Source organism: Nannobrachium achirus (assembly GCF_963921795.1).
Source record: "Nannobrachium achirus genome assembly, chromosome: 2".
In the NCBI taxonomy this organism is placed as follows: Eukaryota; Metazoa; Chordata; class Actinopteri; order Myctophiformes; family Myctophidae; genus Nannobrachium; species Nannobrachium achirus.
Window position 1 is genome coordinate 12,753,830 of NC_137811.1, and position 72,089 is coordinate 12,825,918.

The following is a 72,089-nucleotide window of genomic DNA, read 5'->3' on the forward strand; positions in this document are numbered from 1 at the left end:
AAAACATTTTGACACACGTCCAGCAAACACAGGCGAGGCGGCATAGATTAAAGGGGAAGACATATATGCCTGTGAAATCTCATGTTTAACTTAAATTTGTTATTTCGTGAGATGGGTACTGCTAATAAAAGTGTGTGCACTATATGTGTTCTTACATGTGCACATCTCATATCAAGTTTGAGTGTAGCAATGTAACTACATTTTACATATTGACTTCATGTGAATTAAAAACAGGCTTCACTGGAGGCGCTTGGCTCTAGATCTGAACACCCCGACTGCAACACTGAGATACTTCATCTTTGAAACAGGTATGCAGCTTTAAAAAGTTTTATAAACTATGTGCTATTTATTATGGTACACATTCCAAATTAAATACTGAATTTATCACTACAAGAGAATGGAATAGGAATTATAAGACTGGGTAACAAATATTGTATGTTGGTCCTATACGTACTTGAGGTGCTTGAATGTGTTGTTCCTGCTCTGAAAGTTATAAATATCAATGTCGATGTATATCTACATTATGTATGTAAAAGCTGCAAAATGGTATGTGCCAGTGTCCATAGCGTTTAAATGCTGCCTTCAAACACAGACAGACAGTTGGGATGGCAGTGGTCGGTTATTGTTCTTTTTCCTGACTTAGTCATTCAGTAGCACATTTAGCAAACTGTACTTTCAATACAGCTGAAAAATTGCAAACTATATGAAGTATTTGACCTCCTGATTGTCTGCCTGGCATCATTGTGTGTTAAACAATGTCATCACAAGGGCAGGTCACTGCAGCTTCTACACACACACACACACACACACACACACACACACACACACACACACACACACACACACACACACACACACCCACACACACACACACACACACACACACACACACACACACACACACACACACACACACACACACGTAAATATATATCTAATACTGTACCTGGGGTCTTTGTAGAATCGGCCCCGGGTCCTTTTGATTGATTGATTGATTGAAGACTTTATTAGAAGTTTGCATAGGAAAAGGTACAGTTTCATGACGGTACAGTTCACTGGTACAAGGTCTACTAAAAGGAGATCCATGAAAAGACTAAGCTTATTTCCACAGGAAACCATTTAAGTATCTCATATAACATTGAATGACAGACAAATAGAACACAGTACTATGCAGTAGATATGTAAAGAAAAACAAAAAAGAAAACAGTAAGTCTAAACAAACAGTATATACAAAGAAGGGGCAGGGGAGGGTAGGGTTGGGCTAGGTTAGTTTTTTTACCAGTTGCGAACGGCTGCTGCCTGTAAGTGGTTTTTCAGGGCAATTTTAAAGGATGCTAGTTATGGCCTTCGGTAAGGCTTTCCACATTTTGGTGGTATCCTAATGAGTTAAATAATAATGTCTGTTCATGTTCACAAATGAACAGGCAATTGGTTAGAATTTACACACCCAACAACATGTATGTGCACTGTGCAACACAGACAATCAGCATAACACATCAGTCAATTGACACATTGATTAAAGGATGCACAAGTGCATGAGTAATATTACCACAAAAGAAAAAAAAAAGATCTGAAGTCTGGAGACCTGTTTGTATTGCCTTGTTGTTGCAGACACTGTAAGTGTATTATTATTATTATTATTACCCCTAGTAGTAGTAGTAGTAGTAGTGTATTATTGTTATTATTATGATTAGTAGTGTTAGTATTATTATTTAAGTTACCTCTAACACAGGAAGAACATTTAAGTATATTCAAACAAAACATTATTAACAATTTTCTTCTGCTGTACAGCCTTCTCTGTGAACTTCCTGTTCACTTAAATCATGCGTTTTATCACTCATACTGTAGACTCAAGTGTTTTATTGTTCTATGCTTCACCACCAGAATATTATCCAGTTCCACCAGCATCCACTGAGACCGTGACAACAGAACATCAGGCTTCATCATGGCTTATGTGTGAGTGTTATTATGTTGGAATCTCTCTTTTGACAGTCTCAAGCTGTGTTCCCTGATCCATACTGCCATACTCTTTGGTGTACCTAAAAAAAAAAAGTACTGATAGCAGGCCTATTTCACTTTCACACATGTTTGGGGTCATTTACTCTAGCTTTTGTGCTACACCCTAGACAGTTTTTGTTTGTTTCTTGAAAACAATATTTGATATTCATTTTATCACACACACACACACACACACACACACACACACACACACACACACACACACACACACACACACACACACACACACACACACACACACACACACACACCCTTCCTGAACCCCTTGTGACTTCAAACTCCACTTTAACCTAACCTAAATAAAGAAGGCACTGGAGCAACTTGGATGATTAGAGCCCTTTTCTTGAATATGGAACATAATAAGGCAAGAACAACAACATCTCGAGGTCAGATATTTGTCTGGCCATGTTAGATGTTAGATTTCAGACTATACAGTTCCGCCCAAGCAATCTGGTTGAAATTGCTAAAAACAGGCATGCTCAAAAATATGGGCATACGTTCACTGATGACATCAGCTATCTCCATATCATTAGCCTAAAGCTTTTTTTGGCAAATTAACATTTCATGCCTAACTCTCCTAACACTTCATCAGCGTATCAAAACAACATCCCAGTTCCAACAATGGAACAAGGGCGGAGCGCTTGTTTTCGGTGGAGTTGACGGTGGCGCGCCGGCGCTATATTATAAACACAATCTGATCTAGCAATAACAACAATCATGACATAGGCTATTTATTATAATCACTAATTCACTATGAAGTGGCTTTAAATATAATTAAAGAAAAAATAGTCAAATAACAAGGACAAATTGTTCTGCCCACAACCTTATCAAAACTACTGTAAATGTAGGTCTAATATTATAACTATGATAATAGTTATTGTAAGCCCCAATTATTAAGTAGAATACTTGACCTTGTGTTATGATTATTTCTTGTGTTATATGTTATGAATGCATGTATGTTATGAACGCATGTAGGCCTATTATATTACCTATAACCTTTACACAAGTGAGCTCTCAGCATCTCCGCGTGGTCCAGGCGAACACAACAGAGCACTCCCTACCTCTGGTTCAGCCAATCACAAGCTGCCACTGCTGGAAGCGGGATGTTGTTTTGATACACGCGCTGCATCATTGTGTCTCATCGCCTATGCACCAGACAGTGCTTTTAAGTCAACTTTATGACTTAAAAGTAGACTTTCCTTTATATATATATATATATATATAAATATATATATATATATATATATATATATATATATATATATATATATATATATAAGCATTATGATGATAACATAAGGCAATAAGGCAGGATGAATAAGCAGTGTTGGAAGAGTAGCATTAAGCAGATATAAATAAAGGCAGATAAATATCACCTAAATTACTTAGGCAGAAAGTGTCTTTTTGTTCCTTTTTTCCAGAGAGAATTTTAATTAGGCAATTATGAAAGGGACAACGACTGACAGATACAAATATCTCTGACACCAGGGATCTCCATATGAACATAAAAGGGACAAGGACTGACAGGTACAGAGATCTCCATAATAGACATTGGGCAAAAGTAACTCAACTAGAAAGATGCAATTCTGTACAATTGCAAGTGTTGTTTTGGTTACGCGAGTCTTGCAAATTAATTCCGTCTTACCATTTATTTCCCCCCACTCCAGTCAATAGGAAAAAAAAGAAGGAAAAAAAAGAAAAAGAAAAAGAACGAATGGCGATATATGGAGATTTCTGTGTCAGTCCTTTTACGCCCATATATGGTGATCCCTGATGTCATCAATATTAAGCCCATATCTTGGAATGCCCATATATGGACATACTGGTCCGTCTCATGTGGTCTATGAGGTCAGTAATCTCCATATTTGGGAAAAGTTCCAAAGTCAATGGAGAAAATGTATTCACAAATACATCGATATGAATTAAACTATATATAACGTATCTCTGAGCAAGCTGGTCGTTTTTACATTTGGCCTGATTTATGCTCCATACACGGTGGAACCTCCCTTTATTCCATGTTAATTAATTGCATCGTGGGGAATTGGGGGGATTAGTGGTGGCCATTGCAAGTCCTTTTAAGTTAAATTTGTACACTCTTCCTTCAAAGTTAAATTAACAGAGCACTTCAATGTGTAGTTTCCAATTATACGTTGTAAATGTCCCCATAAAGGTCCACATTTCTGATCTGGTCTCTCCATGTGACACCTAGAGGTCTATTTTGATGGCGCAAATAAGTGCAGATCTTAACCCTTGGATGCATGACCTACCAATACCTACACTCTTCCATGAGTGGGGTAAAAAATGACCCCAATTAAAATCAATGCGTTTTTGCAATAAACTACTTTGCTCTCACACATAACTCTGCTGTAATTGTTGAAGCCCCGCCCCCTCTGTCCACTAAATGCGTGAAGCAGCTGTCACACTTTGCTGTCACACTTTGCTCTCACACCTAACTCTGGCATACTTTCGCATAGAAACGTGATTTCAACTTTAAAACGCTCACACAACTTGGCACTTTTTCCGGCCAATAGGGAAGAGCTGTAATTGTTGAAGCCCCGCCCCCCTGTCTTCCAATTGGCTGGGATTTAAACAGCCATAACTCCAGTTTGCAGCATGGTACCATCTCGAAAATTGGTTTCTGGACTTAGACCACCACAGAGATGAGCTGCAATTGTTGAAGCCCGCCCCCTCTTTCCTCCTATTGGCTGGGCTTTAAACATCCATAACTCCAGTTTGCAGCATGGTACCGTCTCGAAACTTGGTGTCTGGACTTAGACAGACAATATGGACGAACTGTAATTGTTGAAGCCCCGCCCCCTCTTACAAGTCTGTTGTTTCCGCCCGCCCTGACGGTCGCTTCTCGCCCTAGGGTGTCTTACTGGTAATAGTAGTAATAGTAGTAGTTGCGACCGTCAGGTCGCACTTACTATCAAAACCTCCACCGCCTGTCTGTCAGTCAGTCTGTCACGTCGCGTCGCGTCACGTCACGTCACGTCACGTCACGTCACGTCACGTCACGTCACACTTTTGCCCTGCTCATATCTCCGCAACCGTTACCCCGATCCATGCCATCAATTCTCACATGGCTCTCTTCTAGCGCCACCATTGGACACTGCTCCTAGCCTCCTACACATTTTGGCCTAAAATCACATTGCGACCTGACGGACACTTATCTCCTGATTAGGGAGTCTTACTGGTAGTAATAGTAGTAATAGTAGTAATAATAGTTGCGACCGTAGATCGCAATTTTAGTATGTGAATGGTCACAGCTTGTCCGTACGTATGTATGTATCTCTGACACGCCTGACACTGTGGTTCTATGGGTTTGTTGCTCTGACATCATGCTCTGATGTCACTGTGATGTCAGGGGAACCACTCTAACAAAATGGGTTTGCCGCTCTGACATCACGCTCTGGCTTCACTGTGATGTCACACTAACAGAATCCCTTTTATGCCCATACATAGAGATCCCTGTCTGTAGAACCAGCCACACAGATATGGGCTGTCTTGGCCATCTGTCTTGGCCATATATGGATTCTGTTAGTGTGGTATGTGGCCAATGTGGTCTCCATATATGGGTATTCCCATAAGACCTGTTAGATAAGGGCTTAATATTAACGACAGGGAACTCCATGTATGGGCATAAAACAGAGCGTGATGTCAGAGTGGCAAACCCATTCAGTTAGAGTGGGTCCCCTGACATCACAGTGACATCAGAGCATGATGTCAGAGCGACAAACCCATAGAACCACAGTCTCAGGCGTGACAGAGATACATACATACGGACAAGCTGTGACGGTTCACATATAAACTTGGGACCTACGGTCGCAACTATTATTCCTACTATTCCTACTATTCCTACTATTACTACTACTATTACTACTATTACTACTACTATTACTACTATTACTACTATTACTACTATTACTATTACTACTATTACTACTATTACTATTACTACTATTACTACTATTACTACTATTACTATTACTACTATTACTAATATTACTATTACTACTATTAATACTATACAGTATGTGCGGGCAAAAGTAGCAAGGAATGTCGGTGTCTTAGGGAAAACAAGGGATATTCTAAATTATACGTCCCTGTTAACCCTGTACAACGTGCTTATAGCCTACTGCCATATCTGTCCTACTGCCTGGAAGTGTGGGGAAATACATACAGTAGTAATATTCATCCTCTATTCATATTACAAAAAAGGGCAATAAGAATAGTACATAAAGTGGGGTTTTATGAACACACAAATAATCTATTTTTGAGGTCTTGTACATTGAAGCTTCCGGACCTAGTTGAGTTCAAAACTGCTCAACTGATGTTCAAGGCAAGAAATAAACTGCTTCCAGCTAACATTATGCCAGAAGTATGCCAGTTACGTGTGAGAGCAAAGTGTGACAGCAAAGTGTGACAGCTGCTGTATGCGTTTAGTAGACAGAGGGGGCGGGGCTTCAAATATTACAGCTCGTCCCTATTGGCAGAAAAAAGACTCAAGTCGTGTGAGCTTTTTAAAGTTGAAATCACGTTGCTAGGCAAAAGTATGGCAGAGTTATGTGTGAGAGCAAAGTAGTTTATTGCAAAAACAAATTGATTTTAAATCATTTCCTGCGATCCCTGTCGAAACCGGAGATTTCCCGCTGTACCACTCTGCGATGCCCGTCGATCCCGGAAATGTAATTAGCTTTAATCATTATGAAACAATTAAAAGTATGGTCGCTGTATATAGCCGCTTCGGAGACTTTAGGCCCTCCTCCTAACTGTATCCGGTCGTATTTCCCGTTTAGACCGGATCTAGGTTTCCATATCCGGTCTGAGAGCCAATCGCAGCTGCCGTCCCATAGGTTTGCGTTGTAAACAGAGGAAGGAGGAGTTAATTGGGGTCATTTTTACCCTACTCATGGAAGAGTGGGGTAGTGATACAAAAACTGCAATTTCTCAAAATGAATGAAAGAATAAATAAAAATGCGTGGCGTGTTTGGGCGTTAATTTGATCAAACCAATCAACGTGGCGGCTGTCATTCCCTTTAAGTGCCTTAAGAAAGAGCTGCTCTAAACAACAACATCCTCCCCAAATGAGGTAGCCAAGAGGATCTTTGGTGATTAATACATTAATTACAGTATTATTTGGGGGTGGTAGAGCATGTCCTCGCCACAAAACAGACATATTAGCCAACATTCATTATTATTATTATTATTATTGTTATTACAATGAAAGCCGGGCTATGTTACAAGGTAGTGGGTGTACGTACGCACGGCTGTGTCGTGTAATGTCCCAACATTACGCAGGTCCATTTGGTTTCATTTCACACTCTCAGGAGTTAAAGATCTAACAGGGTCCATTTGGTTACCAACTCTCCGTCATTTAGCTGGCCACCTGGAACCCCCTCCAGCTCCCTAGAGGTCCGCTGACCACTGGCGAATGGATTGAAATTGGAGTGGGGGGTTTTCATGCATGCGTGGCCATCACTGGCCGTTGTTTCATTTTCGCTTGCTGCTCTTATTTGCGCCCTCTGTAGGAGCTCTTTATTGGTACTTAAAGCTTAGTTAAAGGCACCTGTGGTTCTAATTGACAAAGGTGCAATAAACTGTTGTACCAAACTAGTTTCCCATACAAGTATGTGCCACTTTTAGTGCTACGTATAGAAACCGTTTTGTTTATTGTGTGCTTTTTTCCCCCTTTTTTCTTTACAGTACAAACAGCATATCACCAGTCTTAAAAGACTTAATCCAGAAAAGTCAAATTAAAGATAGAGGACTTCCAGCACGTTATCAACTAACCACGGTCAAGAACCTCGTAGATCAGAATAATCCTAGGATTCAAAGAAAGACTTTTGGGAATAGGAACACTCAGAAGAAAAATACCATACTGTTGGTAGGAGAAACTGGAACAGGGAAGACAACACTCATCAACACCTTGGTCAACCACATCCTAGGTGTAGAGTTCAAGGACCAGTTGTGGTTTGAGATCTCAGAGGAGGGAGGAAACGATCAAACTGAATCTCAAACAACTGTGGTCACTGTGTATGAGGTTTTTATGCAGGATCGCCCAACTCTTACCATCATTGACACTCCTGGATATGGAGACACGCGAGGGTTGGATAAAGACACACTGATTGCGGAGGATCTGCTTCAGTTGTTTAGATCAGAAAATGGAATTCATGAAATCACTGCCGTGGCCCTTGTTATGAAGGCAACACAGACTCGAATTACTGAAAGACAGGCCTACATATTTGATTCAGTTCTGTCCTTATTTGGAAAAGACATAGCAGAGAATATAGTGTTATTAGTAACATTCGCTGGAACTGGAAGAATCCCTACAAATGTCCTTGAGGCCGTCACTAAGGCAAAGATCCCATGTGCCAAAAATGAGAGAGGCCAACCTATGTATTTTCTGTTCGATAACTTTCAATCTGGAGCATTTGCTAATTCTGATGAGTATGAAGACAGCGAAGGGCAATGGAACATTGTAGTGAAACACATGAAGAAATTAATGGAGGCTCTGGATAACATGAGTGGACGAAGTTTGAGGATGACTGAGGGTGTTCTGAAAGACCGCAGGCAAATGGAGGCCTCCATCAACTTCATAAGAGACAAGATAAAGTTGATTGAATACAATCAAAATTTACTGAAACAGACCGAAGCTGCCATGGAATTAAATAAGCAGAAAATGGAGGCAGGTAAAAACTTCAACTATGAAGTTGATGAGCCCTTCAAAGAGAAGGTTCCCACGGAGGATTCAAAAATGGCAACCTGCTGCAGTGAGTGTGAGGAGAATTGTCACTATCCGGGCTGCTGGTGGGTCAAAGATCTTTCGTGGTGTAGTGCTATGAAACGTGAGTACTGCACTGTGTGCACTGGGAAGTGCCACTACACAACGCATGTCAAAGAGGCTCAAATATATCAAATATCAACCAAGAAGGTCACAAAGACGTATGAAGACTTAAAAGCGATGTACACAACAGCAAGTGAGACATTTCAGAGAAACCTGGACATAAAGAGAGGTCTACAGACAAACTTGGAAAAAGAACAAGCTGAGAAAACCAGATTGGTGAACCAAGCCTACCAGTGCATCATGCAACTGGAGAAAATGGCCCTTAAGTCCACAAGTCTGTCCACTCTTGAAAATCTTGACTTCTTGATTGAGAAGATGAGGGAAACAGGAAGCACAGACCGGGTTCAGAAACTGGAGGCCATAAAGAAGAAATGCGAGGAGGAAGACAAGAAAGGAGCAGGTTGGTTCAGAATATCAGGCATGACTTCTAAGGGACAGTAACTGCCGTCCTGATTGGATGGCATTTTTAATCCACCTGGAAATGTTTTTTTTTTTAATCTAAACAGCTGATGACGATACTAGGACAACCCTTGTTACTGAACACTCTGTAGCAATCATTCCTATTGGATTATATAGCTTTACCTTTTAATAATACGTTTAGTTTTTCTACGGTATATCAGTTATTCACGTCAGTTTTTTTACTATAGTTGCATACTTGACATATACAGTACAATCTCTTTGAAACATATTTCAGGCTGTTAAAGGGGCGGTGCCATAGTTTTGTTATTTTTCTGGTTTTCATGTGTCTATGAAGTTGACAGTACTTCATTAGACCCCCTGGTGTGGTTGTTCAGCAAGAGCCGCTGATACAAACGACCTACGGCCTGGTCGCGACTTAGGCCACGACTTGGAGGTCGTAGGTCCCGGTTCTGGAGGTTTTGCGCGATCTCGGTCGTAATTCAGCGACCTGGGAAGTCCGCGATCGAAACTCTACGCTTGCTAAGGGAAGGGACGCGAGTTTAGAAACTCTACGCTTGCTAAGGGAAGGAGCGCCGCGATCGAAACTCTACGCTTGCTAAGGGAAGGGACGCGAGTTTAGAAACTCTACGCTTGCTAAGGGAAGGAGCGCTCGTTTTCAACAGCGTCGGCAGGTTAGCTACTCAGTGTCGGCAGGTTAGGGTTAGGGTTAGGGTTAGGGTTAGGGTTAGGGTTAGAGTTGGGGTTAGGGTTAAGGTTAGGGTTAGAGTTAGAGTTGGGGTTAGGGTTAAGGATAGGTTTTGGTGCACCTCGCGCGGTCCAAGTGACTACAATGGAGCGCTTCCTACCTCCGGTTCAGCCAATCACAAGCTTCAAAAGGTTGAATAGCGCTGCTGCTCTAGAATATTCTGCAAAAAGACCTTTTAAATACGACCGCGGACTTCCCAGGTCGCTGAACAACGGCCCGATCGCGCAACAACGGCCCGGGGACGACCGAGGTGGCGCAACCACGGCCGGGGGTCGCGAAACTAGACCGGCCGCGACCTAACAAGTATGTACCGCGAACTACGACCTCCAGAACCGGGACCTACGACCTCCAGGTCGTGGCCTAGGTCGCGACCAGGCCGTAGGTCGTTCGTATCAGCGGCTGTCTCTCTGGTTGTTATAAGCAATTATGTATTCCCTTTGTTTTTTGGATTTCTTCCTGGAGACACCTTGTGGGTCAAAAGTGCAAATCCAAAAACAGTGAGTAAATTACATCATATAGCTTAATCATCCCATCCCCATTTACCATTCACCCAACACTGTGGGTGTGGATAACTTCAGCTGGGTCACCACCCACCATGACAACCAGGCATGCTTAATGAACTGTTGGCTGTGGCCACATAAAAACACCATTTTAACTCTTCCTGTCACTCTTTTGGAAAAAATCGGGGGGGAAATAAATCATGGCACTGCATCTTTAAGGAAGGAAGAATAGTTGACGCTTCTAAGGGCAGCCTCACAAACTTGATCTCCGAAATGTAAGACATGTTTTAGTATATTTCTAAAAGGATGCTTAAAAGAAGTATACGGAACAAGACTGGAACTATCAACCACGATCTTGAAACAGGCCCACATATGCAAATATGCCCAGTTACACCTCCAGCCTCCTCCAGAGACTAAACTCTGCATCTTGATCCAGAAGAAGATCTGATGAACTTGTAAGCTGCAGGTCACGGCCAAGAGGAAAAATGCAGACGTCAAAATCCAAATAAAATGATTACATTACTACATAATTATGGACACAGACCACAACAAGCAAAGTCAGTAAGCGCTGAACTTATGTTCTTGTAAATATTAATTCATTGACGTCCACTGCAGCGCCAACCCAAACATTACCAACGTTGTTTCTCACCTTTCCCTGATACCCAGTCAACAAGACCACAGACAAATAGTGTTTACAATGCTACTGTATTGGAGACCTGGTTCGCTAATGCTCACCCAGAAGCGCTGCACCAAACAGATAGCTACACACATATCCGTGCTGATAGATGGGGATATTCTCACTGCTCAGTGAGCATACAGTATCCTCTTTCACTTGGTCACCAACCAGACGCTGACTTCACACCTGCATTGTCACAACGCTGACATCGGACATCACAACCCTGGGTGATCCCTGACATAAAACACCTTATTACTCAGAGACAGAAGGCGTACCAGCATGGCAGGAGAAGCAATCTAGCCATGTTCTATTGGAAGATCCATCAACAAAGGCCAAAAAAATTCTGCTCACCATCCACCCTGCTGATGGGAGATCAATATACATCTGGACTCACCTGACTGCCCAAGAGCCATTGAATTCCGGGACATTTTAAACCTTTTCAATCTCACCCAACACGTTGACTTTCCCACCCACAGGAAAGGATCTGATCTGCACCAAAAACCTCATCAGCACTGACCTCGGCTCCACCATCTCTGACCACTTGGCCCTTACCCTTACCCCCCCTCTCATTAAGCAAAAACGCTCCACAACGTTTTGGAACTTAAATCTATCCACCCCTCCTATCTCTCCTCCCTACTGTCCGACATCATATCAGACCCCGCCCTCACCCCAATGCCCCCTCCTCCCTCAATCAGCTTGTCCCCACAAAAAACGAATCTGTTTCTTACACACTCTCTGCCCCCTGGTACACGGATCAACTCCATCAACTCAAATCACAGGGCGGCCAAATGGAATGCCTCGCCAAGAAAACAGTTCTCACTGTGCACTTTCAGGCTTCTAAGCTACACCAGGAACAATATAAAGACGCCCTCAACAGCACACACACCTCCCACTACTCCTCTGTTATTCAATCCGGCAGCAACAACCCTAAGTCACTCTTTTACACCTCAAACCCATGGACACCATCACGATCATCAGTCAAAGATCGACGCCATGCACTAAACTGACCCTCACACTGAACTGTCTCCTCTACTCTCCAGTCACCCACTCACTTCCTTCACTGAAATAACCGCCTCCAGCCTATCCTCCATAACATCTGGACTGAAAACCTCCACCAAGTTATTGCCTGCCTCCCCGTACACTTTCCATTCATCAAAGACATCGTTATCTCCTCCCTGTCTAATGGCCATGTTCCCCCTGCTCTTAAACTTGCTGCCATCACTCAAAAAAAAAAAAAAAAAAACCTGACTTGCCCCTCCCCCATCAACTACCGGCCCATGTCCAACCTCCCCTTCCTCTCCAAAATCCTCGAACGCACTATTTAGTGTAGTTGCTTATGTAACTTTGTTCAAATTTGTATACATTTTTGGAAACTTCAGACTAGAAAATCCATGATTCCATTTGCAAAATCCCTAGGGGATTTTTGGACAGCTGCTGAAAGTTTGGGTCTCATTCACTTAATTACTATACACTATACTAGGGGTCGGCAACCCAAAATGTTGAAAGAGCCATATTGGACCATTTTTAAGCCTTATATAAATAAGCCTTATAATGAAGGCAACACATGTAAGTGTCTATATTAGATATATTAGCCTACTATCAAAATGACTAAGTAGGCTACAAATACATAATGAGCATTCATGATTAAATGTTTATTTTCCCTGCAGCGCAGGAGAGAATGTTTACATTTAATATGTATTCTACACATTTTTTACAGCATTGGAAAACGTTGAGAATGTTAGTGTGATGTCATGTCTGTCCTCCCACAGAAACAATATTAAAACAAAAAATATATTTTCCCCCCCTTTCTCCATTTTCATACATTTTTGAAAAAGCTCCAGGGAGCCACTAGGGTGGCGCTATGCGGCTCTAGAGCCACGGGTTGCTGACCCCCGCACTATACTATAAAGGAAAGAAATACCCTCTCCCCTCTGATTTAAGTAGCATGTGAGTGGTCAAACTAGTGGTTTTTAATTATTCTGAATCCATTGCATTTGTTTTGCATGAAAAAACATTCCTTGGGCTAAAAACGGCCCCCATTTTTTTTTCGAATCATTTGAATCTGGCTTCTGCTCATCACCCAGCAGCGAAACCGCTCTCCTAAAAGTCACCAACGACATTCTCATGTCTGCTCCTCCTTGACACCTTAACCACTCCATCCTCATCACCTGTCTCCAGTCCTCCCTTGGTTTAACCGGCACTGACCTTTCCTGGATATCATCTTACCTCTCCAACAGAAAACAATTAATCTCCATCAATAACTGCAACTCCTCCACTGCCCCAGTAACCCGGTGTCCCCAGAGCTCACCCGGTGTCCCCCAGAGCTCAGTCATCGGTCCCCTCCTCTTCATCATCTACATTCTGCTACTTGGTCAGATTCTCGATCACCATGGACTCCAGTTCCACTGCTACACCGATGACACCAAGCTATATCTCTCCACCAAGACCATCACAACAACCACCCACTCCATCCTCACTGCCTGCCTCACAGATATAAAGATATGGATGCAAAATACATTTCTCAAGATCAACTGCAATAAATCGGAAATCATTGGCCCCAACTCCCTCACCCACTGTACATAGGACTTCTCACTGAACATCGATGGTTCCATTGTCACACCATCCACCCCTAACTTGGGCATCATTCTCGACCCCAAACTTGAATTCCTCCCCCACGTAAATCAGGTCACCAAAACTGCCTTCTTCCACCTCAAGAACATTCCCCGTCTCCGTCCTTCTCTGTCATTATCTGCAGCTGAAACACTCATCCATGCTTTCACCACATCCACCTCGACTCTTGCAACAGTATCCTCCATGGCACCACCTCCAAAGTCCTCAATAAACTTCAATGGGATAGTGTTTTCTACAGGTGATTCAGTCCGAGTGTATCAAAGGGTGCGTTCGTAAATGCGCTAAGGGTGTGTGCTCTGTAGTGAGTGCCTAAACCTAACCCTAACCCTAACCTCAGTAAAATATGCCTAAACCTAACCCTAACCTTAACCTCAGTAAAACTATGCCTAAACCTAACCCTAACCCCCAACTCTAAACACACCCGGTGCGCATTTCCGAAAGCACCCTTTGATACACTCGGACTGAATCACCAGCAGAAAACACTCTCCCAAACTTCAATATGTCCAGAACTCAACTGCCCGCCTGCTCACCAGTACCTGTTCAAGAGACCATATCACACTCGTCATCCATGACATCCACTGGCTCCCAGTCAAACATCGAATCCACTTCAAAGTACTCCTTAACACCTACAAGGCACTAAACAACCTCGCTCCTCCATACCTCTTTGATCTCCTGTGGTCTGGTGACACAAACCTCCTTGTTGTCCCCACGACCAAATACCGTACCTGGGACGATAGAGCTTTTGCTTTTGCTGCCCCAACCCTCTGGAATGGACTCCCCAAACCCTCAGAGACGCCCCCACCATCCAAACCTTCAAAACCGGCCTCAAAACCCACATCTTTCATATTGCTTTCCACAGCTTATTAAATCTCCAACTGGTACAGTGAGATCCGGAGATGAAACCATCACAATTGCTACCATGGTAAAGAAAGCCAACTCCAAAATATATTTCCTGAAGAGGATGAAAAGGTCCAGAGTTTCCACCTGACAATGACGATTATGCATATGCATTTTGCCAAAAAGGTAGACAATCAATTGGGACTTTGCCCTGGGCATTCTGGAGCCCCCATCCGAACCTGGCTGCCCTCAAATATCCAAACAGCAAAACTGTTCAAAAAGTGTTCAACTTTAGATCCCAAAAATGAGAATTGAAAGATACAGAATATCCCCCCTCCATCATCCTCATCAGTCTGCTAAATATCATGTTCATTTTAAACATAACTATTATTTGTGTATAGGCAACTCATGTGTACATTTTGCTGATCCCTGAGTGAAAATGAATGCCAAATATGTATACTTAATTATCAATAAAGCTTGTAATGAACAAATAAAAATGCATATGGAAACAATAGATAACGTATAATAATTTATTTTAGAAAATATAAACATTTTAGTAAAAGAGCCATTTGATTGATTTGTAATTTTTCTGTATAGCATCTGTGTAGAAGTAATAAACTGTCTCACTACAATATTATTGATACTGTTTTACAGGAATAGTGATGCCATAAGTCAGCGCACGCACACACATGCGCACGCGCACGCGCGCACACACACACACACACACACACACACACACACACACACACACACACACACACACACACACACACACACACACACACACACACACACACACACACACACACACACACACACACACACACACACACACACACACACACACGTTTGTGTGTTGACAACTTGCCATACCGCAGGTGTAAATACGAATTTGTTCTTAATCTTGCCTGCCTGGCTAAATAATGTATGTGTATGTTCAGGTACTGTATATACTGTACCTACTGTACCTACTAAATTAACTTTTTTCCCTTTTTACATTAGCCTCTTAAACCGTAGCTGGGGGAACATTAGCCGAAAATAGAAGATCTACAAGCTCACACCGCCTTGCACTGTAGATTTGTGAGCATGTAGATTTTCGGCAAATAGGTTTGGTTTAGAAAGGTCAAGAGGGTTTAAGTGTTGAAAAGTCTGACAATACACATCAACATAGGATACTACTGATGACAGTGCTGTCATAGAATTCTATGAAGCTATCTTAAATCTAGGAAAAAGTTCAGCAACACAATTTCATGCAATATGTAGTGGGAGTCCCTGCTTCATCTCTTTCTAAGCATGGGTCCTTTGGCTGAGACACGTCGAAGACCCCTGCTCTATACTTTATTTTATTCAAATAAAGTAAATTAAAAACTGACATCAAATGAAGACCATCAAATGATGAGCCACTAGAAAATGTTATCCCTGGCTCACATGCAGTGCAAGGACAACTGCACGGCTTAAAGCTGAACTTTTCTCTTCCACCCAGGATTTTGAACCCAAGTTGACCCAATCTAAATGTCTCAGAAGAGCAGGGAGACAAAATACAGTATAACCACCCCAAGTGTATAAGTTATAACATACTCTATCATACAGATTGGACAAAATGACAATTTATTCTTAAAACGAAAGTTGTATAGTGCAGCTTTGATGTGAAGTGAAAAGCCAGAGGCCCTGAAATGGGATATAGATGTTAAGCAGAGGGACCCTCAATGTCCGTTCATTTATTTTATGATTAAATAAATACAAACTATTTATTGTTACTTTGTTGCAGTCAAGCAACTTAACATGCTGTGTTGCCATATGTGAGTCAGTGAGTGCCGAAGTGATTCAGTGCATTATGAAAACAAGATGGTATCATACCATGCACTTAATGACGACTACTACCTTTTTTAGCCTTATGGCTAACAAAAACAAAAAGGGGGGAAAAAGAAAAACATCCATTAGTGGTTGAGTATAGGTGCATGGTGTAAAACTACAATTGACTCAATGAATTGAGTACAAGGGACCCCAATGGAAGCATGCCATAGTGCTTTCTTGGCTTTTTTTAATTGAGCGTGAGCAAGCGAGTTTTAAAATGGGTCTGAGCGGCATTGGAGCGAGGACTTTCCTCCGCTCCTTGGAGTACTGACCGTCCTCCGCTCCAAGTCGATCCTGTTGGTGCCATGCACCACATTTCTGAACATGAACTCACCCTGTGTAGGCAAGGTATATAAAAATAAGGTACGGTCAACTACTTCATTTTCGTGCGATTTGTCGCACCATTGGGAGCCAAACTGCAGTTTGGTGGAATGCATTGGAGTCAATCCGACTATCAAACCGTGATGTAGGCCTATGTGTGTCGCCGTCAGTCACATCCGGGGTCTAACATGTTTATTGTCAATATGCCGTAGGTCTATGTCCCTTGTTGTATGAACAGATCTGAGACTAAAATAAAGACCAAAGTATAATGCTATTGCTTTCCTGTCAACGACAAAGAGAAGAGGAAATGCTGCAATTTTTCCAGTGGTGGAAAAAGTACTCCAATGTTTTACCTAAGTAAAAGTATAAATACTGCAAGAAATAAAAGTATCAGTCTGGAATTCAAAATGTATGTACAAAAGTATTGGCCACAAAATGTACTTAAAGTACCAAAAATAAAAGTAAAATAAAAATTAAAGCACCTTTTTGCGGTGGAATTTTGGAGATTTTCCTTTTTTAAACTGTACTGTATATTCTGAAAGCAATACTTATAGAGTGTTTGTTCTGTTGGGGGCTCCTACTGTACGGCACCGTAACTCAATAAGCTTCATTTCATCAATGACAATTCATACAATTTCACATGCAGATGGAAGTGGCCCATGTGCAATGGCAATTTTGATACCAACAGGCATTCTGTTCCAAAGAATATTGCCCGACTTGGAATTCTGGAGACTGATTGAGTAGACAAAGCATCATCTGGAGTGCTGTAGTGTAGAATATGTCCAAAGGTCCTTCTCAATATCTACTGCAGTGCTATAGTGTAGTCCTTCTCAATATCTACAAACAATAGAATTCTAGATTGTCTGTAAATGTGACAAATGTGACAATGAATCAAAATGCATAGCTTTTATTTTTATGAAATGAGCTTTTCTGAGAATCCTGAATGTCTAGAGCATACATAAATGTGCCATTTCTCCTAAGCCATGAGGATTTATAGTTTTTACTTTTTTTCATGTTTGAAAGTTATCCTCTTACATGTGTGCAAATAGTAGTGTTTAAGTGCATTAATAATCAATCAATGATTGTTATTCCTGAGGCAGTCAGTTACAGCTCTGAGATCGTGGCTAGGAGGTCACAGCTGTGAGCTGGTGGCTAGGTGTAGAACGTCCTGTAAGGAGACACACAGGTTCTGGTAGAACTGCTCTGCGTCTGTCTGTGGGTGTGATTTCCAAGCCGTGACAGAAGCCACCATCCTGCAATCAAATGAAGAGGAAATTACATATTTGCTCAGTCAGTTCTACTATGAATCTAAAGCTTAACACCACTTTCAACATGGTCAAATAGGAGATCTACAAGCTGACAAGTTGTAAGCATCAGTCCCATGTAGATAAAGTTAAATACTTAATATTACATGATATAAAACTATGTGAAAGACATAGTAGTCCAGCTCCTTATCCAATCCTCAACCCCATCTCCCCCATTGAAATTCTATTTGAAACGCTTTTTCTCACAGGCCGTATCTCAGTGACGGACAGCCGCAGTAACAATTTTTCTTTTCCGTGTGTAAACCTTGACCGATATGACAACATAGTGAATTTCTACAACATGGACACGATCCTGGCTTCAGTGGGTCTTAAGAATTAAGCGCAGTTAATGGAGGCACAGGGTATCTAAATAATGAATTATATATAAAGTATAGAAAGTGTTAACATGGGTTCCGAGAGATGATGAAAAAATAAATAATATAATCTGTCCTCCCACCTGTCGTCTGTGATACGGTAGAAGACACCATAGCCGTGGTGCACCATGGGAGCTCCAGCGCCCAGGACTGTAGTGTGACCCACAGGACTGGAGGACAGCACAAAGTTACCCCCTCCACCACTGGGGAAAGAAACATGTCACATGCATAGTTTAAAGCAGGGGTCTTCATTGGTTTTCAGGTCAAGCTCAGTGGTTCTCAACCTTTTCAGGCCGCGACCCCCAAAATAATACTATTTTAACAGGGGACACACCTTGACGAGCAATAAGAGTTGGGGCATTACATTTTGAATAACACGGTTCTATTTAAGAAAATAGCAGATCTACATGCTCACAACGCCTCGCAACACAAAGCGTTGTGAGCATGTAGATCGGCTATTTTCACAATTTCTGTCTCTAATATTTGACAATTTGGCCAATGTTTAATTTGTCATTTTAGAGGTATTAAAAAGTAGGTATTAAAAAAGAAGCAGGGACCCCCACTACACATTGGGTGCATTGTATTGGCCAGTGTGCTCGGTGCTGGATATCGGAATGCACCCAATGTATGAAATTGTGTTGCAGATGAAACTTTTTCACAGATTTCATAGACTTGTGTAGCGTTGTGTTGGATTCATGTGTATCTTAATTCAGACAGTCAACCACTTAAACCCTCAATTATAAAAAAAAAAAAAAAAAACCTGTACTGGTCTGCTCTTTATCTCTCCTATGCGCCAAACCTCTTTGCCAAAAGATAGACGATCTACAAGCCCACAATGCCTAGATGCTTGTAGATGCATGGCTATAAAACAATGAAAAGACTAATTGATGCCTATAGCAGCCAATGTGTTAATTTTAACAGAAAGTTCACCTACATTCTTTACTCAAGTGCAGTAACTCAGTAATGTGTTTTCCACCACTGACCTCTTGGCGTACAGCAGGTCCAGGAACAGATCTGGCACAGGAAGTCCCTCCTCCATGGCAATCAGGGACAGGCCAAGCAGGTGTCTGTCAAACCCTGGGAACATCAACCAATAGAATGCAAGATTACTATATGAGCGATGTCATCCCTTTTTCACTGAACCGTTTGCCACAAATATCGTTGCTGTTGGGTGGAAAACTTACGAAGAACTTGGAGATACAAGGTTTCTGCCCGACAACAGCGATATAAGGCTGCGGTTCATTGGAGCGCTGCCTACATCAAGGCCACCATATTTTGTGGGGAAAGCCGCACCTCCTAATGCATGTATGCCCCATGTCTATTGAAGCAGGTCTCTCCACAATGAAAACCATCATAGCTCGCTGAATTCTCGACCGATCTTCTCGACTGACTACTTCATCTTGCAAAGAATAAGAAAGTAAAAGGTAAAATGCCCAGACTCTTGTGGGGTCCGGGGACCCCCATAATACATCCTTGAGGCAGGAAATCAGTTCAGCATAACTGGGTGGGGCATGCATTCCAAAATCAATTTAACCAGTTTAACCCTATTTTATCATTTGACTATTCGAAAACAGCCGATCTACAAGCTCATAACGCGTTGCATTGTGGCACGTTGTGGGCTTGTACAATACATAAGCCAATTCAAAATATATTAGAAAAATAATGTTGAAAATATTGTTTTAAATGTACACAAATCCTCTCTTATGGGGATCAAACTAGTTTCAGATGGGGGTCCGTGGCCTATCAGTTTGGGGGTCCTTGACATGAACCACTGCTCTACAGAGACATACAGTAACACATAACTGACCCAGTCCATTGCGGGCTTCAGCCATCAGCTTGTTGTGTTTGTGGACGGCCAGCAGCAGAGCTCTCCTCCTGACATCCATCTGACACAAAGACATCAACACAATGGATGTGTTTTAACAATCATTAGTGTTCATTTAACTCAGAGGGTGTACAAGTGGAACCAAACGGATCCTTACGAGAGTTAAAGATGGGGTGCCATGATTTTCCCCTCTATAAAACATGATTATCTACTATTATGATTATACTAGGAGGAAGAACGTTTCCAAAAAAGTGTACAGAAAGAGTTAAAATGATGTTTTTATGTGGCCACACCCACCAGTTCATTGGTATGCGTGGTTGTCATGGTGGGTGGTGACCCAGCTGAAGTTAGCCACACCCACATGTGTTGGTTGAATGGTAAAAGGGGAGGGGTTGATTCTATGATGTAATAAGTATGGGTGTTTTTGGAACGGCACGTCTGACCCAGCAGGTGGCATCCTCCAGCTAAAAACCCAAATAAAAAGAGAATGCATAATTGCTCATAACAACCACACCAGGGGGTCTAATGAAGTCAACCTCCTAGACACATGAAAACCAGAAAAAGTACAAAACTATGGCACCACCTCTTTAAAGGGATATTTCACTCTCAAACATGTGTGGGGTCATTTTAACGTCCACTCAGGCGTTTGTGTTTCACCCCAGACAGTTTTTAAGTTGCTTGATTCAGACATTTGATATTTGGTTCATTGTATCAGACATGCCCCCATCCTATACAAACCCATTGTTAAATCAAACTCCATTTTAACCATGTTAGTTCCTGAAAACACACATCCATGGTTTTGGTGACTGATATTGTCCTTCTAATACATCTAATACATCTAATAATGTTTTTTCAATTACTTTTTTTCATTCATTTTATATAATTATTTTGGTTGAAAAGAAAGAGGCTTCAGCCACAATGCATATCATTTATTTAGATAGACAACATTTTGACTATAACAGCCTTCCTCAGGGTTTTGATATATAATTAAATTAATTAATTCTAAAATCAGTCACCAGAACAATTAAAGGCCAGGTGTTTTCAATGGGTCTATCATGGTTACAATGGGTTTGTATAGGAAGGGGGCGTGTTGAGTAAAATGAAAGTCAAAAATCGAAATATTGAATCAAGGGACGTGAAAACTACACATGAAATGTCTGGTCAACCGTTATAGAGCACTGACGTCTGATGTAATTTGGGACCCAGGGAGACATCAACATTCTCTTTTGGGTCTCAAGCTAAATGCTTTGGGAACCACTGCTCTATGCTTCTTTCCTTGTTGCTCTGTCAAAGTTCGCCTTCACAACCCTTGGTACTTACAGTGCATGTGGGGTCCAGCATGGCCTGGCACCATCTCACAGCCTCCAGGGTACAAGGCCTCATGGTCTCAGTCCTCCCATGGTAAAACCTACGGGTCATGGCCGTCTCATAGCAGCTGCCAGGTCTGAGAGAAGAAGCAGGGAACAGGGGTGGTTTATACCAGACTCTTTATGTTTAGTTGGAATTCAATAGAAATGGGGGTGAACTATTATAGCTAGCTATTATTTGAACCATTTGAACCACTTTCACCATCATTTTATACTTTATTCAAAACCAGGTCAGTGGCTTTGTGGTTAGAGTGTCTGCCCTGAGACTAGGAGCTCAGGGTCATACCAAAGATAGGCTCTATAGGCTCCTATGGGCCTCATGGCTCGGCAAGGCATACTTACTATTCAAAAAAGCATATCTAACAAGCTCATAGTGTGTCACTTCATGCCACACATGAAATTTGTGAAAATCTTTGATATATATTATTTTAAAGTGGATATTTTTAACTAAAATCTTAGCTTCTGGGGGTCCCTGGAACAACATTTTGATACACATACATACAGTAACACATATCATTTTGTGGGCCCTTGACAGGAAAAAAGTTTGAGAACCATGCACTGATATAGAAACATGTTCTTTTTTTCTTTTTTTTCCAGAAAACTGTTAACATTGTAGAATCGGCCTCAGGTCTTAATGGGTTAATGTGCATTGTAACGCCTTGACAGATGTATACTAAAAAGACATGAGACAGGAGCATTGACAGCAGAACTACTATACTGTCCAGTACCGTCCATGCATGGTGTAGTAGGCCAGCTGCATGGCCAGCTGGATAAACGTGTCTGGGTGGAGCTTCCTCTGAGTGATGGCAGCTCTGCCGAAGGAGGTGAAAGCGTAGCACACGACCTGCAGGTCCTGGCTCTGTTCAAACACACAGAGAAACACTGTCAGGTTCAAGTTACGGATATACTCTCGTTCAGAGTGGATAATGTACTGCAGGCAGTGACACTAAGGCTTGCCCACCTGCCCCCGGCAGGTAAATAAAACCTTCGGGCAGGTGAAGTTTGCTTTAAGGTTACGCGACCGAACAAGTGCTCATTTGAGAGCACTGTTTAGTGCTGTTTTTACTGTTGCTAAACATAAAAATATAAAATAAAAAGTGTAGGTACTGTATTTGGTATTTGGAGGTATTGAGGTATAACATGTTTTTTATGCACAGCCCCAGAAAGTAAAGAAATGTGTTAAATTGAGCGGTAATTCAAATCTTACCTATCATTTTATAATGGACACTTTACTTTTCAGGCAAGTGGGCGTGACCTTTGGGCAAGTAGAACATGACCTGTACTTGCCTGACGGGCAAGTACCTTTGAGACCTTAGTGTCAACCCATGTATTGTATATAGCCTACATAACCATTCTGAATGCAAGTGGCATTGGTCACATACTGTAGGTGACTCCATATGTTATTTCTAAATTCAACCATTTCATCCACTAGAAGGCAGGATAGGACAACAAAACAATCACACATGGACTGACATGTGTCTTGCATAGTTCTTATTCACTGTGTAGACGGCCTGGAATTTCATCATTTTAAAGACAAGGCCCTTGAGCCCTGGTTTAAGTTGTTTTGGGGGCACAAAGACCATCACATAAAACAATGATTTGTTTGAGGAGCAAAAGGCCAAACTGAGGGGCCAGAGCGGCATGGCCTCCATGACATTCCTGCCCTGCTATATGTAGTGTTTGGTGTGTCAGTCTTGCAGGGATACTGACTCTACAGTTCTAAGTAACAAGAAATCATGTGAAATAAAATGTCGGATACATCCATTTATTATTTCAGAAAACATGCAGAATAAGGACCGTATTTAACGTAGAGCCTTTACATGAATACACAGCAGTGATACTGCTGTATATATGCAGCTTTTTTTCAACTTTTGATTATACAACTTTAATTATAATGTGTCCTGTGTCATCGTTCAATTAATTTACTCAAAACATGCTGGGACACTGCTGGTCTATAGCACATTTTTACCAATTAATTTCCAAAACTTTTCCAGAATATTTAACCCGATTTCCAGGACTATATAACAATAATTCAGCTCAATAACAAGTCGCTTACTCCTATGCGCAATGCCCAAAGACAGGTAGTGTATGCCAGTGGTTCTCAACCTTTTCAGGCTGTGACCCCCGAAATAATCATATTTTAAGAGAGTTGAGGAATTTTGTATAACACGGTTTTATTGTGAAAATAGCCGATCTACATGCTCACAACGCCTCGCAATGCGAGGCGTTGTGAGCATGTAGATCGGCTATTTTCAAAATTTCTGCCTCTAATATTTGACAATTTGGACAATGTTTAATTTGTCATTTCAGAGGTATTAACAAAATCAATAACCAAAGACAATGCATAGCTATTTTTTCCAGGACCCTTGATCAATTCCAAAACTTTTTCCAGTACTGGAAAAATATTTTTCTAATTTCAAAATATTTCCAGGAATTTCATGACCGTGGGAACCCTGTTAACACTGTGGACATTGATCCATACCGTGTCCAGGTAATGTTGTTTAGCCTGGCTGATGTCCCTCCTTACTGCGTCGTCTACAGTGAACACCAACTCCTCTGGGGAAGACATGGGCCTCACCGTGTCTGTGCCCTGGGAACACACACACACACACACACACACACACACACACACACACACACACACACACACACACACACACACACACACACACACACACACACACACACACACACACACACACACACACACACACACACACACACACACAGTTGTACAACAAGTGTAAAGGCCCTTTCCCACTGGGAGCGATAACGATAAAGATAACGATATGTCTGTGTTCAGGGATATTCTGACGGCTTTATCGTTGTGGTGTGGACATTGCCATCCACTTCAACTGAAAACAATATTTGTTATCGCTATCGTTATCGTTATCGGATAGGGGCTTAACCCTTGTTAAGTTCTGTTCGGGTCATTTTTACCCGTTTTACATTAAAAAAATATTAATAATAAGTTTACATTTTTCCACCTGAAACTCACTGGCATTAAAGATTCTTTTGTGATTAACATGTACAATTTTATTTTTCGCTACACCCATGCTACAGTTGTTCCAATTCCAATACCAGGATAAGAAATGCTTCCGATACTGCCTAAAATGCTGGTATCAGTATTGCCGCAAGTCTATCCACCGATCCGATACCACGGAATTTATCACATTATATCTCATTTACGCCGAACATAATATTGCTTGTTTTGAATGTTCAACCGGATATTGTCTGTATCAACCGGAGAGTCTTGCCCATTTCGCAATGCGCTAGACCTCTAGGAGATGGAATGCTGAGGTAGAACGCAACAGCTACCATCAGCTCCCAGGACTTACAGCATGACTTGCCACATCCAAGCTGTGCTACTTGTACGCCTGGTGCTGAAACTTGCCAAACCAACTCGAGGTACGGTTCAGGATAGTGTTTACATAATACTCAATAATGCACTAATACCAAGGGTGAACTGTGGCACATGTAAATATAAACACAAGCTGTGAGTTGGACCTTACCTTCCACAGTCCACCTGTTGCCTTCAGCTGCTTGTCAATATAATCATACAGAGACACCATCACCATACCGTCATAGGGTGCATGCTGCAAAAATAATGTCACAAAATAGAACAATTTAGTTGAAGTAATATTCAATTACATTTTCATTTAAGTGTCAAATCACAACAAGTTATCTCAAGACACTACATGTAGAGCAGAGATCCGACATTGGCCCACCCTGTGAAAGCAATTCTGCGACAGTGGTAACGAAAAACCAAAACATAAGACGTGTAAACGTGTATGGTGTTACAATATTGTGTTACATCCGTATGAACAGCTCTCATCCTCTCAGCTCTGAGTACAAGCTGCTTCCTTCTGGCCTTCGCCTGGAGTGTGCAGTGGCCACAACATACAGGCATAAGTTCTCCTTTGTGCCTGCTTCTATACAGGCTTTAAATGCTGATATGAGGAGGAGGTAATCTGTTGCTTTGGGAGACTTAATTAAGTTTCTAAAGTATGAAATGATGCGAATTTCAATATGTGGCCTATGATTGTTGCTTTTTCTTTTTTGTTTTCTTTACTTCTGGCTGAGATCATGAACTGCTACCCTGTTTTTATTGCTCTATGTGTCCTATGTGTTTTTATGTGTCTTTTGTGACAGATGTATGCTTTTATATATTGCTGCAACCAAATCGCCTTTCGGGGACAAACAATAAATGAACTTGAACTTGAACTTGATATCCAAACTACAAGCTCACAATGCATACTGTACACAAGGGGTCTTCAACAATGTTCAGGCCAATCTATCTCCGCTTAGCGGAGAGAGAGATGAAGCAGAGACCCCCACTGCATATTGTAAAATGATGTTGCAGATTCAACCTTTTCATAGATTTCATAGATAGCTGGATTCATGTTCATGTGTATTTTCAGACAGTTAACCTTTTAAACCCTCAATATTTAGTCAACTTGACCATTGGCTCTGTACTCTGGTCTTTTCTTTTTCCCTCCACACCGACTCTCTGAAAATAGCTGATCTACAAGCCCGAGGCGTTGTGAGCTTGTAGATCTTTGGGGACCTTTTTCGGCTAATGTTCCCCATTGCACAAAGATTTGACATGGAGTAACTCTGAGGACCCCCTAGGGGTCCCGGACGCCCTGTTGTACACACAAACACACCACATCACCAAACACATGCATAGTTTCCATCCATCCATACATGCACACAGAACACGGATCACGGACTCACGTCACAGCTGCATCCAAATGTACCGTTAGAGAAGCAGAGGCTGTTGAAGGACTTATCTCCCCATCGGATGGTAGGGTCACCTGTCAGTGATTGGTGGATTATCTTGGGGGAGGAGTCAAAGTTCAGCAGTCATACATACAGTAAACACACAAAACTAACTAAAACAAAGTCAGAAGTACTTTCAGTTGTAGTCACAGACTCTTCCTCCAAGAGGTGTTCCTACAACAGTGTAGTTTCTCAGGATATTTGGATGTGTTTCATTTTGGTTGGAACTTACTTCAATAACTTGAAGCAAAGTCATAAAAGCCATGGTCAAACCAAGGCCAATGTACAGGTATGAGATGAAGGCAGGTGTGTGTGTGTGCGTGCGTGCGTGCGTGTGTGAGAGAGAGAGTGTCAAGCCCCCAAAACCGTGGAGGATTGAACCGGGTGAGTGTTTTTGGAGCTGTGTGAAGCACAGGCTCCCTATACGTGGCTGTGTGGGTCTGTCTGTCTGTCTGTCTGTGTGTGTGTATGTAGCCTGTACTTCCTAAACTTCGGCACGCTACTAGTCCCACAGTTTTGCCACCACACACTCGCGCCATATGTCAAATCGACCGGCTTACTCGGGAATCGTGGGCTAGTAACTTGCTAAGAGAAAGGTTCAATAGTTTACTTGATATTAATTTATTAGTGAATTAATTTTCCCCATTGACTTATAATGGGAATCGCAAAAACTCACATTCAATTATTTGTCTCTCGCAAACCATAGGGGCTAGAGTTTCAAGACTTGGAGAGGAGGTTCATAATGATTTCAAGGATTAAATAAAAAATAATTGTGTCATTTGGCCGCATGGTGGCGCCATAACACCCCACTTTACGTTTTGCCCTGTAACTCTTGAACCGTAGGTCGGAAAATTAAAAATATGTTTTCCCTGGATTCCTTGGGTCATGACGCATCTCCCCATATAGGCCACGCCCATTTGCGCCATGATAGATTTTCCGCCATCTTTAATTTTCTCCAAAACACACTTTTTGCTCCTTTTCCTACATATTTTCTTCAAATGTCACAAAAATCGGTACACATGATCCCCACACACACACACACACACACACACACACACACACACACACACACACACACACACACACACACACACACACACACACACACACACACACAGCTCCACTTCACACGGGTGTGATTTTTTGCTGGTGTTTCAGTCCGAGTGTATCAAAGGGTGCGTTCGGAAATACGCACCGGGTGTGTGCACCGTGTAGAACCCAACCCTAATCCTAACCCTAACCTCAGTAAAACTATGCCTAAACCCAACCCTAACCCTAACCCTAACCTCAGTAAAACTATGCCTAAAACTAACCCTAACCCTAACCAGACCCAGTGCGCATTTCCGAACGCACCCTTTGATACACTCGGACTGAAAGACCTGCAAAAAACACTCTCCCTATTGAAGCCACCGGTATTGCTAACTTCATACGCTTGTGAGCTACTTTCATTGAAATATTTAGGTGGCTGTCCATTCTCTAGATATATTATAACTCTATGGTTTGCGTGCGTGCGTGTGCGTGCATGCGTGCATGCGTAGTGTACCTGTGTGTAGTCCAGCGGGGTGGCAGAAGGCTGTGATTGGTCCAGAGAGATGACGAAAAGGCTGCTCTGAATGGTCTCCAGGAGCTTCTTATTGAAGGGATCAATACTGATCAGATACTCTCTGGCCTGGGGAGACAACACAGAACAGTACACTACAGGCTGTGTAGACTAAAGTTCTCAATTTTTTCTTGTCAAGGACCCCCGAATGAATATGTATTTGACTGTGTGGACGCCCGTCTAAAATGATCTTATGTCAGGGCCCCCCCACCCCCTCCACACACACACACACACACACACACACACACACACACACACACACACACACACACACACACACACACACACACACACACACACACACACACACACACACACACACACACACACACACACACACACACACACACACACACACACACACACACAGGCAACTGTCTGCCCACATGTGGCCCTAACCTGCACTCAATGCGGCCCGCAAGTTAATATCTGAATACTGATATATTATTGATTTAAATTTACAATTGTTTCCCAGTTCACCTCTGGGACAACCAGATCTTATTTTATTGTTGTTTGGGACACGATCAACACAATCCTGAGTTATTTTTTGTGTTCAATCTGTGTTTTGAGTCTAGTGATGCATCATAAAATAAGATCTGGTTGTCCCAGAGGTGAACTGGGACTGTATTTGTCTTTAAGTTCATAAAGTTAACATAATTATAAATAAATGCATTTGAAATTTGTTAAAACACATTTACCACCAAAAATGACTTAAGACTTCAAAATGAGTGATCCTAGTAGCATTATAAATCCCAGAAAACAGACGGAAATCCCCCAAAATGTCCTTTCTTAAAATGTTGACAGATTTTGAAAAACGAATTAATCTCAGATTATGTTGATGTCTGAAATAAAATCTTTTTATTTTTATTTGGGGCTTTTGGGGGTTGCAATGTCATCGCGGCTTCAACCCACAGGTAGGGGAACCGCTGCCGTGGGGTAAACAGTGATCTTATTGTACACAGTGAGAGGTGGTCACCTTGGCCCATGGCGTCCTGTCCTCTGAGGTGAGGGCAGCCACTCCATCTCCCTCTGGATGCCTGTCACAATACTCCTTCACATAGCTCAGCTGTCTGGCGGGAGAGAGAGAGACAGAGACAGAGAGAGAGAGAGCGAGAGAGAGAGAGAGAGAAAGAGAGAGAGAGAGATTAGCGCTCAGGATTGAAACTGTTTATTTGCATTCTCTTGTTTGTAGCGTTAATTCCATAACAACGTTGAAGCTACGTAAATAAAGATAATTCTACCTGTGTATTTGTGGTGGAGTGAGGATGAGACCTTCACAGAGAGCGTTGAATGCGAAGATGCGTCCTCGACACATGACCACCACGTGAGACGGACACACACCTTCACTCTCTGGAAAACATACACAAAAACAACATCAGGAACAACAAAATGCTCTCACATGGCTGCACCTGTCTCTTATGAGACACTAGCGACTTTAAGCAACGCTACGGCAACGGCAGATGACAATGGTAACAGGATTTGATCAGCGCTCGATAGATAAACCTGCCGTCGCCAGAAGGTCCCTTCCCACGTAACGTCTACAACGTAGACGTTACTGAACCAAAGAGTTCAGTAGAAGCGGTGGGACCCCGTCGCCGACGGCTGCTTGCTTAACAATTATGACCGCTACGGCGATCACGTCATAGCAGCCGTAGTCCCGCCTGACGTTGCGGTTGTAGAAACGGGCTGCTTAATGTCGCTAATATATGTATGCAGAATTGCATATACTCGGGCTGCGGTGCGATCCAGGTACATTTTAATCCAAAAGGATTCGGTGCGACTTGATTAAATGCAATATGATCCAATTTAATACAGATTTTAACATTTGTTGATCTAGATTAAAATGTCCCATCATACGTTTAAATAGGCAAAACATTTTGAAATCAGCACACCTCTAGTGAGTGTTTTAATTCAATCTCAGGAGTGTGTGTGTGTGTGTGTGTGTGTGTGTGTGTGTGTGTGTGTGCGTGCGTGCGTGCGTGCGTGTGTGAGTTACCAGTCTTAAAGTAGTTCAGTACTGTGTCCTTGGTGAGTCCAGGTACTTTGCAGGTACAGAAGAGCATCCTGTACTGATCCATGTCAAATGCTACATTATTACCAGTCTTCTGAGGTGGCAGCCTCTCCCTAGTACACACACACACACACACACACACACACACACACACACACACACACACACACACACACACACACACACACACACACACACACACACACACACACACACACACACACATATATTCTAAAACATTGCTATAAAGCACACAATGTAACAAACAAAAGAAAACGCACGTCAATTAAAGGTGTGTACTGTATGTCTGTGTGTGTGCGCACGTGTGTGTGCGTGTGTGTGCGTGTGTGTGTGCATGTGTGTGTGTGTGTGTGTGTGTGTGTGTGTGTGTGTGTGTGTGTGTGTGTGTGTGTGTGCGTGTGTGTGTGTGCGTGTGTCTGTGTCTTACGTGCGGATCAGCTCCCAGTACTGCAGTGTGTGCCAGGTGTTGATGCTGGTCCTGTGCAGCTGGGTGCCCTCCTGGGGGGGCCAGCAGTGTTCCAGGAATGGAGCGGGACCCCCGAAGTTCACATTGAGCTGAGAGGCAGAGCGCACCTTCAGATATGCTGTGTCCAACCACCACTCCTCCAGCTGGGGAAAACACACTGCATCAAATCACCTGTTCCCTGTTATTAGCTCAACAATTCACATTCACATTTCAAATGAGTTATAGGCATGGGCGATATGACATTTCTGTATTAAAACAAATATACTGTATACATTGTGTCCATTCTAAAAAATGCACAGTATTTGAAAAAAGCTATGCCTCTTTATTCCAAAACGTATGGATGTACTGTTATTAAAATGTTTGCAGAATGTCCCATTTCTCAAGTTCATAATCTATAAACTCACAATGCGCGTCATCGCAACACATTGTGAACTTGTAGTTCAGCAATTTCCAAATGGCCGAAATATACTGTAGATATGGCTGAAGTGGCTAGTGCGTTTTGTAATAATAATCAAAATCTACAAAGGAATTAGTAACTGAAGTTTTCATAGACTTATGACAATATCTTTCTCTGAGATGTCCATTCTGAAAAAGGCACAATGCCTCTTTATTCCAAAACTAGGGATGCACCGTTATTGAAATGATTGCCATATCCCAACATAAACAGCTTGAATGTAGTATTTTCATTTAAAAATGTTCCAACTTGTTGAGCTTTGAGCTTCCCCACTGCAGAAAATGCTGGTAGAACCGGCAGCCATCACAAAAGGCTTTTTCAGCCTCACATTCAAAAGGCGAAAGCCGATATATTATTTTGACATTGGTTAGGCCAACATCGGGCAGATATATCGGTATGATGACCGATGATCAATTGTCCATCCCTAGTTGAGTAACACTGGTTTAATTCCTACCCAGTTCCTGTTGCTCCTGGCTCTGTGCAGCAGTTTCTGCTGCAGGTGTTCCCCCACACCCTCTTTAAAGCGCCTCACTGTGGCCTGTGTACACTGGTACTCCTCCTCTGATGCAAAGGGTTCAACTGGAGAGAAGAAACATGGTGGACACCCTTTAAAAGACCTGGAATCGTTTTATACTTTAGCCGTTGAAAGAAATAGCAGATCTGCAAGCTCGCATCAAAAATCGTGAAAAGTGTTGGCAAATCTTTGAATACATGTTTTTTTTTCAAAACAAACTTTTGTAACTCAAATCTCTGCTTCTAGGGGGGTCCCTGGAACAACGTATTTTGAGATTGGGGTCCACGGCCAAATACATGTCATTTGGGGGGTTGCTTGACATGAAAAAGTTTGAGAACCACTGATTTAGAAGAAGGATTTAGAAGACATTTATAGAATCGGGGCAAAATATTCAAAGACTTGCACAAATGTTCACAATTTTTCAAAAATGTCAGATGTACAAGCTCGCAGCGTGGCACTCTGTGCCGCGCTGGGGGCTTGTACATCTGCTATTTTATTAATAGTTAAAGTAATAAGTAAGGGATAACATCTCACTCAGCGGTCGTTTATCGAGTGACAGGAGCCCGACAGGTTGATATGCCACCGACGCAGAGCAGAGACATTGTCTATTTCTCGCTTCAAATGTTTTCAAAAACATTCTTGAGAGCAACGTTTAGTTGTAATTGCAGCAAAAATCTGACATGTTGGTTACAGCACAAGATTCACACAGTGCAGCCTCAGCGCAGCAGGTGTTCTGAGCCTTTGATTAGGCAGCGGTCTGTTATCAAGCGGAGCAGTCTGTTATCCAGAAGTATCAGACCGCTGATTTCAGCGATTGGCCAATCAGAATCAAGCATTCAAACAAGCCGTGCAATAATGCGTAATAATGCATTCCAGGTCTTAATGGGTTTTTAAAGAACCACTGGAGACAAAAAAGCTTCAGATTCGGAAGACGGACACTCGACCGCCTAGCAACTCACTCCTGAGCGCTGCGTGGGGCTCAGGCCCTTTTCTGACGCCGTTCCTTCCTTGTTTTGTAGATCATACATTTTCACTATTTATAACATTATTTATACCTTTGACATAATGACATGCCAACAATATAAAGGGATTGATTATTTGATCCATTATTTTATGAAATCATCCATTAAGAAAATAAAGAAATGGTTAAAGCAGGGGTCTTCAACGTTTTCAGGTCAAGGACCCCTTAGCTGAGAGGGAGATAAAGTAGGGACCCCCACTACCTATTGTATAAAATTGTGTAACAGATTTTCACAGATTTCATAGATGGAGACTTGTTTGACAGCACTGTCATCGTCTATGTTGGATTTGTGTTAATGTGTTTTTTTTTAGACACTTAACCACTTAACCTCTACACCAAACCTATTTGCCAAAAATAGCCGATCTACAAGCTCTCAACGCCGCCTCAAAATAGGGATATCCTATCCCTATTCTGAGGCGGCGGTTCAAGTTGTTAATTTAAAATAATTATCCTATCAAACAAAGATTTTGGCAGCCCCCCTGTAGTAACTCTGAGGAGCCCCTAGGGTTGACCCCCTGTTGAAGACCCCTGGGTTAAAGGACCTCCCTTTGCTACCTGCATCCTAACCTCGCCTACCAGGCTTTCTGGGGGAAAGCCTGGTGTTCGTTCACAACAGGCCATTTGGTTTCTGCCCAAACCACTAGAAGAAGCGGCGTCGCATTGATTTGGTTCCCTCCGTTTGTTTCCCCAATCCCTATTCAAATGCTGGAGTAGCCTGGTGTAGTCTTGCCAGTCGCTACGAGTTGGACTAAAAGATGCATATGCCAAACAATTTTTTCAAAAGCAAAACTACTCCACATCAAGGAGTTTATTAGGTAGGCCCTAAAAGTATGTCCTTTGGTGCAGGGGAATATTTTGGGTTAAAACTGAATCCGGTTTGATAGTTTCCGGCCAAAGTGTAGTCTGTCTAGACTCTAGGACTACAACATGACATAAAGTGGTTTCCGCTCCCGACCGGATCAAACCCCGAAAAGTGAAGTGATCCCAGACTACCTGCATCCAGGTACTTGGACAGAGTGTCATCCAAGCAGGGGACAGGGAGCGGTGGCAGGCTGTCCTGGTACTGAAATGTCCTGTCTGTCCCCTGGCTCCTCATGTCCTCTCCTAGAGGGAGGACACATGACACCAAGACACGTCATACACACAGAATCACACACATAATGTGTTTGTTTTCTTTGATTGATGAACAAACTACTTCATCGGACAATGGTGTCATGCAATAACAGTGAAAATAGCTCACAACGCGTGTACGTGTCAGCTTGTAGATTGTGCAGTTTCTCTGTATTTTATATTTTGTTTACAGTTTTGAAACTTTAGTTAGTAATTATATTATTATTATTATTAAATGTACAGATTACTGATTATTTGTCATTATCGATTCATATCAATTGATTACTGTAACTACTGAACCCCTGTACAGTTCTATGTTTCTATTGAACTAATGCACTTTTATTGAATTGACTAAAAAAGCAAACATTTGCTTAAGAGTATTTCTAGATGCCAGTGCAGTAGGCCTATAACAAAACAAAACAAAGGTTGAGGCTATGCTGTTACCACAGTATTCAATCCTACAAGTAGGCTATATAATTTTTATTTATAGTAATTAATTTATATAGTATATTAACTTTTAATCTGCATGACTCCGTTTTGTATGAAGCAAGGAGGCAAAATGAATCAACAACATTTACAGCTTACACTCACCTTATGGACATGGAACGTTGAAACTGTTGTTTGTTGTTAACAGTAAGCTTTGACCCAGCCAGCTGTTCCTGTTCCTGCTGCCAACACTAACTTGTAACCCATGGTCCGGAGGGACGGTCTCGCTATGATTGGCTGGTTGAAACCATGCAACAACAGAGACACGGCTCACCTCAAATTAACTGTGCTGTCGTGTCTGCTGTGCTGGCCTACTTTTCCTCCGCCGTGGAAAAATTGGTTTCACTGGTGATGCAAGAGATTACTACTACTAGTACTAGCCTACATGACTGGTCTCATAATGGTAATATTTCGTGGCAGATTTCATACTAAGCGAACCCACTGAGCATTTTGAGGTTTATTAGTTGCCTAATAGTGGTGTTTTTATCTTCTACACCACGCGTTGAAAATCAGTGTTGTAAAGGTCTAGATTTGCAATTTTTTGCTAGTTGTTTAGTCGGCTATATTTACACGGGTTGCTACACTAGACCACTATTAGTCGGATAGAAAAAGTCTACATTTCGCCGTTAGCGGCCGTCGAAAGTAGTGAAAAGAAGGGCGATGGTGAGATTCGATCCATTGATCTCTGGCACTCAAGTCGGCGTCGCTATCCACTCGGCCATCAATGCTGATATGATAGTATAGACTTTCTGGCCGTATTAAAAGGTGACATTGCCCACCTGTGTTCATTTTAGGGTAGTGCACATTGTTTTTTTTTTTGTTATCAAATATTTTTATTTTCCATAATCAAAAGAAAAATGCAATTAACAGACAAACAACACAAACAATAGTAAAACAAGAAAAGGAAAAGAAAACCCACCCACCCCCTTTCCCCGGACCAACACGGAATGTACAATAGTGCATGCCTGTGCTAGGCTGTTACCACTATATAGTGATTTCTTGAATCATAGCCTTAAGCTTATCTGCAATGTCCGACCACATATTAATGTTTTCTTCTTTTGCTCCGTGTAACCTTGGTAGTGCACATTGTTGAGGAAACTAAATGTATTGGGCGCCTAATAAGCCTATAGCGATTACAATTATTTTGTTTAAAGGAGCTACTAGTGATGCTGCAGTTTAGCACCTAGGAGCTAACAGCCTTAGCATGTGTGTGTGTGTGTGTGTGTGTGTGTGTGTGTGTGTGTGTGTGTGTGTGTGTGTGTGTGTGTGTGTGTGTGTGTGTGTGTGTGTGTGTGTGTGTGCGGCCGCTGCGGCGCCGCGGCTGTGTTTGACTGTGTGTGTTGCTGTCAGAAATGTAATTCAGAGTAGCATGCTGTCTGGACGTTTCCACTTTACAGTGAGTGACTACACACAATCACGGTAATTAAGTAACTCTCTACCGGCTTACCGCGCCTTAGTACCAAGGATAACTTTTACATGGTCTAAAGATAGTCGTTGAAATGCTGTATTTAAAACGACTACACCCAGACCGTCCAGACGTATACCTTATAGTGATCAATGGCTATTTTACACCAATATTTAGCTATCAGTTCTGCAACGTGCAGATCCCACTGAGCACGCCGTCTAAAAGTGGTCTAATAGACGTATAGATTTGAAAGTTTTTTTGTTGTCTAAACTTAGACTAGACGACTAATAGACTTCTAATAGTCGTCTAAATATAGACCGTCTACATTTAGACGACTATTAGAAGTCTATTAGTCGTCTAGTCTAAGTTTAGACAACTAAAAAACTTTCAAATCTATACGTCTATTAGACCACTTTTAGACGGCGTGCTCAGTGGGATGTTTTTTAAATAAATATTTATTAAAACAGGGATTAACTTCAATTGTCTAAATTCTGTCTAAATATAAACGTAGATACGCCGACTATACTTAGTCGGCTAAATCTCGGCTAGATCTAAACTATACTTAATAATGATCAACGGATATTATAATTATGTTAGTCCAATATTAGGAGATCAGTTAAGCACCTTACTGTTGTTTTTTTAATAAATAGTTATCGAATTATGGAATAAATTGCAAAGTATATTTTCGGTGTGAATATAACCGGATTCTAGCTGGTTGAAATGATGGCTAAAAAATAACTAGTCGTGTAATATCCGACTATTGCTCAGTGGGAATGAATGGATGAATGAATGAATGAATGAATGAATGAATGAATGAATGAATGCCCACTCAGCAAATTTCTCAGCAACTTCCTGGTGCTGACGTCAGTTTTGAAGGGGAAATTAATACAGAAATAGCTGGACTTAAAGCCAACAAATCATTATTTCGAACGGTAAAGTAAATTATAATGCTTTGTGCCTTTTACTATCTTGTGTTCTTGATCATGCTAGCCGTATTTTATACTTTACTATTCGGAAATTGCATTAGATCTGCGATTTCTGTGTTAACTCTATGGGCTTTTAGCAGGGTTTTACCCTTCAAAACGTGACTTCAGCACCAGGGGGATGCTGAGTGGGCGGGCCGTGAATAGGGCTAATTAGTAGGCCAACCATAAACAAACAAAACAAAACAAAACATGATAATTATTAAACCTTATTTTATGTTGAGTTCTGAGTTCTGATAAACCCTAAATGCCTCTCTTTCCCATGTGCCCTGTTTGACCCCTGAACTAGGATTTTGTCACATTGTTTATAAAAGACACAAACTATGTAGGCCTATCAATGTAATGAACAAGCTGTTCACCTGTCATAAATGACTATTTTTGGGGAAAATGAAAAAAATCTACAATCTAAAATCTACAATAAAAAAATGATAAGAAATAAATCAAAAAGGTTATTGAGTACTAGGAGGTATTAGGCGGGTGTCAGAAGTCACCAGGAAAAAGAACAGATGTTTTCAATGAATCTATCATGGTTCAAATCAAATGGAGTTTGGAGTTGCAATGGGTTTGTAGGCCTATATGAAAGGGCGTGTCTGATAAAAATGAATATGAATATTAAATATCTAAATACTGAATCAAGCAACTTAAAATCTGTCCAGGGTGGTCACAAAAGCCTGATTATGCTAGACGATAACCAAAAGTTATTGTGGGCTCGCTGAAAGCGAGCACACGTATCTTATCCTCATTATTTCTTTATGTATCTATCAGTCATACAGTTCTCCTCAAAACTTTGGAACCTTTCGACATAGGCCTACTTACACCAAAAATCACCATTCAAACATCAATGTGTTCAGCTTACTGTGGCGACGTGTGCTATTACTTTTTACAACAATCGACCAAAGGTTGATGCTGTAGGAAGCCTTTGAAAGTACAAACTTCGAACAGGTATGTCATGCTCTGTTTGGCCTAAAGCCACAGCCATGAACCACGTCTCCACATGTCGAACAACTTTGGTACAACACTAGACATGGCTATGCCACCAGGCAGGCTACGGGTGGTCTAGCCTCGGAAACCCAGACTTTTATTTTGGGTGGTCAATTTACTCCGCCTTTAATACCAAGAACTGATCCACGTAAAGATTGGGTGCCATGATTCCAATAGACAATAAATAAACCTTGATTATTGAAAATTGATTAATTAATTCAAAAAAATAAAAGGAAGCTGCGATTAGGAAAGAAGTTATGTTGAAATATGAGTAATTGGATAGGCCTATACATTTTAACAAAAGGTAATATATACTATGTGGGATTCAGTGGGAAGATAGAAATATTCAATTATTTTTGTTTTGTTTTAAATTTGTAATGGTAGAATTATACATTGTATTATGTTTTAATTTAATTTTGTGGCTTGTAAAACAAAAGGTAGGCTAATATACTAAGGTGGGAAGATCTAATTACAACATTACAAAATTAAAACAAAACTAAAATGATTGAAGAATTCAGTTTGAATTATTATTGTGATCATGTGTGAGTGTTTGGACCCCAGGAAGAGTAGTCTTCGCTGTGGTGAGAACTAATGGGGATCGTCATTGGGACCTGAGACGAGGGTATGGCTGTGTAGGAGAGTGGCAGTGGCCAACTACTGTTTTCAGTGGCTGTGGGAAGCAGCCTGATTGAAGAAATGTGTTTAATTTGAATGTACAGGACAAGTTCACGTGTATTTATCTATGGGCCACATATGACTCAGGAACAGTTGCCCCAATTACTTAGAGAACATGTTGAAGCTTTCTGAAGGTAAAATAAACTAACTATATCAATAATACAGTGTTTTCTTTGCCCCTCAGGAAGGTCCTGAACATGTCCTGTGCATTCATATTATGTCGTCTTTATATTTAACAACTGTCAACCTGGTTTCCCTATTTTGGGCTTATATTATTATTAGGCCTACTTTTATTATTATTTCTTCACTTCAGGTCAATACAGATGCCATTATACTATTATGTTCTTGTGAAATTAAACTTTTTTCTCCAGCATGTTCACCATGAAAATCCTAGACAAAGATATGAACTTTATCACGGATTATTATTAGTGGCCAAGCCACGTAGTGGCAAAGTCCACTCATTGATATTGTACTTTGTCTCTATTAGCCCTATTCACGGCCCGCCCACCTACTTCCGTTTCTCAGCATCCCCCGGGTGCTGACTTCAATTTAGAAGGGGAAACTATAACAGAAATAGCTGGACAAATCGTTATTTCTAACAGTAAAGTAAATTATAATGCTTTGTGCCGTTTACTATCTTGTGTTCTTGATCATGCTAGCCGTATTTTATACTTTACTATTCGGAAATTGCATTAAATTTGCGATTTCTGTGCTAACTCTATAGGCTTATAGTAGGATTTTCCCCTTCAAAACGGGACTTCAGCACCCGGGGGATGCTGAGTGGGCGGGTCGTGAATAGGGGTAATTATTCTTCCGCCACTTTTTCTCTATTGGCTTGACCGTGCAGTTGCTTTTTACGAACATGAGGATGGAGAGAAGGTTCATGATGTTCACTTTGGGAGACGTCCAACAGGAAAAAACAAACAAACAAGAAAAAGCTGTTCCTATAGAGACGCCAGGTCAGAAATACACACACGTCATCAGCGTGTTTGTTTGTGTGTGTGTGTGTGTGTGTGTGTGTGTGTGTGTGTGTGTGTTTGTGTGTTTGTGTGTGTGTGTGTGTGTGTGTGTGTGTGTGTGTGTGTGTGTGTGTGTGTGTGTTAGGGCTTCAACATTCCTCAAATATTAAATTCGAATATTGGTCTTAGAAATTGGCCCGAATATCGAATATATTCGAATGTTAAAAAAACAATAAGGGTAATAATAATAATAATAATATATATATATATATATATATATATATATTTTTTTTTTTAATATTATCATCAATATTGGCCATGGTCTTCAGTTTCAAAGAGATTTATTTATAAAGCTGATGAAAATTGTTTTACACAAAAAAGTAATGCAATTAGGCTATAAAACTATTAAAAGCAAAAAAGAAAAGTAAATAGCCACTGTAAGTTCTCTGTTACTGTTGCAGCCAATTTGATTGTTTTTATTGCAATGTATTTATTCTATGTAAAGTTGCTATTGTGTGGTTGTCATGACTACTGCTAGGCCTGGGCATAGGTGGGGCGTCGGCCAATAGCGGGGCACTAGTCTACTTTAGGGTGTCACTGGGGCACAGCTGCCAGGGATTGGCAATCACAGTGGGAAGCCACAAAGTTTTTCAACCGTGCTCTGCTTTTGTTTGTTTTGAGTTATTTTCGGTTTGTTTTCTGTACACAAGTTATTGGTTACTTTGCAGTCAAAACACCCGGCTTATGTTATGCTAATATCATCATCCTGCATCAAAATAAACGTTTTTAAATGCACTCAAGACCTTCTTTACTGTCAACTGCACCACGCATATGGAAAGAGCTTCGAGATTACCATATCCCTCACTGGCAAGTTTTTGTTGACCGATTGCCTTTACATTAAGTTGAAAAACTTCGCTTCCACGGAAAGTTTTGGACACGGATGGACACAGGACAGCGCATCATTCATTGTTTAGTTCCAGACTGCTACGTTACGTCACGGCTCGGCCGCAAGTGGAACGCGGACCGCACATCCACAACGTCAATGCCATGGTCACGGTAGGACCTCTATGGGTAGGACTGTTTATAAATGAATAAACGTTGCGGAAGAGAGTGGCCTTCACGCAACGGGATACAGGAAAATCCCACGTTTAATTATAAATAAAACCTCCGCGGATCGTTAAATAAGCCACCATGAGTAAGGAGGAAAATCTGGAAATTGATTCTGTAATGAATGACGCTGTCACTGAACCTGAATTGGAAAATGAAATCGGTAAAAGACCCGTTAAACTCACGTATAAAGCGGCGGAAGCAAAAATATTATCAATTCAAAAGGACAGGAATTCTGGAATAAAGAGATTGTGTAAAATGGCAAAGGAGTTGGAACAAATGATGGTTTCAAATGAAAGTTTTTCTGACGTGCAAATTAAACATGAAATGCTGTGGAAACTGTGTGGAGAAACTGCAAAGGTGCACGAGTCATTAAAACCGTTATTGCCTGTGGATGAAATGTACAAACAAAATGGATGGTTTCAAAATCAAATGCACAAGGTTTATGGAGTGATAAACAAAATGGAAAAATGGATGCTTGCAAACAGGGAGCAATGCATACAGGTGGTTGATGATGAGATCAATGTTGACATGTCAAACAATGCAAATGAGGTTGTGGAAAATAATGATTCAAATGACAATGCTGTGTTCAATGCAACTGAGGTTCTGGAAAGCAATGGTTCAAATGGCAATGATGCATCATATGCAAATGAGGTTCTGTACAACAATGGTTCAAATAACAATGGGTCACCTGCAAATGAGGTTCTGTACAACAATGGTTCAAACAATGCTGTGTCAAATGGAAATGAGGATGTGGATAACATTGGACCAAATGACAGTATTTCCAATATCTGTGGTAAAACAAATGTGTCACGTGGGAGTTCTAGACATTCAAGGTCCTCAACAGCCTCTGCACGCATCCAGGCAGAGGCTGAAAGAGCTGCACTCCTGGCTATGGAGGATGCTTTAAAGGAGAAACATGAATTGGAAGCCCAAGAGGCACAAATAAGGGAAAGGAAGGAATTGCTTGAATTGAAAAGTCTGATTGCTGCTCAGACAGCAAAGGTTTCCATACTCAGTAGAGGGTCTGATATGGTAAGCAAAATCTCAAATGGAATGAACTCTTACGTGTCAAAACAAAAGTCAAATCTCAACCCCTCTGCTGTGCAATTTGTTCCACACACTTCAAGCTGCAATGACCATAACCAACCAACAGGATGCAGTAAAACTGTCATGTCAACTGAAGTACAGTCAATGGACTCAACCTGTCGGTACAATCATCCACCAACAGGAGGCAGTAAAACAACCATGTCAATGGAAGAACAATTCATGGATTCAAGTCAATACAGGAACCCACCAATGGGAGGCAGCAGAGCTACAATACCAACTCAAGTACATCAGAACCAGTACAACCAACCAACAGGAGCTGCTAAAACTGGTATGCCATTACAGTCTCAACAGCTACAGAATCCACACCATCGATTCACTACTACAGCCACAATGTCAAACAGAAAAGGAACAAGGCCCAAGGAAACCATTTCACAAGGAACCAAAACAAAACCCTACGCTTCAAATCTCAATTCTGCCATACCTCAAAGATCTCTGCAGTCATATCCCTCAGCACACAGACCACAGCAATGGCACCAAGTCAATGAGGAGGACCAGGGCAGCATGCCACAAAGATCTGGACGTTCATGCAATACTGTACATCCACCACAGCAATCCAACCAAAACAGTGAGGAACAAGGAAATATTTTAAGCATCATGCAAAAGCAAAACGACATCACAGCATTACTAGTGCAGCAGCAATCTTCACTCTCACTACCCCCAAGGAACATCCCAACCTTCGATGGAAACCCTCTGGAGTACATAACCTTCATCAGAGCTTTTGAAGATGGAGTGGAAGGAAAGGCTGCTAGCGATGTCGACTGCTTATACTATCTGGAGCAGTACACTCGAGGGCAACCTAGAGAGCTGGTCAAGAGCTGTCAACATATGCCATCTGACAGGGGGTACCAAAGAGCAAGGATGCTGTTACAGGAACGCTTTGGAAATGAGCAAAAAATTGCCAATGCGTACATGGAGAAAGCCCTTGTATGGGCACCATTGAAATCTGAGGACATTGAATCCTTACAAGCATTTTCATTATTCCTACGCATCTGTTGTAATGCTATGGAGGACATTAGCTATATGTCAGAAATGAATATGCCATCAAACATGCGTGCAATAGTCATGAAGTTGCCATACAAACTGAGGGAAAAATGGAGGAACATTGCTTTTGAGCATCAGGAGAAACACCATCGCCAACCAGTGTTCGGTGATGTTGTTAATTTCATTGAGAGGCAAGTGTCCGTTGCTTCTGATCCACTATATGGAGACATTCAAGATGCAACGGTCTCATCTTCAAAGTTCAAAGTTGGAACTAAAGTGTCACAGGGATACACAAAGGAAAGAGGAAGCAGTTTCGCTACATCTGTGGCAGCTGTTAATTCAGAAACTCAAAAGGAAAAATACTTACCTGACAAACCAACAAGGGAATATTGTCTGCTGTGTGAAGAGGGCCACAGAGTGGAAGTGTGCCCCAAGATGGAAGAGATGCAGCACAAAGATAAAATTGACTTTCTAAAGAAGAAAGGTGCTTGTTTTGGATGTCTGACTGTTGGACACATGAGTAAAGGCTGCCACAGTCGGCTGTCCTGCAAGACATGTAACCTGAAACATCCTACCATTCTCCATATTCATGAAAAGGAATGGAATGAAATTAAATTAAAAGACACAGAGCAAGAAACAACAGAGATGAACGAAGCCATCACTCCCAAGACATGTGGTCATATAGGGGCCGGAGCACAAGATTGCGTATTGTCAATTGTGCCGGTGAAGATCAAGGCAAAGAAAGGCAGTACAATCTTAAAGACGTATGCATTTCTAGATCCGGGCAGTTCATCCACTTTCTGCTCTGAGCAACTGATGAGGAAGCTAAAAGTGAGAGGAAGGAACACCAAATTCCTAATGAAAACGATGAATCAAGAAAGTTTTGTCAACAGTCATGCGATCTCAGGACTGGAAGTAGCTGCACTCAATGGTGACATCTATGTTGAGTTGCCTGATGTCTACACCCAGTTCAAGATGCCGGTGACTTGTGATAACATCCCTCTACAGGAAGACCTGTATGCTTGGCCATACTTGGACTCTGTGGAAATTCCTGCTATCAATGCAGATGTGGAGCTGTTAATTGGAACAAACGCTCCAGAAGTAATGGAACCACGGGAAGTGATAAACAGCACAGGTAAAGGACCTTATGCCGTTAGAACCCTACTGGGATGGGTTGTCAACGGACCATTGAGAGGAGGCAGCGAGATTGGGAGTAGCTGCCCCACAATCACAGCCAACCAAATCTCCATTGCTCTGGAAGAGGAACTGCGTGTGCAGCAATACAACCACGACTTCAACGAGAACTCAACAGAGGACAAGCCAGTACTGTCCAAGAAAGATCTGAAGTTCATTCAAGTTGACAACACTTCAGCTGAACTAAAAAATGGACATCACTGCTTGAAGTTGCCTTTTAGCGAGGACAATGTTGTCATGCCTGACAACTGCCCGGCAATGGCTGAGCAAAGGGTCCTCTACCTGAAAAAGAAATTGGATAGAAATCCTACCTTCTTACCTGCTGTGCTGACTATGGGAGTTGACAGATGCTTGAAAGCAGAACTGCAACTAGAGCTGGACAACTCAAAATTCTGGAGAGTTGACAGACGCTTGAACGCAGAACTGCAACTAGAGCTGTACAACTCAACCTTCTGGACAGAGAGCACAGAAGTGTTAAAATACACAAGGAACAAAACAAAGCGCCTTCACGCCAACAAGATCTCTGCTACAAGAGAAGCCACAGACATCTCACAATGGAGGTACGTTGAAACAAAACGAAACGCAGCTGACAAGTCCTCTCACGGAGTGCAAGTTGAACACCTTCTCACTTCCAGCAGTGGACTTGACCCAGCTCAACAAAAGAACAAAGTCAAAGCCATATTGAATGACCGTCCCATTACAAAAACCTCCGAGCATCCAAATCATATCGAACCACTGACTCCAAATCACATTCACCTGTTGAAAGGCAAACCTCTACTACCTGGGCTTTTCAACAAAAATGACTCTTATTCCAAACGACAGTGGAGGCTAAAGGACAAGAGGAACTTCTTTCGCTGGAGACGTCGTCATCGTAGCGGACTCTAATGCCCCTGCGGATCCTGGCTGTTGGGCAAGGTACTGCAAACCTTTCCCGACAGAATAGGACTTGTGCGGTCGGTTAAAGTCTGGACAAAGGACAACGTCCTGGAGCGACCGATTACAAAGACTTGGCTTCTACTGGAAGCTGACTAAAGACTGAAACCTAACTTCTATTTTTGGGGTTACCAACCCTATTGGATTATATGAACAATGAACATTACGGTTTGAAAGAACTTACGTGGACTATGAATTATTTGGCTGCAATATTAAATGTTGTTGAATTGTTATGTTTTTATACAATAACAATTAGGGGCCGGAGTGTTGCAGCCAATTTGATTGTTTTTATTGCAATGAATTTATTCTATGTAAAGTTGCTATTGTGTGGTTGTCATGACTACTGCTAGGCCTGGGCATAGGTGGGGCGTCGGCCAATAGCGGGGCACTAGTCTACTTTAGGGTGTCACTGGGGCACAGCTGCCAGGGATTGGCAATCACAGTGGGAAGCCACAAAGTTTTTCAACCGTGCTCTGCTTTTGTTTGTTTTGAGTTATTTTCGGTTTATTTTCTGTACACAAGTTATTGGTTACTTTGCAGTCAAAACACCCGGCTTATGTTATGCTAATATCATCATCCTGCATCAAAATAAACGTTTTTAAATGCACTCAAGACCTTCTTTACTGTCAACTGCACCACGCGTATGGAAAGAGCTTCGAGATTACCATATCCCTCACTGGCAAGTTTTTGTTGACCGATTGCCTTTACAGTTACCATTATCAAAATAGATGGGTGTGTTGCCAAATCTTGTGAGAGGAATAAGCAACCAGTTCTATGAAAACAAGCTCAAAATAAGAAATCAATAAAATACTATGAAACTTGGTGTCATTGTTTAATCGAAGACACTCAGCCTACATAGAAAAAAAATATTTTGTTTTTAACAAACATGATTGATACAATACCTGTGGTTGTCTAGTGTATAGGTTAAAGTAAATGCCTTGCATGCAGAATGTTGGTGGATCAAATCCCAGCTGTGGTTTTTCTTTGATTACTTTTACCACTTTTCCCAAGCATAAAACCATGACATTTGGTAGACTTGTACAGTTTGGGTCCCTGAACATTGTCTGATATGGAGCCTTCCCAAAAATGCCCCTCCTTTTGATGGCTATTTTAATATCTGCCATTACCAAATAATGTATTTTGCATCATAACTCATGAACCAAGCATGATAATAGAAACTATGTGATGTCTACACCTACGTAATGATGCCCAAGGATTACAATGATATCATGTACAGCATCATAAACGGTGAATAGTATCACAGTATTTTATGTCTGTTGCATAGAGGCCAATTTGTGTTTTTACCTTTAACTCCACTATAGTGTAAAACTTTCTATGCACACTTCCCAGAGGCCAAGGAAAAACCTGTGCCCTGCATTTTTCCTCTTACAGTACTGTATGTAAAACACATTCTTCGATATTACTCCTTCAGATTGTATCCAAAAGTCACACAAATCAGTACACAGTATCTCTACAGTGATGTAATCATGACAGATTGGTCCGATATCATATTCTATCTAATTGGCTAACATTGGATTCCAACGTTTGCAGGATTGCTCCTTTTTGAACAAAATGCCTCAAATCATGAACGCAGCCTGCTATGTGTGTGAAATATTGCGCACACACATTCCCACTAGGCCAAGGAACAGATGCCACCCTTGTCACATTGGCCTGTTATAGCACCAGAGCGGGCCAACTTTTGCAAAACGTTTGCATTTTTTGAACAAAATGCCTCAAATCCCACATGCAGCGTCCGATTGCCGTGGCCCAAGAACGTGTGCCACCCTTTTCACTTTGGCCTATTCACCAGGAGGCCAAAAAAACCTACCTGACCTGCCGGAGACCTGTTCTCAGAAGAACACTGCTTCTAGTTTTTCTTTGATTACTTTTCTCACTTTTTTTGCTTTTACTATTTATTTATTTTATTTATTTTTGGCACTAGAAAACCATAAGATGCAATGTTTTTTCTCCCTGACGTGTGTGGAGGAAGAATGCTTAGGCTTCCTACAAACAGTAAAGTCGCCTGCCCTCTCATTGTCCTGAATGCGAGAAATACAAAACAACATTATTGAACTCAATGGCATGAGTAATCAATAGAAAAACAGTCATTTTGGGGGTGAACTACAGTACTCCTTTAAGGTTTAAGAAAGTATCAGCAGGTACAGTGTCCTTAAGCTGCATTCAACTAAACCACATCAACCACCTCATATCAGGGATACATTATACCAGCTGAACTCGTTTTGTGTGATGTATGGCAAGATTCCATAGATGCCCAGGTGTTCTATGTTGATTAGAATGCCTGTGGGACATCCAGGCATGTTGTATAATTGAAGGCATCACATTATTTAAAGGACTGCAGTGCTGGGACTAGTCTGATTCAGTGTCCGGGAAGCAGCAAACATTCAACAGAAGTAAGAGCGATATTAGATTTGTTTAGATTATATTTGTTTCTCATGTTGTCTGTTTCCATTCATTGTTGATCTGTGTCATTCATGTCTCCCTTTTAGTGCTCAATACACCACTCAGTAATCAAGTCAGTAGTGGAGGAAAGTAACTTAGTAGGAAACTGTACTTAACAGTAAGTACACTTCACTTTACTGGAGTATTTAAAAATGTCGATACGTTTACGTGCTTCTACTCCACTGCATCTCATGACACACGTTTTACTTTTAAAACTACTACAATTATTTGATTAATATATTATTATATTATATTTGACTAAACATACTTTAGCCCAGGGGTGTCCAAACTTTGTTCAACTTTGTACATTAGAACATTTTAAAACACCCAAGGGCCGACTACATCTCCTGACAAAATGTACTTTCGGTCGGACCATAACAAAGTCACATACAGATGTGCCATCCACAACTTTACACATCCTGCCTTTGGCAAGACAGTAGACTTTCAGGGGATTTTCAGAATATTGAGATTGTAGATCAGCTATTTTGCTATTTTTATGACCTTCTCTTACTTCTAAGTTTAAATTTACCTATGAAATTCTGCTTTTCCATGGAAATGGAATGGTTTCTTACAATTTGCGAGTTTCTGCAAAAAAAAGAGCAGTAAATACCGAAGAGTTGAACCAGCACATCTGTATATGCATTGCAATTACAATATTTTATTTTAACTATCAACATCATATTTAATATCAATGGTATTTTGTCAGGTGTGTGCTCTGAACACAACACAAATAACTCACATTACCAAATGTAACCAGATGTGCAAGGTAAAAAATACAACAAAATAGCTTTTATAGTACAATTTCGGAATTAAGCCATGAACTGTATAAAACTTGTCATCGGCCCGCATTTGGACCCCGGGCCACACTTTGGTCACCCCTGCTTCAACCACTTTAGCCCTATTTAAACATTGGCTATTTGAAATAGCCGATCTACAAGCTCACAACGCGTCACTTTGTGCCACGTCTTGAGCTCGTAGATCTGCTATTTTCGAAAGATTCTTATACATTTTAGACATACTGTATCATAACTTATGAAACGGTATATTGAGTACTTTTACTTTTGTTACTTTATAGTATATCGTCACTGTCAGGCAGAAACCTTGTATCTCCAAGTTTCAAATTGGTAAGGTAAAGCCCTGCTTCATCATGCAAGACAGTCACACAAAACGAGTGAAAATAGGAGATTTACAAGTACACAAAGTCGATTCGAGGCGTCATGCACTTGTAGATCAGCTATTTTCACTAGTTTAGATATTTTTTAAAATGATAAATACATTTGGACGTACCAGGTTTCCACCCGACAACGACGATGTGTTGACACTTTGGTGTCCACAGATGATTAACTCAATGTGCAACACTGTTTACTCATTCAATAGTAAACAAACCAACATAAAGTTTGTATAGAGGGTATCTGCACATTTCTAAGTGACAATTTAAGGACCTCTAAAATGACAAATTAAACATAGGCAATTTTTTAAATATTAGAGGCAGAAGTTGTGAAAATAGCCGATCTACATGCGCACAACGCTGTGAGTATGTAGATCGGCTAATTGCACAGCTAAAATATGATTATTTTGGTGGTCGCGGACTGAAAAGGTTGAGAACCACAGACCTAGGGCGGTGCAAAAATGTGGTCTGAGGACCACATCTCGAGGGGAGTTCTAGGGGGGTCCCCAGCTAAATTGATCGATATAGATAGATAGATAGATACCTTTATTATCCCAAGGGGGAAATTCAGTTGTCCAGTTGTAGCAGCATAGCAGTATAAAGTATTTACAAAGTTACAGAGAAGTAAGACAAAAGATAGATAAGAGTAAAAGAAAAAAAAAAGAGCAGTACAGTACCAATAAAGAAAAGGTGCATCAATAGAGGGGGCGAATAATATATAAGTATATATACGGTACATAAAGTGACTTACAAAAAGAGACCGTAACAGTCAATGCTAGTTAGTGCAACAAGTATCTCACTGATATAGCATGAACATCAGTTTAACCACTTTAGCCTTATTTTATACTCTGGCTATTCAATAATAAAATGGCCTGTACACCATCTACTGGGCCACTATACGGCAAACCAATGATAAAAAAAAAATTAAAAAAAATTACATAAGCTACAATCAAATGGGCCGGGGTCCATGGCCTAATCACTTGTTATACATATGTCCTGTTAAATATATGTGTTTTGTAATATTTAAAAAAACAAAAACAAAAGGGGGTTGGGATTTATGTATGAAATGCAAGTCTGAAGAGGTGGGGTTTGTGTGCGGTGTGAATGTGCACGACAATCTGCTATTATTACGGTACTATTATTACAATTCAAATTCAAACTATTTACAATGTTGTCATTCAGCAGACGCTGTTTCCCAGAGTGATTAAGTTACAAGATCACAGTTATCAGCATGGATCCTAGTCAGCCTATGACAGGGTATGTATGTGGTTGTCAGTTGTGATTATTGACGGGGATATAGTGACACCTGGTGGAGGGAGCGCGTATGTGTGAGAATCACTAGAGCAGGGGGCCCTCAGAGTTACTACAGGTGGTTTGTGTGACAGGATTTTTTAGTTTTTCTTTCTTTCTTACATTAACCACTTAAACACTAATCATACGTATTATGAGGATTAACTTTGGCCACAAATAGCAGATCTACAAGGCATTGTGAGCCTCTTGGGCATTGATGGAGTTAATAGAAGAACTGACTTCATCAATAGATGACAATAAATATGCACTAGGTATTTTTATAGATTTAAAGAAAGCATTTGATACAATTAATCATGAAATCTTATTAAACAAAATGGAAAGATATGGTATTAGAGGGGTTGGGCTTAATTGGGTTAAAAGTTACATTGAAAACAGACAACAATATGTTCAGATGGGGGAATATAGGTCAGCCAGCTCACTCATAACTTGTGGGGTGCCGCAAGGCTCCATATTGGGTCCTAAATTGTTTATATTATATATAAATGACATCTGTAAGGTCTCGGATATCTTTAAATATGTGGTCTTTGCCGATGACACTAACATGTTTTGCGCTGGGGAGAACCTTCAGCAGTTGTTGAGGGAGGTCTCTGAGGAACTGGACAAACTGAAACTGTGGTTCAATATAAATAAATTATCTCTAAACCTTAAAAAAACGAAATTTATGATCTTTGGTAATAAAAAAATAGAATCAAATACACTGGTTGAGCTAATGATTAATAATGTAAAATTAGAAAGAGTTTATGAGAACATCTTCCTGGGGGTGATCATAGACCACAGTTTCAGCTGGAAACCTCATATAAAATATGTCCGGTCTAAATTGGCAAGAAGTGTGGGTGTCCTTGGTAAAACAAGGGATGTATTAAATTATAAGTCACTATTAACATTGTATAACTGTCTAATATTACCATATTTGTCTTATTGTCTAGAGGTGTGGGGAAATACGTATAAAAGTAACCTCCAGCCGTTAGCTATAGTTCAAAAAAGAGCAATAAGAATAGTACATAAGGTAGGCTATTATGATCATACAAATGAACTGTTCTTGAGGTCATTTACAATGAAGCTATTTGATTTAATTGAATATAGAACAGCTCTATTTATGTTTAAGGTAAGGAATAAATTGCTTCCTAAGAACATTCTACAAATGTTCAGTGATAGGGAGGGGGGTTATGATTTGAGATGGGATCTTAATCTAAAACAACGCATTGCTATTACCACTCGGAAGAGTATGTGCATTTCTGTTTGCGGAGTAAAAATCTGGAATGGCTTGTCGGAGGAGGTCAAACATAGCATTAATATCTTACAATTTAAAAAACGTCTCAAACATATCATTCTGGCTAAATACAACTTAATTTAAATTAATAAATAAAGTAAGGGGGCTACAGTCATGATGATTGTGTAATGGCAAGTATGGTAATATTGGTGGTATGGGTTGTGGTTTTGAGGAGGACCATTTTACAAATGATGATAATTATAATGATAAAGAAAATAATATTTTTTATTTTCTATTATTATATTAACTATAAAACTACATTTGCATCTTTTTTGGATACTGGTACAATATATACTTGATTTGGTAAGCTTTTTGTCATTTCTTATTTTTTTTTTATTTATTTTTTTTCTTTGTGCTTTTTTCTTTGTTATATTTTGCTGCTTGAATCTTTTGAAACCATGAGTATGTGCATAGGATAGGCTTCTACAAGCTCTAAGCTTCAGCCTAGTCCTTTTGATCATCTTAACAGTGTAACCAATGATTTGTTTTTGTTCATATATGATTGTGTTGTTGTATGTTTTATTTATGCTGTGATGATCAAATAAACTTAAACTTAAACTTAAACCTTATTTCCGGCACCAAGGTTTGGTGTAGAGGGGAAAAAAGGGGCAGACCAAGTACAGGGTGAAAGGTTAGGCCCACAACACGTCGTGAGGCATTGTGAACAATGAAAGACAGACGGATAGAACACAGTACTTTGCATAGGGAATTGTCAGTAACAAAAGGGGATAAAATAAAAAAGCAGTCATAAAAAGTAAAAAAGTAATAGCAATAAAGTGAAATACGAGATATTTTCAAAGGAAAAGGGAAGGTAGGTATGGGCTTAGTTTATTACGAGTTTCGAATAGCAGCCGTGTGTAGGTGACTTTTCAGACCAATTTTGAAGCAGGTTAGGAATTTGCACTCCTTTAAGGCCTGCGGTAGGGCGTTCCACATGTTGGTGGTATAGCAGGAGAACAAATTAAAGTTTGTGTTTCATTTATTATCCTTATCAAAGAGAATATGCAGGTCTGACTTTGTCTCTCCTCCACCCCCACAGTGTGGACCATGGTGCAGTGTGTGGGCTGAAACCAGATCTGAAGAAGTGTAAGAGGGGTTTATTTCAAAACAATAGCTCATTAAGTGCATTTATCCTAGGGGTGGGCGTGATTTTAGGGCAAAATCTGTTGGAGCAGTGTCCAAAATGTGTTTTAAAAAATCGGCCTGAAGGTGGCGCTATATGGGACAGATCGATGTTGATGACATGAGTGTAGACATACTGTGTACCGATTTGCGTGATTTTAGGCCAAAATGTGTAGGAGCAGTGTCCAAAAATGTGTTCGAAAAAATCGGCCTGATGGTGGCGCTATATGGACAGATCCATGTTGATGACATGAGTGTAGACATACTGTGTACCGATTTGCGTGATTTTAGGGCAAAATCTGTAGGAGCAGTGTCCAAAAATGTGTTTTAAAAAATCGGCCTGAAGGTGGCGCTAAATGGGACAGATTCATGTTGATGACATGAGTGTAGACATACTGTGTACCGATTTGTGTGATTTTAGGGCAAAATCTGTAGGAGCAGTGTCCAAAAATGTGTTTTAAAAAATCGGCCTGAAGGTGGCGCTAAATGGGACAGATCCATGTTGATGACATGAGTGTAGACATACTGTGTACCGATTTGTGTGATTTTAGGGCAAAATCTGTAGTAGCAGTGTCCAAAAATGTGTTTGAAAAAATCAGCCTGATGGTGGCGCTATATGGGACAGATCCATGTTGATGGCATGAGTGTAGACATACTGCGTAGCGATTTGCGTGATTTTAGGGCAAAATCTGTAGGAGCAGTTTCCAAAATGTGTTTTAAAAAATCGGCCTGAAGGTGGCGCTAGAAGAGGGCCATGTGAGAAATGAGGGGTGGGGTCTCCGCGCCGCTGAGGCGGACGAATAGGTACCAGCCCCGGCTCTCCCGGTCGCTCCTAGCCCGAGTTACGGCATTTTATGTGCGCTGCAGTGGCAGGGGGTCCTCCACTGGGGGCGCCACCACTTTTGCATCCTTTCTGGAGCACCAGGAGTCGGTGGTCCCCGGGAATTCCCCGTGAGCAGCCCCGTTGGGGTGGTCATTTGGTCATTTTTGCACATTTGGTCATTTTTTACACCTGGGGGTCCCCCAGGGACCTGGGGGTCCCTGGAGCTCCGGGGTCATCAACATGGATCTGTCTCATTTAGCGCCACCTTCAGGCCGATTTTTTAAAACACATTTTTGGACACTACTCCTACAGATTATGCCCTAAAATCACTCAAATCGCTACACAGTATGTCTACACTCATGTCATCAAAATGGATCTGTCCCATATAGCGCCACCATCAAGCCGATTTTTTCAAACACATTTTAGACACTGCTCCTACAGATTTTGCCCTAAAATCACGCAAATCGGTACACTGTATGTCTACACTCATCTCATCAACATGGATCTGTCCCATATAGCGCCACCATCAGGCTGATTTTTACGAACACATTTTTGGACACTTCTCCTACACATTTTGACCTAAAATCACGCTGCGACCATCTCCCGATTAGGGAGTCTTACTGGTTTATTTTTGTTAATTAGTCTAGTAAGTAAAACATGACCAAAACAACAACAGGAGTTAGGCTGCCCCCACCATAAAATGTCCACTGCCTTTTGGCTGTCGCCTGTGGTGTTCCATGCTTCTGTTTCCATTCAATAGCGATTCACCTTTTCTACTTAACTTACATGATTACATTGATAAAGGATCTCACTAGGGGCAACACTGAAAACCGCTGTTTGATTTATTTCCCTGTAAAAAGACATGAAGAGGTAAAGTAAACATGCCATCCCGGTAGCTCTGTCTGTAAGATAGTCACCCTACTACCTACCTAAAGGCTTTCCTCACTTCCCCTCTGAAGTACACACAAAACAGAAGCACAATTAAAGGAAGCTTATAGCATAGGTGTATCCTTTCCACTTGTGGTGTCCACAGGAAGGATACAACTAAGACTGTTTGTTGTGAGTGCTGGAAAGACACACTGTAGTAAAAATAAATCACACCCGTGTGAAGTGGAGCTGTGTGTGTGTGTGTGTGTGTGTGTGTGTGTGTGTGTGTGTGTGTGTGTGTGTGTGTGTGTGTGTGTGTGTGTGTGTGTGTGTGTGTGTGTGGATCATGTGTACCGATTTTTGTGACATTTGAAGAAAATATGTAGGAAAAGGAGCAAAAAGTGTGTTTTGGAGAAAATTCAAGATGGCGGAAAATCTATCATGGCGCAAATGGGCGTGGCCTATATGGGGAGATGCGTCATGACCCAAGGAATCCAGGGAAAACATATTTTTAATTTTCCGACCTACGGTTCAAGAGTTACAGGCCAAAACGTAAAGTGGGGTGTTATGGCGCCACCATGTGGCCAAATGACACAATTATTTTTTATTTAATCCTTGAAATCATTATGAACCTCCTCTCCAAGTCTTGAAACTCTAGCCCCTATGGTTTGCGAGAGACAAATAATTGAATGTGAGTTTTTGCGATTCCCATTATAAGTCAATGGGGAAAATTAATTCACTAATAAATTAATATCAATTAAACTATTGAACCTTTCTCTTAGCAAGTTACTAGCCCACGATTCCCGAGTAAGCCGGTCGATTTGACATATGGCGCGAGTGTGTGGTGGCAAAACTGTGGGACTAGTAGCGTGCCGAAGTTTAGGAAGTTCAGGCTACATACACACAGACACACACACACACAGACAGACAGACAGACAGACCCACACGGCCAAGTATAGGGAGCCTGTGCTTCACACAGCTCCAATAATTATATTCTTAAAGAATGCATCACAAAGCAACACTTGATCAGCTACAAACTGATGTGGTGGCACAAAGTTCCACGTTATCAGTTGTCTGTTGTCAGAATCTGCTTACACAATTACGTTGTATTCGATCCTAAACTGCATGGTGTTGTGTTGTGTCTTTCTTCCCATCAGATTTCTGTGAAGTCACATTGGACCCAAGCACAGCAAACAGCAAGCTCTCTCTATCCGAGGACAACAGGAAGGCGACCGGCAAAAAAGAGGATCAACAGCATCCTCACAATCCGCACAGATCTGGCGCCTGGCCACAGGTGCTGAGTCGCGAGGGTCTGCCTGGACGCTGTTACTGGGAGGTAGAGTGTAGCGGGTGTGTTTCTATAGGGGTGTCATACAGAGGAATGCAAATGCGAGATGTCCGTCCTTTTGGAGCCAACCGCTTTAAAGTGTCCGCAAAAGGCTGTGACAATGACAGTAGGTTTGGATACAGCAACCAGTCCTGGAGTCTGGTATGTAGGCCTAATGGTAACATTTACACTGTCCGTCACGACGATCAGACCACTTTCATCCCTTCTCCTTACTCCAGCAGGGTAGGAGTGTATGTGGACTGTCCTGATGGCAAGCTGTCTTTCTTCAGCGTGTCCGATGGCACACTGACGCACCTGCACACCTACCGGTCCACATTCAACAAGCCCCTCTACGCTGCGTTCCGTGTCGGCGATGACTCCTCCGTGTGTCTGTGTCAGATAGAGGAGTTACAGTAGCATCAGGTGAAGGCTGCACCTCTGAGGAAGAGCCATGCGGCTCGAAACGTTACCACAGTAAAGCTTTACATTGGGAACTGCAAATTTGGTGTGCAAACTTTTTTCTCTTTTATTGTTGATTACCTTTAGTCCAGCACCCAGCCTATACTGTATGGCTTTGGATGTGCATGATCTTTTGGCTGTTTGTCAGCTTTTTTCTCCGCACAAAGAAAATAGAACACGTAACTCCTGTTGTAACCCTGGCTATCAGTAAATTATAGAACCAATTTTTGGAAAAAGGGCCTTTCTGTGTGGCGTTTGCATGTTCTCCCGTGTCCCCTAGGGTAGTTAGTAGTTACCCTAAAACAAACATACCAGACTCCAGTAGTAGTCCTGGGCACAGCACACTGATGTTGTATTATCAACTACTGTGTAACTACTGCTAATTACAGAGCAATGGTGGCATGGAATTCATTACATATTGTTTTAGTTTCTGAAAGTAATACTATGAGTTTTAAGGAAGAGTTACATTTATATTTGTATGTAATGTTTGTATGTAATGTAAACAATTTAAATATGAATATATACAACCCACTATAATATTTCCTTTGACATTTAAGGTTGAGTTAAGATCAATTATATTGTAGAGGTTATGAGTTTGTGTCTTTGTGTTGTACTGTATGTTGTGAATGAATGAATGTTGTGGATTGATGTAAATTGTATTGTTGATGATGTGGGTTAACATAATTATACATGTACTAATGTATCATATGATGTCATGATACATTTTGGTATAGTGGCCATATTTGTAATGATCTAATTAAAGTGCTTGAGATGATTAAATGATTAAATGATTAAATCATAAATCTGAGCATTCCAGTGTATTTATAATGCTCAAGAAGCATATAATAGACACAAGGTTTGCCAAAGATTGAGGTACAGTACAATACATTTTCAGATACACGCCATCTTTGCAATATGCAAGCTAGAGGTTGAGATACACCCAGTCAAAAGATAAGCATTCCTACATGTTTCAAATGGTCAAAAAACATGACATAGACACCAAGTTTGTATTTGTAGCTCATCTGGTCCAATAGTTATAGCCCAAACTGTTTTAAGAAGAGTCGCTGGACACCCTTCCTAAATTATTAGAGCATGCCCTGGGTGAAGAAACTTGCTCATTCTTTGGGTTTTCGACCCCTGCCCCTGTGTGGCCTCCCGGGGGCCTCCGGGGCGCCCACTTTTGCCTCTCTTCAGAATAAGAATATCCCTGAAGACATTGAAATATGATTTTTTTTGTGTAAAAACCAAACCATTTTAGGAACCGGAACTGATAACCAGAACCGGAACCGGACTGATAAAAATCCAAACGATACCCATCCCTATAGTAACCAGTATGCTGTGTTTTGGTCGGGACTAGCTTGGATGCTTTCGCTACAAATCAAACATGACTAGAAGTTGTTGTGCCAATAAATCAAAAGATGTGTGGAAAATGTTTAATATTCCGAGGGGTTCCCACCCATTTCATAAAAACAGAAGAATATTATGGCTACAGACATCAAAAAGACATCAAAAGGGTGGATTATTGGGGTACCAGTGGTCCCAAAGTAGTGGTGGGAATCGGCTCCCGATGGTGTGTGTGTGTGTGTGTGTGTGTGTGTGTGTGTGTGTGTGTGTGTGTGTGTGTGTGTGTGTGTGTGTGTGTGTGTGAATGAATGAGTGAATGTAATGCACAATCTGTAAAGCGCCTTGGATAAAAATGCACCATTTACCTCACACAATTTGAAAAGGGCAATAGTGTATGGGATTGAATTTATATTTGAATAATCTTCCTTGTAGCATGAAACTATCTTGATGCTGCATCAGGACACATCTACCTAGTGTGACACTGCATTCCTTCAAATCCTGCCATGCTCTTAATTATCTAATCACTCATCATGTACAGGATCTGTTTTGTCTGTCAGGTTTATTCCTCCATCGTTCCATTAGCACGCACACCTTACTTCACACCTATGGAATCACAACAATGTTCATAGACTGGTAACTTGATCCCCTTCTGTCCTAAAGTGACACTGTCCTCAGCCGGTATGTTTAATGACAGTGCAATGGGCATTCCATTATTCGATTATCATCTATTATGTTTTGACTGTCAGGTTTAGCACACCTTACAACACACCTGCACCTGGAATCACAACAATGTCCAAACTAAAGACTTTCTCATCAACATAGGACACTCGTTCACCTTAGGGATATTTCATTCATTCCGACGTTTCTGTGGTCTCATCAAACCATCTAAAAAGAATCCAAGCTGACTTGCCAAACATAAAACTAGTTTAGCTGGCATAGCACTTGATCACCTATTGTTGCAGTGTTTCATTTGCATTAACCACGCTTTGCGTTGTGTTTATTATCCTTGGCGTTTCTGTGAGAAGCAGTGTTATCTGACACGGTCTCATCAAAAGCACCTAAATAGAAGCCAAGCTGACTTGCCAAACATAAAACTAGTTTAGCTGGTGGTACAGAACTTGATCACCTCTTGTCCTGTGAAAAATCCAGCAGTCTCTATCCCTGATGTCATCAGAACCATCTGAGCTGCATCTTACTAAGTCTAGAGGGTTTATTACTTCTTGACCTAAACAGTGCAAGTGCAGTGCACACTCACACAGGCCCAATTCCAATCCGTTCCCTTACTGACTCACTGACTTAGATGTACATTCACGTGTAGTGCAGTAAGAGCTTGAGGGCAGTTCCAGTTTAAATGGTTATAAGTCAGTGAGGGCTCGGGCCCTGCTCTTTTATGCACCATTTCCGTAAGTCAGTATCGATGCAGACTTTGGCAAAGCAATTACCCACAGTTCATAGCGTTACCAGGAGAATCCTCCAAATGTCAATCATTTAAGTATGCAAATTAGTCATGAAACTTAAACAACCAACCAGCTCTGTGCATGTTTTGGTCAAAGTTGATCCGATTAATAGTCTTTGAAAGACAAAGAAGCGGCCGCACACACTGTTAAGCCTGTGACAATGGTCCCAAAATGTTGGGATACCCTAGTTTGGTAGGATTCACCTCGATACATGGGCTGCAGATTGTTGTAGTGTTGTTGTTTGGTTTCTATTCTGAATGTTTTGAAGGTTTGCACAGGGCTCTACATCCGGTATTGTCCCAGCTCAGATTCTGAGCCTGGGACAACTTCCTGGCCAGGAAGTTCTTCTCGCCCCCCTAGTGGCAACAAAAAAAAAGAACTTGTGGGAACTCAGATTAGAGATACCTCTACCGGAGGTAGAACCAAACACAACATAGTTTTTCCTCATCTCTAAGGCCTCCCATACATGAAATGGATTCTTGTATAAAAATCACACATGTGTGAACTGAGCGGTGGAGGCCTGCGCAGGAGTGCAGGGGTTGAGGTATATGTTGTAGAAGTAAAACTATTGGAAATACTCAAATGAAGGACAAATACCTTAAAATGATCTAATCCAACTCTCCAAACTATGACAACTTGCCGCAGAGGACGCAACGACAAAACTGAAAACAGTACTTGCGCCTCGCTTTGCTGACTGCATGGCGCAAATAATTAATGGCCATATATGGAGATCTCTGTGTCAGACCTTGTCCCTTTTATGCCCATATATGGAGATCCCCGATGTCATCAATATTAATATCTTGGAAAGCCCATATGCATATATGGACATACTGTGTCAGCCTCATGTGGTATATGATGTCAGCCAGCTCCATATTTAGGAAAAGTTAACATTTTAATTAAAGTCAATGGAGAAAATGAATTCACAAATGAACTAAACTATATAACGCATCTCTTAGCAAAATGCATGCATGCGTGTCCTGATTAAGCCTGTCGATTTGACATTATGGCCCAAGTGCGTGTCACCTAGTTGTGTGTGAAATACCTTCTCTGTAGGCCTGGTATTTCGATCAAACCGTGAAGATAGCTGATCTACACTGCGTGTCGCAGCTGTGATGCGTTGTGAGATTGTAGATCTATCATGACACGCCCAAAATAGGGATACGGTAGGCCTACCTGGTCGAAAGTGTTAAAGGAGCGGGAATCAAACACCACTCTCCCACTCGCCAGTCCGACACACAAACCACTGTGCCAATAGAGCTGAGCTCCATAGATGCCTTAATGGTCCACGTCACATTGATATAAACCAGTATGCGCACGCCGGTCGGCACCAAATGAACCCCACCGTTCATAGGATGCAATGGATGGCACTCGTGTTTAAAAATGCATTCCATCAAACTTTCAGATGCCGTTTTTCTCCCAGTGTGGAGGAAGAATGCGTAGGATTTTTACTGTAAATTCTCACTCTTGAAATATATAATCCTTAGTTTCTGTTGATTGTAAACAATATAGCTATTCAAAACAGTTGTCCTTCAAACCCCACCTCTATTCACCGTCATCAGAACAGAGGGAGCGCTCCTCATGATCACCCACCACCAGATCCACTGGTTCACAAGCGTCTACAGCTCGCCCAGCTGCAGTCCATGAAGCCTAATTTATGCTCCGTCCTGCGACGGTGTCGCGCGCAGACCTCCAAGCTCAGAAGGGTTGCATTGGTGACGCGATGTGAGTTTGTATATCAGCTACTCTTGACGCGGAACACCGTTGCGCAATGAAGTATATATGTCTCGATAAGGGCGCTCCCATGGGAGCACCTCACTAGCACACAAGAGGAGGTTGAATAACCAGTGCTCCCCAAAACAACAGGTTTGGGGATCTGTTGGGAATTGATTACATGATACAGTCAGCTGTGCATTCAGTCTCAATGTTTGTAAACAAATAATTGGCCTATTGGCAGGGCGTTTGCAGGTCGGTTTATTGGCTGGGGCTACAATCACCCCCTCTGTCTTTGGAAGCGCGTCCTCGCGCTTCACACTTCACGCCGCGGACCACCGCACACGACGTCCCTCATGTCCCTCACGCAAGGATATCACACTCCTCACCCTGCCGACAACGCCAATTGTAACCAGATGGAGGCGCTACGCACTCCTATTACATGTATATGACAACGCCACTCTCAATTACTGGGTGAGAGACCCGAGTTTAAAGGTAAGTATTCAGTTTGAGTGAATAATAACCAAAGGTTGGCAAAAACGTTACATTTATTAACAGTTTAGAATTGTACAATGCATTTCAGATACGTTCAAAACACCACTATTATGACATCCAGCAATAGTTGAACCACAGAATGGGATCAGATAACATAATCTAGGATAACCACTAATATTTGCATCCAATGGCTGGTGAACCAAACAGCACCACTAAATGGCCAGAATACTGCTGGGTAGCTGCTGTGAGTACTCTGAAAGGGGAGTGGGTAGACACACTTAACACACAGCAAAATATAGTAAAACACAGCAAAATTAGTAAAACGAAAAAAAGGCCAAAATGCACTCTACTACACAGCACAGCAAACCCTTGGAGTAGCTCTGCAAGCCCCAACTTATTTCTGCCTTATTAGCTGTACTAGTTTAAGATCTCTTGATTCTTGGATGCGTGACAATAGTGGTGACTAAATACCATATACTGTACCCATTATACTCAAGGTAGCAGCATAGATAAAAGAAACTACAAAAACAAAGGTTAAAAGAACAGCGGTCTGACATAAAGGCACTCTGTAATGGAACAAGCAAACACTGAATTAGTCTCACGAGTGAGCTGTGAGTTTGCTGATGTCTAGCTGTACCCAGAATCAGATTCTGCATGCAACTTGACATCAAACAATACAATTACCAGCAAACTGAAGTCAATGTACTTTACAAAGTTTAGTCCCAAACATTGAAACATACCCAGACAGACGGTCAGGGAATCCCAGACTGAATGTTCAACGTTTGCACTGTCGCCGCATGCACTGCACCGTCTGCGGGATACAGAGGCATTGTGAGAACTAATTCATTTTCATAAAACAGTTGTGCTATGTCGCAACATTAAAAGACATGCGTACCTCCCAGCATGTGTAACCACGCACACACAGACCCAGGAATGGCTCTAGTCTGCTCATCACACATCTAACAAAAACATACATATAAGTAACTTTGAGGATGTCTACATAAATCAAACAGAAAGTTCTACATCATTAACAAAAGCTTACCATTAGGCCTATGCCACGAGCACAAACAGGGCAACACGCCGCCAGCAGCGTGAAGCAGGAATCATGCAGGCAACCTGGACAAACGCAGTCTCACTCTGCCTGTCCAGGTGCCATTTTTAAAGGTGTGGTGCCATTGCACACACCAGGTACCAATCCCACTGATTACTGTGGGACTGCCATTTCCCTCACCTGTCCCACTTATCACATAAGGTAAGTGATTTTCTGTGGTTAAAATAAAATAGTTAAATAGCTATATACTTTATTCTGATACTTAGGTGGCACTAGGGGGGTGCTTGCAGGTGCTTTAGCACCTCCAAAGAAGCCCATAGCACCCCCGTAGCACCCCCAAGAAATGCTCAGCCAAAAACATTTTTTTCTGTCATCAAATAAAATTATCTTTGTTCAAATCTGTGACATTGGTGAAAAAAAGATTCCTGCCCACTAGAAGTCCTTCATGATAAGTTAGGAGAAAAATAAAATGTGCCAGAAATTATCAGTATCTGCGTTGTGTGCAGTAGGGTGGATCTTAAATTACCTTTTTTTGATTTTCTTGAGTCTTACCCCCCAATTATGTTCCAATGTACAAAAAACTGCTTTGGTTAAAATTTGGTTGAATTTCAAGCATATTTAGAGGTAGCTCAATCAAGTCAAAGATTGTACATTTTATTGGTCAAAATCGAATTGCACTGCAGGCACATTTAAGTTATACATTACACATTATTCTTATACTAAGCAAAGAAATTATATTTTTTAAGCTTACAAATCTAAACACAAATCTGATTACATGTTTGTCATATGTCAAACCAGAATTAATGTATTGTAGGAAATAGCAAAGCAAAGAATGACAATTTGCAATTTTTCATTTAACGTGCACAATGACATGTCTCTTCAATCATACTCACAACACACAACAAGCACACAGCCCCACTTCCTTGTTTACCCCCAAAACCCCCGAAAGTCACTGCAGTATAGAAATTCAGTAGTTACTGATCAATTAAAGTTTGTTTACGGCTATCGGGATACTTGTGCCGATAGTCCTGCACAATTTGCAGCAAGTATTGGAGTTGGGGCTCATCTTTAGTAATGAGACCACAATATTCTTGTATTAGGGCAACCCCACGCTCTGCATGATCATTGACAACATTCATCGCCTTCACTACAGCCAGAGCTTCTTGGTAGTCCTCCCTGGGCTCCCACTCAAAGCACCTTGGAAAAAATATTCAATGTTTCTTCCTTGCAATTGTTCCAAGGTCATCAGTAATTCTCTTCATATGCCCCTGTTCACCATAAGTGATTGGGAAACTTTTGAGAAGCAGCTTTAGACACCTCAGCATTTATTGATGAACCGGATACCTCGCTGCTCGAGGTATCCGGTTCAGAGCTCCAGGAGCTACCCATCATGCCCATTGGATGGCAAAGGTTATTTATTGTATGAAGATCTGGATGTTTCATGGCCAATTCAAACTGACCTTCAGGGAAGAAAAAGCATGCATGGATTTGTGCATTTTTGCAGTTTGCAATTATGTGAAGGCATGGATGATGGCACCTGTTGCTGTCAGCGCTCCACTAAATGACTTGGCAGCTGTTAAAATCGTTGCTGGAATATTCATCAATAAATGCTGAGGTGTCTAAAGCTGCTTCTCAAAAGTTTTCCAATCACTTATGGTATTTGGCTCCAGAGATCGTCGGACTTGCATTGTTTGACAGTCAAGTGAGCGCGCAAACGAAGAGGCTGATGGTGAGAGCCATGAAAGATGGAAATGAAGATCATGAACAGGGGCATATGAAGATAATACTGTTGACCTTGGAACAATTGCAAGGAAGAACATTGAAGTGCTTTTCAAAATGATGGCTTCCTTGACGTTGATCCCGATGAGTGGGAGCCCAGGGTGGACTACCAAGAAGCTCTGGCTGTAGTGAAGGCGATGAATGTTGTCAATGATCATGCAGAGCGTGGGGTTGCCCTAATACAAGAATATTGTGGTCTCATTACTAAAGTTGAGTCCCAACTCCAATACTTGCTGCAAATTGTGCAGAACCATCGGCACAAGTATCCCGATAGCCGTAAACAAACTTTAATTGATCAGTAACTACTGAATTGCTATACTGCAGTGACTTGCGGGGGTTTTGGGGGTAAACAAGGAAGTGGGGCTGTGTGCTTGTTGTGTGTTGTGAGTATGATTGAAGAGTGTGCAATAAAGACATGTCATTGTGCATGTGCACGTTAATTGAAAAATAGCAATTTGTCATTCTTTGCTTTGCTATTTCCTACAATACATTAATTCTGGTTTGACATATGACAAGATTTGTGTTTAGATTTGTAAGCTTAAAAAATATAATTTCTGTGCTTAGTATAAGAATAATGTGTAATGTATAACTTAAATGTGCCTGCAGTGCAATTCGATTTTGACCAATAAAATGTACAATCTTTGACTTGATTGAGCTACCTCTAAATATGCTTGAAATTCAACCAAATTTTAACCAAAGCAGTTTTTTGTACATTGGAACATAATTGGGGGGTAAGACTCAAGAAAATCAAAAAAAGGTAATTTAAGATCCACCCTAGTGTGCAGCCTATAGCCTGCCCTATATATACATCACTCCTTTTGTTGATGGTATTACCATTTATTTAATGTGACTTAACACTTGTGATGCGATACTTGAATGGTACTGATTGAACAGTGATTTGCTTTGTCAATAATAGTACACTATAGGTTTTTTTTTCTTTTTTTTTGTTGTTTAACAGAATAGCGGATTTTGCACTGCAGCACAAGATATTTGGCTATAAATAAATGTGTGTGTGTTTAGGCTCTTATACTGTATATAAATTGGTAGGCTATATCCACAACTACTTAGCACCTCCATTAATAGCCAAGCTCCCTTCCAGCACCCCCATTAAAAGTTGTCTGGAGCCGGCACTGTTCTGATAGTACACATTGCTATGTTTCAGTCTCCATGTCTCTCCAGCTCTTTATGAAACAGAATACAGTATGCATTTTCAGGATACCAATTCTATCCAAAATTGATAGAGAACTCAGACAGGATACGGATTCAAGAGGTGAAAATGGAAGCGATGACAAAAGACATTGGCAGACAGCCAGACACAAGTGTAATGAGCTGCTGGTAGATTACCTATTTGGGAACCTGTAGACACATTTTGAAAAAGTTTGGAAGAAAATGGTTATATCTAAATGGTAGGCTACATTACTTTTACTTTAGGTACTTTTAGTACAATTTTATGCAAATACATTTGTATTATTTACTTAAGTTACATTTTCAATACAGCTGACCACAAGCCTGTCAAATGCAGCTCAGTCTTCTGATGGGGGATGAGCTCAATAATAACACACAAATTGACCTTGCTGAATGTAACCAACAGTTATTGATTAGTTACATATCGTTTGGATCGACAATTCTGGACAACTGCCTACCTGAAGGACTCAACGCCGGACACCACATTCCCTCGAGTCGCTGTAATGTGTGTGCCGAGTTTGAGTCCGTCTGTCCCATCTTTATATATGGGCATAGCATAGCGATTCGATTCGCTGTTCCGGATATCCGCATTTCCTTATGGCTGATTCTCAATATACAAACTTGGGAAGCATGGATTTGCCTCCTTGGGAGTTCAGACTTGCAAGTTCTCCTCGGGAGTATAGGGACTTCTGAGGACGGGAGTAGGCCTAGGCCTACAGTAGTTCTGCTATTGGAAAAGCGCCATACTCATGATTAGGGCATTTCCACTGCACGTTTATGTGAAAATGTTCAGAGCAGATCTACAAGCTATGAACGCATCGCAACTGATGGTTCTCGAGATACCTATAAAGTACAGGTACAGAGATCATGTGCATGTATTGTTTTATTTGGAGATTTAGCACATTGTACATTATTCAGGTGAGTCACAAACCTAAAACCTTTGACCACAGTCGGTTGTACATATTGCTGAATTGAAGATTGATGATTGGTTTTGATCTTGCAGTAGGCCTTATACGAAAAATAAAACCCTTCCTTGAAGGAAGGTTGGACTATTAACTTTTCTGGGAAGGAATGGTTGAATTATTAACTAACCTCGGAAGGTTTTTTTTCTGGTGGTGGTAGTGGTAGGCCTAATAAACTCTTTTCAAGGTCCAACATCACCTTGCTTACAAAACAAGATTTCAGAATTTCAGCAAAACAAGGAAATAAAAAACTTTGGAAATGTATCTGAACAGCAAGTGCTGTTCTTAATTTAAAAAGGGTACTATTACTTTACTTTTTTCTACAGACCAACTACAAACTTGGATTGGCAATTTTTTTGACAAATAGACACTTTGAATACATTTTGTGAAGTGGAATGTTCCACTTGAGTATTGTTTACTTTTGGTACTTTAAGTATATAGTAATGCCAATGAAAATTTGTACTTTTAACAGGGCTTTAACTTGTAACAGAGTACTTCAACATTGTGGTACAGTGACTTTCCTCACTGGAAATAAACATAATGACTGAAGAGATTCAATAAACAAAAAACATAATCAATCAATAATAAATAATAAACAATGAGGGGCTTACAGACACAACCCATGAGCAAGACACAATCACTTCCTCACTATTCACTGACATTTCTTTTCCCATTGCACCATGTTGAAAACAGGGCTCATATTGTCAAAACACTACACACAACAGCCACACACTCAAGTAACACCTCAGATCTTATCTTCATCAAAATGAAGCATTTCATTCTAAACAATACAGTAATCTATTAAAACTCAACTTTGTCAAGGTATGGCACACACATTGTTCGTATTGTTGATGTCGGGGAGAAACCTTGTACCTCCATATGTAAACTTTTATGTTATTTCCCCCCATAAACTAACATCCTACTTCATCATACAAGAGTGCCACACAAAAGTGTGTGTGTGTGTGTGTGTGTGTGTGTGTGTGTGTGTGTGTGTGTGTGTGTGTGTGTGTGTGTGTGTGTGTGTGTGCGTGCGTGCGTGCGTGCGTGCGTGCGTGTGTGTGCGTGTGTGTGCGTGTGTGTGTGTGTGTGTGTTTGCGTGCGTGTGCGAGAGAGAGAGAGAGAGAGAGAGTCAAAGAAAATCTGGTGAAACAAAAGTTGCCACCATCGAGGACGATGACTCACAAAAGAAGAAGAATGCCGTTATCATGCATGACATGCATGACATGCACTTTGCTTGACTTGTGTGATAAAACTATTTTATGATAATTAGTTTCAGTTTCAGTTTCAGTTTATTTTTATTTATAGTACAACATCACCCCAAGGGGTCTCTGCGCACTTGATGCACCTTCTCTTTATTGGTACTGTACTGCTCTTTTTTTTGTTCTCTTGTTTCTTTCCCTCTTATCTATTTTTTCTTACGTCTCTGTAACTTTGTAAATAACTGTATACTGCTGTGCTACTACTGGACAACTGAATTTCCCCCTTGGGATAATAAAGGTATCTATCTATCTATCACTTCACAACATGGCAAAACAAGACAGATTTCAAAGAAAATAAGACAGTCAAACACTATAGTCAACAACAAAAGAAAGCAAAAACAACAAAAGGCAAGACAAAAAGAGCATATAAAATTAAATAAAATTAAAACAACACAATGAGTGTTAGAACACAAAGTTAATAACCATGGGCAGTAGGATTTGGTCATAGCAGTGGTAATAGACTAGGGCAAACCGTAGTGCAGGCAAAAAAGGTGGGTTTTTAGTTTGGATTTAAAAATGTCAAGGGAGTCAGCATCCCTGACAGCTTGAGGGAGAGCATTCCAGAGATATGGGGCACGGTGTGTGAATGCTCTGCCCCCAACGGTTATTTTATTAGGTGTTGTGACTGTGAGCTGACCGGCATCTTGGGACCGTAGTGGTCTTCCAGGGATGTATGGTTGTATTAGGTCTGACATGTAGGATGGGGAGAGTCCGTGTAGGGCTTTAAAGGTCAAGAGCAGGACCTTGAAGTCGGCTCTGGACTGTATTGGTAGCCAGTGAAGTGCGATGAGTGATGGTGTGATGTGGTCATATTTTCTTTTTCTGGTTAGTACTTTGGCCGCAGCGTTTTGAACTAGCCTGAGGCCATTTGTTGCTGTTAGTGGTAGTCCAGAGAAAAGTGCGTTACAGTAGTCTAGTCTAGATGTGATGAATGCGTGGACCAGGGTTTCAGCATCTGGGAGTGATAATATTGGGCGGATTCTAGCTAAGTTGCGTAGGTGGAAGAAGGCAGATTTTGTGATGCTTTTTATGTGGTGTGTGAAGGATAGTGACGGGTCGAATACTATTCCTAAGTTTCTGATGGTTGGTTTATGGTTTATTGAGCAGCCATCCAGATTGAGTGTTATGTTATTGTACAGGTGTGTGTGTTTGACTGGGCCGACTAGTAGCATTTCTGATTTGGCTGAGATAATTACTACTCATTAAATCACATGACATTTTTATTGACTTCATATTAACTTATTGTCATAAAGATAGTGAAGGTTTATAAGCTGCTAATGCAGCCAAACAGAAAACAGACACATTGTGACTGCAAGGTGAGATCTTTACATTTATATTGGCTGATGTATTGTGTGTTGAGAAACCCTACCAAGATAGAATTTCTGATTAATAACCTGCTTACGTAATAAATAAAAAAAAGTAGTAGTTTTGTTTTTTTGTTTTTTTCTTATTTCGACATGGACTAAGCATCGTTGTTGTGTATTTTGTTGTCAGACGTGTTGAGGAGAACATTCTAAACATGAAGATGGTAACTCTATTTCTCTGGGCTGCTGTGACTGTGATCAGTGTGATGACAGCTGCAGGTAACAAAGCCACCACAGGTTAACCACTCACAATAGCAAATTACACTGATTATCCCTTCACTCTTAAAATTGTTGGGTCAAAAACAACCCAAGTTGGTTATTTATGTAACCCAACACGTAACACTGTTTTGGACCAGCCCAACATGGGTTATTGCAGACCAACAGGGTTGGGTTAAGGCTGTGACCCAGCATGTTGGGTTGGGATTGTACAACCAAGTAATGGGTTGAAAGTGACTTTGCTGTTGGGTTAATGTGATACTGCTGATGGGTTGGAATCTAACACCCAAAAATGGCTTAAAAGTGACCTTGTTGTTGGGATTGTACGCTCATTCACATTAAATCTATTTTTTTTTTTTTTTACAACATTTTCTTCAATGACATTTTTCATGCTTAATCTACTCAAGGAAGAATGCATGCGGAGTAAATTATGCATTTAATCGTGGCAATATATCACAACTTTGAACACAACAGATTCTGTGGTGCTTCACATTAAATGAACAGCAAACCTGTTTGTATGTGTCAGTCTGGACCATCTTAGTCATGGTTTCTGTTTCTGTAAGCAACTATGTTTTTTATATATTTTTTAATTAGGGATTATGACTGGGCTACATCCACTGCGATCATCTACAATACAATGTTGTTTTCTCTATCTAAAACCATAAAATAATGGAAATGTTTGTACAAAATATCTGTATGGGAGCACAGTTGCATGCTGGGTAACTGCCCACCCACTTAGTTTAACCCAATAGTGGTGCAATTCACAAACCAATGTGTTGATAGACAGAGAGGGCGGGTCTATTTTAACCCAAGTTGGTGCAATGCAGTGAACCATGTGTTGGGTAAACTCGAATTCAAAAGCCTATACCAACACTTGGGTTATGAACTCAATGCATTTTATCTGATGATGTGGGCGGGCCATCCATAGCCCAACAGATGGTTTACTAATTTTAAGTATTTTTAATCCAATGTTTGGTCAAACTGACCCAACCTTTGACCCAACAGTGTCAACCCAGCAAAAGGGTTGAACATTTGACCCAACATTTTTCAGGGGTCAGCAACCTTTTTGACACGAAGACCCATGTTTTTAGTTTCTTGACAGTTACTGTGCCATATTAACATTACGTTTAATTATGACCGCATCAAAATATTTCCAAAAGATTTGGATTGTCTATAAATGAAACAACCTTTTCCCCTGCTTCTTCTTTAGAAATCTTCACATCAGGACATTGTGATGATCATAGCAAGAACCCACCAATCTCCCAGACTTCCTAACCAGGCAGAGTTCAGAGTTTGGATAAAAGTAATAGCCTATGTATACAGATGTGAGGGACTTGAAATATTTTATTTTAAACCAAAAAGTTATGCCAGTGTGCCAGTGATTACCCTCCACTGTGCCAATGTTGGCACATGTGCCTAAGGTTGCCTACCCCTGCCTTACATTGTCACTTCGAAGTTCCAAATCATGTCATGTCATGTCATCAGGGCAAAGATACAAACTTGGGGGAAAGTTAGTTTTGTCCCTTCAGCCATTGTGGCATTTAACAAAGTGCCTCGCTGATAGGATTGCTAATTTGTGTCTTGGTGTTATGTTGTGTGTTTTGTGCTATATGATTATGTGTTTGTTTTTTTTGTTGGAACCTATTGTCTGTACAGTGTGTGTGTGTGTGTGTGTGTGTGTGTGTGTGTGTGTGTGTGTGTGTGTGTGTGTGTGTGTGTGTGTGTGTGTGTGTGTGTGTGTGTGTGTGTGTGTGTGTGTGTGTCAGAGAGCGCGAGAGAGAGAAGAGGGGGGAGACACCCTCAGTCCCCATCTAAAATAAAATGTAGCCTAAATACAGAGTAAAGGGTTAACATAATGTGTATGTACTGTATGCATGTGTTAGTGCTGTGGTGCATGTAGATGGTCATGTCATTCCAGCACCAATGGAGACCTCCGAGGCGTTGCTGCCCCCTCTAGTGGGTGAGTGGACACCTTGCATTTAATTGCATTATATTATCCTTTATCCTTTGGCTGTGACAGGCTGATATTACTGTAATTGCATCTTTAAGGCCTATAGGTGATTCTCAGCTATGTAGTCTACTGTAGCATATTTTCTAACTGCACAATTTTGGTAATTTGGTGATGGCAAGAAACACCACTGCCCTCAACACTTCCACCAGAAAGTGCCCATAACATAGCTCACAGCTCTTCTTCTTTCTTCTAGGCCAAAGAATCAGTGACGCTAGGGTTAATGCACAGGTTAACGTGTTTTGCTCAGGTTCAACAGGTAGAGGGGAAGAGATGACGACTGACGTGGAAGGAGCAAAAGATGACGGAGAGAGAGAGCAGGAGAGACACATGGAGAGAGAGATGGAGGCTGCAGGTACAGATGTGGTGGAGGGTGGAGGAGTGCCTATGGAAGAAGAGAAGAATGAAAGAGTGTCAGAGAGAGCAGGGGAGAAGATAAGGAGTAGATGTCCCTCTGGTTGGAAGCTGTACGGAGGCTGCTGCTTTAAATATGTGTCGACATACGGAAGCTGGGCTGAAGCTGAGGTAAGACTGATCTGGAGTCTAATGTTTATTAGGCTATAAGATGGCAACATTTCTGTTTACTCACTATGTCTCAGTGTGAGTAGGCTAGGCAGAGCTTTTGGTAGTTAGTGTGGTTACCCTGTCCGACTTTATTTCGATTATTATTATTATTATTATTATTACCATTATTGTTTCTAGAGTAGGCCTAACCCCAAAAGTCCACTGAGTTCAATGGAGGTGTAGTGCCCTGTTCTATTCGGTTCCTCAAACTGTATAGAAATGTTGACCGGACTTTCTGATTGGACAATAATGGATTTGAGGATCGGTCAAGCTTCATGTCACAATATGTAATATAAATAGGCAACCACACTTGCAATTTCCCAGAATTGCACCTTTCTAGTTTCTATTAGCTTGGAATCCCCTTTGAAGATGCAATTGCTAGGCAGATGTCAGCCCTCCTCTGGGACACAGAACGAGTATGGAAATGGTGCCATCTTATAGTGAGCATGAGCATTATGAGGAGTCTGAGGACCAATAATATGAAGATAAGGTTGAAAATGGGCAAAGCGTTCCTTTAAATAAATGCTAAACTACTTGATATAAGAAAACTATTCATGAATGTACTGTCTAATGTGTATTGCAAAATTCTCGTTTTGCAGTACATTATTATGACCACATTTGTTGAATCCATTGCCTACCGTACCTTAATCAGACAAGAACAATACAGAAAGCCAAGTAGGAATGAATGAGTAGCCTACCAGGCTATAGTGTAGGTGAGGGGGTAATCAGTGACTACGTAACCTGAGCAATTGGTCGTGGACACAGAACCCTGATTGGATCTAGCATTATACGTACCATTTTACTTCATCACAATGAATGAAACATTTTGCTGACATGCAGTGAAACAGCCCTCTGAATATATTTAAAAATATAATATTCCGTCAGATACCGGTAGTTCATTGCACCTCTCTGTGTCTCAATGCAGAGGTACTGTTTGATCCAGGGAGGCCACCTGGCATCAATCCAGAGCGCTGCAGAGAATCGCTTCCTATGGGGGATTAGCCATGGTTACTCCTGGATAGGAGGCTCTGATGCAGGACAGGTGAACGAACAACGGCCAAGCAAAATGGCTATTTTATGCTATCCTCGCTATTTATTATTATTATTTCTAACACCTTCTCCCCCAAGCAGCGGGGATAACATTGTGTTTGATATATCATTTAAGCCCTTTGCACACAGGACAGTTGCGTTTTTTTCCGTTTGTGGCATGAATAAAATGCATTGGATTTGGTGTGCAAGGCTGTGCGGAATCGGCGCTGCGGATCCAAAAACGAGTCATAAAAGGAGTGATGAGTTTTTTACCGCATGCGACAAGACGCACAAATCGAAATGGGTTCGATCGAGAAAAAAACGCACGGCGGCAGCCACTCGTCGC

General features: G+C 41.2%; 2 protein-coding genes across 2 annotated transcripts in view; one reads left to right on the forward strand and one right to left on the reverse strand.

Moving 5' to 3' along the window:
- Window positions 1-17,786: 17,786 nt before the first annotated feature.
- On the reverse strand, window positions 17,787-34,344 carry LOC308301314 (peroxisomal carnitine O-octanoyltransferase-like). Its single transcript, XM_080745256.1, has 17 exons — window positions 34,291-34,344; window positions 33,583-33,693; window positions 31,509-31,633; window positions 30,562-30,743; window positions 30,099-30,226; window positions 29,344-29,452; window positions 29,079-29,172; window positions 28,046-28,171; window positions 26,458-26,559; window positions 25,233-25,316; window positions 24,203-24,310; window positions 22,449-22,579; window positions 21,674-21,797; window positions 20,336-20,414; window positions 19,512-19,605; window positions 18,612-18,731; window positions 17,787-18,103 (listed from the first exon to the last, which is right to left on the reverse strand). The coding sequence occupies exons 2-17, from the start codon at window positions 33,683-33,685 to the stop codon at window positions 17,983-17,985; spliced, it is 1,830 nt and encodes a 609-aa protein (XP_080601382.1). The 5' UTR covers window positions 33,686-33,693; window positions 34,291-34,344; the 3' UTR covers window positions 17,787-17,982.
- A 36,079-nt stretch (window positions 34,345-70,423) lies between these two features.
- Window positions 70,424-72,089, forward strand: part of LOC308296525 (galactose-specific lectin nattectin-like) — a gene marked incomplete at both ends in the record, with an annotated part of 3,108 nt that continues 1,442 nt past the window's right edge. The window contains 2 exons of the mRNA XM_080739820.1: window positions 70,424-70,675; window positions 71,640-71,756. Coding sequence (XP_080595946.1) covers window positions 70,424-70,675; window positions 71,640-71,756 — 369 coding nt within the window. The remainder of the gene's footprint in view (window positions 70,676-71,639; window positions 71,757-72,089) is intronic.

What these genes read in the sequence shown, in the direction of transcription:
- LOC308301314 (XM_080745256.1), bottom strand. Translation starts at nt 33,685, where the DNA reads ATGAGGAGCCAGGGGACAGACAGGACATTTCAGTACCAGGACAGCCTG. An exon ending in CATTTGGATGCAGCTGTGAC is followed by an intron (nt 25,317 to 26,457) that starts GTGAGTCCGTGA and finishes TTATTTTTGCAG; the next exon opens with CATGCACCCTATGACGGTAT. An exon ending in GACCTGCTGTACGCCAAGAG is followed by an intron (nt 18,732 to 19,511) that starts GTCAGTGGTGGA and finishes TTCTTTCCCCAG; the next exon opens with TGGTGGAGGGGGTAACTTTG.